The sequence below is a fragment of the Thunnus thynnus genome, chromosome 4 (assembly GCF_963924715.1).
Source record: "Thunnus thynnus chromosome 4, fThuThy2.1, whole genome shotgun sequence".
NCBI classification, from domain to species: domain Eukaryota; kingdom Metazoa; phylum Chordata; class Actinopteri; order Scombriformes; family Scombridae; genus Thunnus; species Thunnus thynnus.
The window spans coordinates 30,184,009-30,256,097 of NC_089520.1; the positions used below are offsets into that span (position 1 = coordinate 30,184,009).

The 72,089-nt window shown below is 38.4% G+C and overlaps 3 protein-coding genes across 5 annotated transcripts; 2 read left to right on the forward strand and 1 right to left on the reverse strand.

Moving 5' to 3' along the window:
• The first annotated feature begins 15,960 nt into the window (after nucleotides 1-15,960).
• On the forward strand, nucleotides 15,961-29,009 carry mitfa (melanocyte inducing transcription factor a). The gene is made up of 9 exons (XM_067588279.1): nucleotides 15,961-16,546; nucleotides 24,017-24,229; nucleotides 24,346-24,441; nucleotides 24,588-24,696; nucleotides 25,144-25,227; nucleotides 25,596-25,652; nucleotides 26,011-26,086; nucleotides 26,316-26,463; nucleotides 26,997-29,009. Exons 2-9 carry the CDS (start codon nucleotides 24,152-24,154, stop codon nucleotides 27,399-27,401), a joined length of 1,053 nt encoding a protein of 350 aa, XP_067444380.1. The 5' UTR covers nucleotides 15,961-16,546; nucleotides 24,017-24,151; the 3' UTR covers nucleotides 27,402-29,009.
• A 3,053-nt stretch (nucleotides 29,010-32,062) lies between these two features.
• On the reverse strand, nucleotides 32,063-39,259 carry eevs (2-epi-5-epi-valiolone synthase). The gene is made up of 5 exons (XM_067588283.1): nucleotides 38,922-39,259; nucleotides 35,352-35,985; nucleotides 34,659-34,898; nucleotides 34,233-34,485; nucleotides 32,063-33,495 (listed from the first exon to the last, which is right to left on the reverse strand). The coding sequence occupies exons 1-5, from the start codon at nucleotides 39,062-39,064 to the stop codon at nucleotides 33,398-33,400; spliced, it is 1,368 nt and encodes a 455-aa protein (XP_067444384.1). The 5' UTR covers nucleotides 39,065-39,259; the 3' UTR covers nucleotides 32,063-33,397.
• zgc:113054 (uncharacterized protein LOC541322 homolog) lies at nucleotides 37,535-57,498 on the forward strand. 3 transcript variants are annotated; one of them, XM_067588280.1, is made up of 11 exons: nucleotides 37,535-37,628; nucleotides 43,968-44,157; nucleotides 44,237-44,328; nucleotides 44,430-44,662; nucleotides 44,884-45,120; nucleotides 45,205-45,279; nucleotides 45,415-45,631; nucleotides 50,331-50,539; nucleotides 52,546-52,618; nucleotides 55,036-55,153; nucleotides 56,694-57,498. In XM_067588280.1, exons 1-11 carry the CDS (start codon nucleotides 37,574-37,576, stop codon nucleotides 56,887-56,889), a joined length of 1,695 nt encoding a protein of 564 aa, XP_067444381.1. In that variant the 5' UTR covers nucleotides 37,535-37,573; the 3' UTR covers nucleotides 56,890-57,498. The 3 variants fall into 3 exon arrangements, with proteins under 3 accessions (XP_067444381.1, XP_067444383.1, XP_067444382.1); XM_067588282.1 differs by lacking the exon at nucleotides 37,535-37,628 and adding an exon at nucleotides 40,675-40,744; XM_067588281.1 differs by lacking the exon at nucleotides 37,535-37,628 and adding an exon at nucleotides 40,852-41,425.
• The last annotated feature ends 14,591 nt before the right edge of the window (nucleotides 57,499-72,089 follow it).

Below are 72,089 nucleotides of genomic sequence, written 5' to 3' on the forward strand. Positions count from 1 at the left end.
GCATTATGTCAGACCTCTTAAAATAGTTCAAAAAGTTGACAGAATTATGTTAATATACTGCCAAAAATAGGTTTAGAACTACTGCTGTGTTGTGAAATCCATTGTGAAGGTATTGAGCAGTCTCAACTCACGCAACTGGAGGAAGGTGATGAAACAGTCTGGAAAAGAAAGCCCCAATTTTAGAGTTAAGTTTCAAGATGGAAATGGCTGAATCATGACCCATGCTTCCTGTTTTCAGTGGCTGCAGTGGCTGTTCTACATTTACAATCTCGGAAAATTCAAGTTTCTAAAGAAAAACTGAGGTTAGTCCTTAGTCATATTTATCCATATGTTCCATGTGCATTTATCCACCTGCATGCTTGCAGTAGAGTCAGAGATCTTTGCTACACTTGAAAATCTGAAAATATTATTACATATTATATAATTATCTTTGAAAGAGGTCATCACCACCTTTATTGGGAATAAAACTGTCCATGAAGACAATATAGTACTGTAAAAATAACAACATTCTTATTTGAAAGAAAGTCATCTCTAGTCTGATCTCATTCAAAAATGTATACAATATATTCATTGAATGAGCAAGTCATGAGCAAGTCCCTAAAACTGAAACAAGACAACTCTCTATTGAAATTGAGTTGAACAAGGACACTGACCCTGTGGAATAAATATGACCGTTGCTTTCATGGTTCAGAGCCTGGAAACAAACTTGTGTGTAAAGGCTCAATAGGCACAGAAGCACATCCACTGATAATATTTATTGTGCTTTTCATTTTCAAGTTACTCCAGAAAGAGCGGCTGTTCCTCACAATGATGTTATTTGAGCATAATAAAATGCTGTGATCATAAACTCTTTTATGGGTAGTTTGTAAATCAATAAAACAGACTGAAAAGGAAATGCTGAAACAGAGATGTGTATCTTTTCATGTGGTTTTGATACATTTAGTTTCAACTGATTAAAGTTACAGTAAATTAAATGGGCTTTCATGGAAGTGTATGCCTGCATAAATGGGCAAAACAAAGATGAAATATTTTGCTTTCGTGCTGGGAGTTAGATGAGAAGATTAGCTACAGCCAGCACCCGGAGAGTGGTACTGATCTCTTCTCATTGATGCATATTTCTACCATATTTCTAAGCATATTTCCCAAAATGTCAAACTATTGCTTTAAATGGATTACCCAAACTGTATTTTGTATTTTTGTGGGATTATAAAGCTTGTTTGAGTGTTGGAGTAAAATTTGAGTAAAATTATTTAAATCACAGCCAATACAGAATGTCAGATATTCAAACATCAATTTTCAGCTTATTTCCAGAGCTCTTTTTTGTCCAAAACAGTTTTGGTTCTTTTAGATACTCTTTATAAAGGCTCCTCAAAAAACTCCAAATAATAAGAATAAGAATAAGAATATTTATTTTTTAAAATTTATTAATTAATTAATTTTACCATTTTCTGTATCTGTCTTTCTTCCATTCTTAGGACTGTTCTCACTTTTCCCCAAATTGAAGACAGTGTATACAGTCATGATCCTGGAGGCATGGAGATAGTGTTCAGACCTTATAAAACCTCTTAGCTAAAATAATCTATAATCCACCACTCACTTAGCGCCATAGCAGCAGTGAATGAAGACAGTGTACTGTTGCAAAACTACAGATCTAGTCAACCTCCTTCCCTAAACCAACATGTTCAATCAATCCACAGAAGTCAAGACATCTGGTACTTGTCATTATGTTAACTTGGAAGTGATGCATTATTGTGTCACACCAGGAAGTCTTGAAATCCTAAAGCATTTTAAAAGGACCTAATTCCTCAAACAGCAGCAACAGTGAAGCGGGTACTCTTGAGTCACTGTCCAACATGAAAATAAAAAGGTAAGAATCCTCCGTTAACCCTTGCAAAATGATTTCTGTGTCTTTGTTGTCACAGATGCTGTTTTCTGTGTTTCCATATGCCTTTTTCCATGTTTAATGGTGTTTATGAGTGATTTGGTTAAGTATCTCATGCTTGAGCTTGTAACATTTCCACATCCTAACAATTGGCAACACATCATCGGTGTGTCTGAGTAACACATGCACGCTAATCATATCCAGTGGCCTCTGTTAAAAGCCAACTGTAGAGAATTAGGTTTTCTGCGGTTTTCACAGAATCAATAGCCCATTGCTTGGAGACAGCAGGGTCATCTTAATTTCACAAACAAAAGTTAGTGGGACTGATTTTGCTGTAGACACAATGTATGGACTCATTAAAGCACAGCGTTTCAAAATGCATATGACATGATTGACACTATTAGTGGGTCAAGGCGTTGCTGTTCTATCAGGAAATGTCACTTGGGTGCAATAAATCAGTGTTCTGCCTGTTTAGGGAAAGCATGTGCAGTTAACAGTCAACAGTAGTACACTGAGTCATGCATAAGTGCAGCCACAAGTCTGTCAATTGGTTGCACATTTATTTCTTGTTTGGTTTATATACTGTAGATATTTTGAATTTTAAGTGACATTATTTGCGAATACAGCTGTGAGGAACAAACTAACCACAGTGGATATGTGTAGAACATGACTCATGCTATTTCTCTTTTTTTTTTTTGGCTGGTTAATTGTTCTTGAGACAAGAAGGTTTTGTCATATATATATTGCATTTCTAACTTTATTAATGAATATAAATCAAATTAATATAAACAGTGTTTTTAACATCTTCCAGCCTTAACATCTTTAGGCTTCAGTATAACTGAACTATTGAATATTACAAGGTTCAAGGTCCCGTTAATACACACATGTATTCTCACTTTGGCTGCAATGTTTCTTGAAATTGCTAAAAATGTAAGTTGTGCAGTCTTAACTGTTGCAAAAAAACTTACATAAACTATAGTAATACTATAGTACTACTACAATGCTATAAAGTATCCATTCTATAAAGTATACACTAATGTTAACACAATACAATAAATTAATAGTGATACATTAATAATTTATAATTTTGCATTAAAAGTGAAATAAAACAACTTCCAGTGAATGGAACACAAATAAATTGAAAACATCACTAATTGCTGTTAAAATATGTCTTAACCATTTAATTCATTTCAGTTGTACACTGCAATTTGGGGAAACAGTGTCTATCAACACCACACTAAAAAATCAAACAATTTTAGTCTGTATATCTGGCAATTCTAAGCATACTTTACATGCAATTTTTCCAATGTTGGATGACTATAGCATGCAGTTGGAGTTTAGGTATATGATTATCACAGATTATGAGAAATAATGCATCAACTGTTTTGGACTCTTTGAAATGGCTTGAAATAAATTACTGGAGAAAAAATTCAGAAACAAACAAAACCCATTCAAAGCATTAAAGTCAAATTACATTTTGCTTATAGAACAGCTATTCCTCCAATACCTCATTAAGGACATTTAACCCACTTAGAATGACATGCACTAAAAACTACCAAAAGATATGCATCTGAAATTTAAGGGTTTAAAAATGCCTTTTTGGCCTCTTTGTGGATAATGGCTATGACCAATGTTGTGAGGTTAGCTGGACATCCAACATTACATTTAATGTACTTTGACTTTTATCCATTGTCAACTTACATTCACTAGCCAGCAAAAAAACTTCAGTTTGAAAAAACTAAATGCATTTTTTTATTGATAGTAATGCAGTTTTGAATTTTTTTTTAAAATACTGTGAATCAATAATTCTAATAAACTGTGATGCTTTGTCAGTAGTGGAGCCTCTGCAATGACCCAATAAACAATGTCTGGATTTTAATTTGTGCTTCACTTCTATTATATGTTATACTTGGTACAGTATTAGACAGTATTAACAGTGGTTTCACTTTCACACAATTATGATTTAATCAATAGTAATAGTAAATGCATTAAAGGTTTTATTAATTTTTTTCAGAAAACTATGAGCAAAATAACAGATTACTACCTTCATCAACCTTATAACCATTTAGAATTTTACATTTTTTCCCCTTTAACTTAATAACACACTGTTGCTTCAGGGTGTGGGAATGTTTATGATTTACAAGTTAAGTGGCACTTGTCATGAACAAGACATGAACAAGAATTTTCACAATTAGAGACAGAAGGTGCAGATGTCTGTGAATAATGAAAATATTCTTGTGTAAAAACAAAAACAAAAGAAAGATCTTTGAGTTTCTCTGCCTGAAGCACTGCCACTAGTCATGTTGAAGCGATAGCTTCAGACTGGGGCTAGATTTAACATGCCAGCCTAATTAGTGCGATTTATCACACAGCTGCACAGGCTGAGAGGATTTGAAGTGGTTTTATCAAAAGGATCATTTTCCCGGGGAATGCCTCATCCTGACAGCGTGTGCACTGCCAGATCCATTTCGGTTTGCGATGTCCGCTCAAATACGTTGCAGCTTTGAAAGGTTGAGGTGAGACTCGACAAGATAGTAGAGGAAGAATAGCATTGAGTTATTGCTCAGTGTATTATTTGTACATGAGTAAATCTATGAAGTGATTAGATGCATAGTGTTTTTGTGGCTTAGACCACACAACAGACCACTTATTGCTAGTCTGGTGGCACATAATCCACACTAGTTTACCCCAAATCATACTGTGAGCTGGCAGAGTATGGAGGGTAAAATAAATTTTGGCTTGATAATCTGATTTGGTGTTTGATGGAGTGCTTATTATCAGGAAAAACAATTGATGTAATGCCACAGTTCAGCTATGGATTAGCTTTCCCTTTTTATTAAAACATGACACAAAAACACAAAAAAATTGTGACTTAAAGCTGCTATAATCGATATTTTTATATAACCAATCAAATGACTTTGTGTATGTGAAAGAAGTCACTTGTAATGACAAACCCAAGAAAATTATCACCCCACTTTAGTTCCTGCCAGCACTAGCTCTAAGCATTTTGGCATCTTTCAGCTCAATGTTTTGGTTTCACGCCTACAACTTTAATGTTTTGTTCCAGTCAGACACAACAGGTGGCTGTTTCCAGTGAAAAAGCTCTAAAACATGAACTAACCTGCCCAGCATCAAATGGGAGACAAAGTTAGTGACTAGCTGGTGAACATGGTGGAGCATTTAGCAGCTAAAAACTGGAAGCTTATGTTGCTCTACATCCACAGAAGTTTAAATAAGCAACAAGTTCATCTGAAAAGGTAATAATATGTTTTGTGTTTATTGTTTCTGTGGCCAAAAAGATTATTTAATGCAGGTTTAAAGAGACATGAAATAGATGTTTTGCATAAAATAGGACACATTTTCTATGCCAATACTTTTTTATGTCATTTAACCTATTCAGTTAGAGCACAAGGCAACACTGTTGATGTTTAGTGCCCCTCTTGCATAACCTAAATGCATCTTTCACACTCACTCAAAGAACAATAACATATTCTCAGTAAAAGAATCTCTGGCTTCTCTCTCACTCAATCATCATATTGTATTGTTCTACAATACCTTATATTGCCTACTGACTCGGTTCAGAAAAATGCCATTGGTTGTGCAAATAAACACCAGCATGTTGTTTAGCCTGGTCTGTTAAACTACTCCCTCCTCTCTTTGCCCCTGGGTGGGCTGGGGTCTTCAATGCTCCTCCAGACCTGCATGACCTCCACTAGCTCCTCCAGAGTTCCCCCCCTCTACTGGCCGTGACGTCACAGGTCCAGCTTCGAGATCAGCCGGTGATTGCCCATCGCCAGGGTCGAGAGCACAGGGAGGACCGAGAGGAGAGGACCAGGAACCTCCTGCACCACAGCTCCCGCCACACCTCCTCTGTCCATGTCTCGCCTCCCCCCAGCCAGCCTGCTGTGAGCCTAACATCCATGGAAGTTCTTAAGGTAAGCCTACTATCACGCAGGTACACCTGTATCAGCCATGCAGCAAAAATGTAACAGTGTTCCGGTGTATACTCTCCTGTGGAAGTGATTGACACTATTTGATTCTGCGATTCCATGTATTTTAAACTAGATTCTAAAAATGTAAATTACCGATTCAAAACAATTATGGACTTCAGAAATTCCTACGTCTGTTTCAGCTCCTGAGAGACAAGTACAGTTCTCTGAGAGTGGACTGTGTTAAGTCCATAGGGGGGATTATCTCTTGACAGAATTCCTGTTTCCAAACATTTGGCATTCAACACATTTAATCCTATTTGCTCCACTGCACTGACATATTTTCATTCATTTGATTCCTGGTATGAACAAATGCATCCTAAAACAATATAAAAGTGAGAAAATGTTTTTTAGAAGGCAAATGACTCTGGATATACACTGGGACTAAACAGATTTCAAAACTCTCAGATATTAAAATTGATATCTCTTAGAATCAAGATTAAAATGTCTCGACAACATATAATCTTCGCATTTTGTGGCATTACAAGATCAGGACCAGGTATTAGTTTTTAGCTAGTCAGGGAATTTCAAAGTGTAAAAGTTTATCCAAACTAACTGTGAAGGAAAATTCCAACTCTCAGACACTTGATATGTAGTAGTCTGCAACGGGTTTATTGATTTTCTGTGTCTATGAGTTATAAAAAAAAATCTTCTATCATTTCTGCCAATTATCACAGATATGCATGTGATATCATTAGGTCCAATAAGTTCTGCAGAATAAGTGAGACGCTTCTGCCGTTGCATGAGGGAGACATTCTTTTAAGGTCATGAATGACATCAGTTGTTGACTTGTGTGAAGTACCATTTTCGCCTTTTACGTATCAGTGTGTTTATTGATGGCAAAGTAATAATCCTTTAGCACTATACCACTGCGAGTTATTTCAGCATGAAAATCGAATCCTGCCACAGTGTAACTTGGCACGTGGCCGTCTATTTTCACGTGGTTTTGTGTCTGTGTGCAAAACAGAAAATCCTTTTATTGTTTTTTTTTTCTTGATAATAATATCACAGTGCCATGAGGTAATTTTGCTGAGGTTTTGATGGAAATAGAAATATGTTGTTTTCTCATCTGAAAGTTGTTCTACCAGATTGTTGCATTGATAATAGAGCTGGAAGACTGTGCAGGGAAGCAATCTGGAGGAACTTTCTCTCATACTGTATCATTTTTAGAGTGCAGAATCCAGAAAATGATCCCGACATTCTTGGGCAAACACTTTTTGACAGTTTGGTCCTAACCTGTCTGTGGATTATCAAAGACCCCTCCAAAGCCATGCAAGCAAGGCAAAATTAGCTTAGAGGTACCAGGCAGGGCTGCTGGACCGTGAAAGTGAAAACATAAAGCTCAGATGAGGTTGTCTAAAAGGGGAGGGGGCCCTTAATTAGCCAGGTTACCTCTGACCCCTGTGAGAATCAAGTAAAAAAAAAAAAAAAAAAAAAACGGTTCATGGATCAAGACAAAGGCAGGCAGAGTTTTATCACACACTCAACTCACAAGTCAGCGATGAATGCTTATAATTAGGTTCAATCTTGAGTTCATTTAAGAAGTAATGTATACTGCCAAAATGATCACTATTTGAACTAGTGAAATCCAAGACCCTCACTAGTTAACTAGTCTATTTTGACCTTACTAGTTAACTAAGCTGAAAAGACCCCAACTAGTGTAACTAGTGGACATTTTGGCTCCTACTAGTTAACTAGTTACAACCACTTTCTCTTACTAGTGAACTAGTTAGGTTCAGAAAGAGTCACTAGTGACACCGATGTTTTCCTCACTAGTCAACTAGTGGAAGACATTTTGTCTGACTAGCCAGACTCTGTACTGAACATGCAAAGACTTTGACTGAACATGTTTATCATTTTTCTTACACGTTTAACTAGTTGAGGTTCGCTCGACACTAGTGAGCGACTGTGCACAACTAGTGAGACATTTGTTTGACATCTTGGGCTTTTTCTCACTCTAGTTGATGTTTTCATCTTACTAGTTCGACAAAACTGGTCACTAGTCGACATGTGCATGCCACTAGTTAACTAGTGAAGTGCTGCAACTGTCATACATGTTAAATAGTGAAATTTTATCACATCATGAGTTGAACTTTGAATGACAAACGCTGCACTACAGTACATCGCATTGATAGTGAAAGTCAAATATCCAGTATTCATAGAAATGACTCAACTAGGAGTGAACTCAAATATAAGCAGATAATATGATTCAAAAATGTAACTGAAACATATTAGGGGGTTTCCACATACTGTAGAACTTCTAGTATCTAGGGTAAAGAACTATCAGAGAGCAATAACTACCTCAGAATACAAAACTACTGGTTGAGGTTAAGTAAGATCTTATTTTGTACACTGGTATCTTCTTTGTGCTTCCACAGTTCATTCTTGCCTGTGTGCTGTTCTCCTTGGAGTTAAACTGTGCATTCATCGTGCCTTCTCAGATTTTATCAGTGTTGTTGTAGAACAATGAATGTAGTACAGCTTCACCAGTGGTATTGAGTTTAGCTCTGCATGAAAAAATCCTCAGTTGATCAATAAAGAAATAACTGTACCGTAAAATGTTGACTTAACATATGAAAATATGATATGATCAATGAGAATCAGTTTGATATACAGAAAATAGTATCTATGCCATTTTTAGCATTATAGTTGTTTCCAGACACTTAAAGCTGCACCAATCAATATTTTTATAGGAACAATGGAAAAAATGATGTGAAATGTGAAAGAGCTCACTCATAGTGACAAACCTAATGAGAATTATCACTCATCTCTGCAGTTCCTCTCTGTTCTATGGAGCATTTCATCTTTCAGGTCATTGTTTTGGTTTAGTGGCCCACAACTTTACTCACTGCAGTGTTTCCCCTAGGTTGACTGGGGCAGCGGGGTGGGGGTTTGGGGGTTGATCAAAACTCAGGAGACACTCAGCAGCCAGACATTTCTCTGTTTAGGAGCAGCTGAGATTGACACTAAAATGAGAATAGCCGGTCCACCTTAAAGGTAAGTCCACCTTAAGTGAGCCTGGTCAGGTTAGGCTAAACCATTCTTGCTAACTTCAGGGCTAACCCCCTTCACTTATTCCACAGTTGGGGAAACAATAGCCAAGACTTTTCTTGGTCGTAAGAAGCAGCAGCATTTATTAACTGACACACTGTAGTCTGTACTGTACATTTACTGCTAGAATGACAACTTACTGCTAACCTTTTCCTCTGCTCCGCTCGTATTCACCGTCACTTTTCTGCCGCTCACTCTCTGCACTCGCTCAACCACACACTCACTATGCACACACATTACACACTGCCCTACTCCTTAAAGCAGCTACGCTACTCTTATAACAGTACCTTTCAGATAGATGTCTTTGAAGAATGAGGAGAAGGAGGAAGACTCAAAACAATTCCACAGTAATGTAGGGTGTTGTGCTTGCACAGTGTGCGAGTGAAAATCATTAGTAGTCCACTGATATTCATGATTGTGTGAAATTTTAGCAGCGGCACTAATTCTGCAGTGGTGGTGCATTGCTGCAGAATGAATACAGTGGAAACACTGCACTGTTGTGGTGTTTGCAGTGAATATACTCATGAATATACTATAATAACAACCATTACTAACTAGCAGGTGAACATAGTGGAGCATTTCGCAGCTAAAGAGCCTGAATATTTTTCTCAGGAGTTGGTGGAGACTGTGGCTGTAGCCAGGGTAAATTTTTAACCAAGGTCCACTGTAGTGGCTGCTGTGAGGAGAAACTGTTACACTTTAGTCCTGCAGTCTAGAGCAGCATCTTCCATCTATTCTTAAATACACATTTAATCCATTTAATCGGATTCTCTGCTCTCTATATCCTCATCCTCTGTCTCCTCTTTCTTCTCTCACTCCTTCACTTTCTGACACTAAAGGTTTTTGGGCAGAGAAGGGATTTTGTTGGCTGTAATCCCTCAAATGCTTCAATAAAGCAAATAATAAATCCAAATGCAAGCAAAATATATTACAGTAAAATGTAATGTGTTAAGTTCAGCGAATATCAAATTGGCTTAAAAATGTTTAGCATTCTTCAATAATAACTTCACACTAATGACAATATAAGCAGGGTAGCAATATTATTTGATTACTTAAAAAGTAACGCGGGAGACACTGTTGTGTTTTTGAATTAAAGTTGAATTCTATGGTCTCTAGAAAAAACCTTATGAATCATATTCATGGTACTATTTCAATTATAATTATTACATTGACAAAAAGAGAGGACTTGGGATATTATCACTGTGGTGCTGAAACGATGAAACGTCATTGTTTTCTCATTTGTCATTATTTTAATGAACAAGAAACTAACAGCCAAATGCCACAATCATATCTGACTGATTGACAACAGGTAGGGATCAAAAAACAACAGGTAAAGAACAGGTAAAGAGACAGTGTGGTACATCATTAAACATCCAGTGAAATGTGCTAAAAAATTTCTTATTTCTTAATGACCATTAAACAATAGAGACCGGAGCCAAAGTATCAAAATTTAACAGAATTGATTTTCTTGTACAAGAAGGAGCGTTTCACAATGCAACACACAGGATGAGGTTACAAAGACAAATATAATGCTGAACTTCCTTTAACCTTAGCTGATAAGTCTGCTGATGTTGCAGAGTTGCAGTACAAGACAGGAACAATTCATCATGATCTAGATAAAATAGTAACACTCATACACAGTGTAATCATAATTTCTATAACAAAATGAAAAATACATTTTTCCAGTTTTAATCCTGTGTCCCTGTAACATGTCAAAAATCAGTATCAGAGTATTTTTACATCAAAATCTGTTTTTTCTCTTCTTGTAAAACAGTTTCAATTGTTTGATAACTCATCCTGCACATTGGGGTGTTTACAAAAGTTCATCCAATCAAGTGTGATTTTAAGCGAGTAGATAGCCACACCAGTCATATAAAACTTCTCATCTGTAGTAGCTAAAAGAGCAATATGGAGAAAGATAGGAAGAGATGTGTGTTTGGATATCAGTGTGCAAAAACTTTGTTTTCATTTCCAAAACAATGTGGCTGAGGTTTCCCTCGTCATCCTCCTGATCTAACAACAGGTGAAGGAGGTTTTTGTGGAGCCAACAGTCTTCTGTAGCTGTTTCTCTCTGCAGCTCTGTATTGCGCTAAGCTCTGTAAGCCCCACCCACTTTTTAGCAGTCCAATCAAATGCAAAGGTACAAATTTGCAAATTGATTTAAATCCCTCTTGTAACTGTACATCGCTCAAATATTTGTTGTTTGTTTCACTGTACAGAAGCTAAAGATGCTCTCACTCCCATTTCACTGGGACTTTAACTAACACTCTCCACTGCAGCAGATACCTGTATGAGTTGGTTTTATTTCCCCAAACTTTCATATTGTGTTTCAATGCGTTTTTTTTTACCATGATTAATGCGAGCTGAAATATCTTCTATGAATGCTAATGTTGCTCCATATCTGCTGGAGTCTGTGTAAAAAGGCAACTGTTCGCTAACAAGTTAACTGCTTGTTGCACTGCCACCAAGTGGTCAAGATGTCAATTAATGCAGGCTTGACAAAATTAGTCCCTTAAAGTGCAGTACCACTGACGGTCACTCGATGCTGGCTCCAAAACATCCTTGGCTCCAATAGACTCCCATTAAAAAAGTGTTAACTTCTCTCGTGAGATACTCAATAAAACGACGAGTCATTATGGTCTCAATCTCTAAATTTGGGCCCTCTAATAAGTATGCTGGTGGTCATTTAGGAAATTATTGCTCTGTTAACAAGATATAAAGACAAATAGTAGCTTTGATGTCTGCTGTGTGGGCATTGATTGACAGCTGTGATTGACAGTTCACTCCCCGACTCCAGAACTTGCACTGATTCGCACTATTGTCGCAATATATCTGTTACTCCATAAAAATACCTGCCTTGTCAGCTAGATGATGTTAGCACAAGTCTGCACCACTTGGTGTTCCTGGTAAGTTAGTGTTAGCTTTGGTCCAAGGGAGCAAGCTGCGTTTCCAGAGTGTGAAAGAAAACACCCCGCACTCCTTATTTAGAAGTCCCTGACTCTAAATTGAAAAAACAGTGCAGACCATAAGCAGCACTTCTGGGCTTCAAACCAGCTCCAATGCAAACCAGCGGGTGACATCACGCCTTGCTAAGTCCATCTTTATATACAGTCTATGGTGGTACTACAATTTGTGGTGTACTTCAGTAGTATTCGTTCTTGATATGATGATGATGTGATGATATGGTTTGAACGTTAATTCCTTTTTTTTGTTTTCACATTTTTCATTATCATTTTAATTCTCTGTACATAGCACAACCCCTGTATTCCGTCATTTCAGTCATCACACATGTAAACTCGTATACTATATATTTAAACATAATTTTAATAATGTTCTTTACTGTCGTTATGAGTTCTTTTCACAGTGGCAGCATGTAATTAAGTAAAGTTAACTATTACGGTGATGTTATACAACAAATGACAGATAATGATTGTGAAGCTGCATATGTAATCTCCTGTGGTAATGAAGGAGTTAGTGTCTTGTTTACTCTGTATTTCTGATTCTTATTTATGTGTATACATTGATCTACCTAAGAAATTTCATGCTGAATTGGGGCTTTGAATTAATTTAAGAATGGGATCAAAGACAGTCATATATTAATTGATGGCCCCGAAAAGCCCTGACTTTTAAAAATCATCAGATTCAACTCCACGTGCAGACATTCGTGGTTTACACTGACCTTTTCCTCAAACTCCAGGCACATTGAGCTGAATAATGCTACATCTTTGTGCTCTTTGATTTTCAGGGTAGACTCTGAGGTCTCAAACTTAGCTGAAGCCGAGCTAAGAGAGCCTTTTGTTTGTTGAACTCGTCAGACCTACAGCTCTGTTCTCAATTTTCTAGTATCCACTTGATTCTTCAAGATAGCGTTTTCAAAGAGAGGGACATGTCTGCACAAGTTTTAAAATCCACCGCAAGAATTTTCCAGCAGCTTTTTTTTCACTATGTAAAATTTGCTATATTTTTAAGCACCACACTTCATCTGTAAAATATTATAGGTTGACTGGTGGATTTGGTGACCTTTGCCCTTGCTGCTCGTTGTGAACATGTCGTAACTTGTTTGAATCATTTTACTGTTTCCCTTTGTTGCAACAAGCTTAGCTGATAGATTGCATAGCCCCGCACTAGGCATGAAAACGAGGCTCTGTGTGTTTATATAGCTGCTAAATTAAGCTCCATGGTTTGTCATTTAAGCAAGTGCATGTTCCTAATCCCACACAGACTGGACAATGTGTCTCATTCTTGGAAGAGGATGTTACATTCTTGCTAATGTTACCCTGTAGCCATAGGCTAAGCAGCAGAGAAGACATCTCTTTGTCCCAAACTCCTCCTCTTGATGAAATGGCTTGTCTCAGTGGCTGCTATTTGCTGTTGAGCAGTGGTTCCCAACCTGGGGGTCGGGAAGCTTTTTTTCTGATTTCTGCTTTATTTCTTGTGGATTTCTTTATTTTACCTCCTCAAGCCTCTTAAAGTTATTCAGATAAAACAAAATAAGTCCTCTTTCTAGAGCTGCAAGGTTAGTCGATTAATCCATTAGTTGATCAACAGAAGAGTAATCAGCAACTGTTTTGATAACTGAATAATTGTTTTAGTCATTTTTCAAGTAAAAATATAAAAAAAATAAGCTCAAACGTGATGATTTATTGCTTTTCTTTGTTGAACATGATGATAAACTGAATATCTATGGGTTTTGGACTGTTAGACAAAATTAGACATTTGAATATGTAACCTTGGACTGTGGGGAACTTAAACAGATATTTTTCACTATTTTCTGACATTAATTAACCGATGAATCAAGACAATAATCGGTAACTTAACTGGTACACAATGCAACATGTGACGAGAGGTCCCAGGTAGACCAGGTAGAAAATCTACCTCCTCGAGGCTATGGCGGAACTTAGCACATAACACTTTGGACCTATGGGTGTTCAATGCCTTCACTGGTGTCAGAGAGTTAAATGTCCTGGAGAATAAACATTTTGTACGTCAAATGAGCAAGTGAAAGACTGTTAGAAGAGCATTATTTTAGCTTGAACCTTAAGAAGAAGAAAGGAGTACAACCTACTGTAAAAATAATGAGATGGCTACTGACAGAAATGTTTGAGTTGCAAGCCATTAAACAAAGAATTCATTCAGTGTTGTATAAAAAGAAAATGTTGTACAAAAGCTAACAATCTCTGGTTAGCTAATGTGTCTTCAACAGCATTTGGAGGCAGCGTCTGTTTTCTAATGGGTTCAGCAATATAGAACATTTCTTAAATAATGCAATCATCACTTGGCGTTGCTGTTAGTTCACTGTTGAGGAAGCTCTGGTCTTCTTTTCAGGCATGGCGACACTTAATCTTACAATGTCAGCAGGTTGGTATCACTGGTTAATTCCTTTTAAGTAAGCAAGGATATTATTTTATGTTTTTAGTACATATATGTTAGCGAATACAGCATGATATGGAGCTATAGTAAATTAAGAGCAAATAAGAGCATGACTGATATCCACACACACACTTCTTATGATATAGCTTTCTACTACACCCATGAGCTAGCAGATAAGTGCAGGTTTAAATAATTGCCATAGCAATCCCTGTGAAAAGGTTGCTCCTCTCCCTTTTCACTAGGCCCTGGTTCCCAACATTATTAAGTCACTAATTTCAGTCCAATGTTTATGTTGATTTATCAGTCGCGTTACGCAAATAATGGAATATGGGTTTTGGTTGAATAGTGTGTGTTTCACAATGTTATGTTTTGTTGAAGGTCTTCAGTCTTGCTGTGAGTATTTTTTGAGTTTTGTTTTTTTATGATCAAATGTTTTGGGTTTTTTAACATTTTCTCAAAGGGGAGCAAGGAAATTACAACCAATACACATAAAATACAGAGGATATACAGTATTTGGATTTGATTTTACCCTGCTCTCCCTGCAAACGCTACCAGTGGCGACCCCCCCCCCCTTACCTTATTATATGCTCCTTCCTATTGTGTAAAAGTTCTCTCACTTGCACCATGCATTTAAGCCACCGAGATAATGATCAGATCAAGACAGGTGTTTAGCTATTGTGTACATGTAATTGTGTGAGGAGGTTGCCCGTGGACAGCCAGCATCTTCTTAGCTGTGGTCAGGCCTGCTACCAATACACATTTCCCAGGATATGACAGCTGAAAATCATTTAATAGCATGGCCGTAGGTGAATGTGGTACTACAGTTCCCAACATATCTGACAGTGTGGAGGACACCTGACTCCAAAAAACCACCACAACACTACATTCCCAAAACATATGTGTAAAAGAACCTATGTGTCCATCATCAGAGGTCACACAGTGGGGAAGGAATAATCTTCATTGTGTGGCACTTTTTTGGAGGAAGGTAAGCCCTATGGATAACGTTCAAGTGGATCTGTTGATGATTAGGGTTCTAAGAGGATTCTACCACTGTACCCCAAACTTTGTTCCATGGTATAGACTTGTAATCAACGGGTAGACTCAGATCCCTAGACCACATTTGTTGTACTTGTAGGAACTTGTAGGAAGACCAAGAGAATAGGGAGTACAATACAGATACCAAGCTCCTGGTTTGTCCCTCCTTGTCTAAAATGCTATGCAAAGCGAGAGGGATGAGTTGTGTATTCCAAGGGACCCCATATGCCCTCAAGGAGACACTTCCAGTGAGAAGTGAGTAGCTGTTAAAAATTGGGCTATTCAAATGCCACTTTTGAGCTGTTTTGGACATTTTCTCTGCTACATCCCACACAGTGAGAAGGTAGGAAACAATAGGCCCTAGACGTAGCCGTAGATGAGTGTTAAAAATGGTATAGCAGTGTGAACCAAATCTTGCAGCCTTTGGGGAAAGTCGAGCCTCTCCTCCACGGGCCTCCGAGACACTGATGCGATGGGGTTGAGCCATGTTGAGAGAGGACAAAGTACAAATGACCAGAAGTAGTACCATATTGGTCCGAATATAAGACAGAGTTTTTTCCTGGAAATAGGTCTGAAAAAAGTGGGGTTGTCGTATATTCAGGGTTTAAACTTTTAAACTTTTAATTGTACATTCACAACAACAGATGGTGCCAAAAATCTGTAAAACGAGTGTTCCCCTCCTGATTGAGGTGAGCCACCGTCCCTCAAAACTAGCCTAAAGTGCGAGGGGCCTGAAAGATGGAAAGATGCAGTGATCGTCTCAAACCTTTTCCCCAGCAAGTGCAGGGAACCACTTGATGATGGATGAGGTGACAAATTGTAGCACGTTGGTGCCCTCAGTAAGTTCGGGGATGCCAATAATGTGGATATTATCTTGACTTTACAAGTCTTCTTGCTGAGCCAAAGCAGCTTCCAGCTCACCATATTTTCTCATGGCAGTAGTTGTGACTTTCATAATCCGAGTATGGAGAGCATTCCTGGATCAACTTTTTGATACCATGCAGACTGCAATGTCTGATTGAATCTGGTCCAATCTTCCCATGAAAGTTGTAAACCGTGCTTCAATAAGCGACCGTTGCTCCTTCAAGGCTAGTTCAATTAAGGAAGTTAGCTTGCTATGTGCAGTTAGCTTACCTGCTAGATCATCTGCTTAATCAGGGATAGTGACAACAGGTGTGCATCATTAGCTGCACTAAACAGTGAGCTCTGCCAAGTTAAGGTGGGAAGGATAAAACTGTTCTGTAGTAAATGATAGTCTGTATAATTTGATACACTCATGGCTGTGCATGTATGACCATAGGAAATTGTGATTGTCAGCAGTAATAGAGAAATTCTACATTAATGTTCTGTATGTTCTGAAAGCTTGGTATCAGTCTAGCTCACCCTGCGGTAACCTGAGTAGATGGTATGTTCCAGTTAGGTGAGGCTAAGAAAGTAAAAGGCTGGTCACTGGAAAGAGAGTAGATTGCAGCTTGCTGTGAGGTTGCAAATTTTATTTATTTATTTATTTGTTTAATTTGCTTCGGCTTTATTTATTTTTGATGATTTCCCCAGGTTAATTTTTGCCTCTGTTTCATTACTATTTTTGTTGATAAACATCACCTTTTTTGCATATAGTCCTACCTGCTGACCTGCTTCTTTAACATCCCTTTAAAAGTTTCCAGTGTCAAATAACATTATCTGCCCTTATCTGCGACCGAACAAAACACCCCAAATCACATTTGATTGGATCCATTTGTGTACATGCCCCCAAGGTCAAAAAGGGCCATCAGAAATATTTTTCTGTAAAAATACTCTGAACTGAACTGATTTTGGCATGTGACAAGAGATAACTGAGCAGTTAACACATGGACACAAGATTAGATCTTGAAGTTCATTAAATCTTTTTTATGTATTTCATGAATGCCTAAATCAAAAGAAAAACTGTAAATGAGGCAGAGCTTGGCCTAGAGGGCAAGTTTTCATCTGTTGTTACCCTAAAACAAAGAAGCTCAGTCTGTCATTCTATCACTTCAGTGGTCCGTCCACTGAAGCTGTAAATAGCTCCACAACGAACATTTTGATACCAAGGCTTGGTTCAACACTTGCATTATTTTTAAATGTTTAGAGTATTCAATTGTGAATCTGTAAATAATTAATGCCACATAATTTTACTCTAGATTTTATACTTAATGACAAAAGCTAACCTTTTTATTGGTCAGTTTTCATGAACTACTATGTTTAATGAGTCAGTTACATGTTGTGATGCTAAAACCTTGGTGAGCCTCTGAAAAACCAGTGGCACCAAGAGTCTGGACAAATTTTTTGGTGATTTGCAGAAACATTATTCACAATTGTTTCCAACAGGGGAAATCCAGTCTGTAAATTTGTAACCTCCGTGTGACCTCTGTGAAAATATGCTCCAACAATGATGGGTCAAAGAAGTGTCAGAGATGAGAATAGCTATAGCAGAACTATAAGAAAACATCTTTGCAAGGACAAGAAAACATGCTGCTACTCTATGCAATGAAATAAACACTGAATCTGCTGTATAGATGTAGATCTGTAAAAGTGGAAAATGTTCAGTAGTGATATTGATCTTGCAACTTTCTACTGTGCCAGAAAGCATTTGTAATTTCTCCTAAAGCTGACTTGCTCTGATATTAATCTAATACAATTTTAGCTTGCTTAAAATGTTGCCATTCATAATAATGAAAGCATAAAATTCACATATGCTAATTACCAGTTTACATGTGTCTATTGGTACCAAGAGATGCTGATGAGTGCATAGCAGTCAGCAAGGATACAAGTCTACAGTAAATGTCCAACCCTGTCTCCTAGAAATTACGTTTATAGACATCTAAATTGTTTTCCCAATTATGTTGCATTGGCAAAATTAATCGCTTCCTGGATGTAGTTCATACTACAAACTTTTTGAGCATGAGTTGCTGAAGTTTGAAACAAATTGCTTGTATTTAATACTTATTTATTTTTTTTAATTAATTTGTTAATGGATATAATGTCTAAGCATTCCTCCACCACACATTAGATAGATCCACTGCAACTGGTCACTAGATATAAAATGTGTATGTGTAAAATGTGTGGCAACTCCAAATGTCATGGATCAAATGTCACCTGGGATTCACAGTGGTTCAGATGAGCTGGAAGCAACCAGGCCATCTGGTTGGCAACAGGTGTTTGCTAGTTAAAATAACCTACTCTGGACCAGCCTTGTCTGTATTTTTGTTATGAAAACTGAGTGTGGGAGGTCTATCATTGTGTGCACACAGGCCATTTTACATTTGGAAATCTCCTGCTTAGGTCATTTGGCAGAATATTTTAGTGCACCTGTTAGTGCACCTGTCTCATTAACATGTCATTTGATAAGTCAATGATGTTATTTGGGGTAGTGTTTTCCAATCAGGAGGTACATCTTTAAATTTCAGGTTTACTATGTCTTGTATGAAAAAGTATTGTAACAATATCCACTACATAATTAAGTGTTTCATATCCAGATTAAAACCAATTCAAAATAACATAGCACATGACAGGTGGTGTCAGTGAAGAGCCACTTAAGATCATCTGATACGACAATGGAGGTCTGATATATGTCCTGTCAGATGAGCTTAAGTAGCCTTCAGAAAACTCCTAATTTAGGGAGTGACTGTTAATCATTTAATCAACCACTGACCTTTTGTCTCCCACAACACTCCCCTGACCTCCCCTTACATGTCCTCTAGCTTCACCATAAGCCTCAGTTTTACACATAAGAAATATCAACACTTAATGCATAGCCAACACATAAAATTTACTCATGCCAACCTACTGCTACCTGTCGCCATTGGCTTCCCCAACATGTCGGACAACATGACGTATGACCTTGCTCTTTTTGCGTATCAGGCGTATCAGCCTTAAAGAACATTGCACTGCTTGACTGTTAGCAGGACTTTTCTTTAAAACTTTGCAGCCAGTGAATACATCAACCTCATATTCAACTGTTCAGCCACATTATTGTGAAAGTGTCATATCAGTTAATCATCTTGTTGAAGAAGTGGTGTGAGGGGAACATCAACCTCTTTTGCACCTGTGATAGGAAGAATTATATTGCTGGAAAGACAATAGATTGCAAATGGCTGAGTTGTGAAAGGATATTTTACCTCAGCAATATAGCCTTTCTGTCTCACTAGAGGTTTGATTTACATATATGTGGTTATTTGTTATGTATCATACATGCATTACTTATCTTTTGTACCATTCATTTTCGATACCCATTATGCCCTTATGAAACGAACTCATGTTGCCTTTGATGTGATTTGAAAGCAAGATCTTAGTATTAGTGGCGCTAGTGGAGCCGTCTCCTTACATTTTGGCACACAGTAAATGTTTAGCATCCTCCTGTGACAAAATGCCCTCAAGTGTGGCTGGTTACCAAGGAAGTAAGAAACAGAGTGGAGCTGGTCGACAGATATGAATGGATCTGTTTCTTTTCAGGGGTCAAGGAGTGACGACTATCTCTTGAAATGTTATTGGTCCTCAAGGCATAAGTCTAAAACATGGACATGTGCTCTCCTTGAGAAGGTAATAAACCTCTGTCTCACAAAGAGTCTATGAATAAAGTGAGAGCTTGGCTTGCTGTAGGGATAAATGAAATACATCCCTTGTTAATAGTTCCCTCTCAACCCAAAGGTTTGGCTAAAGGAAAAGGCCACACTGCAGAGGGGAGACAAAGAAACGTTCTACTATGAGTTTACAAAGAATGCCTTCTCTGTTTTATCATACAAGTCTCTGTACAGCCAGGGGGCACTTCCCCTGTCTTTGTATTCACCTCTCCAGCTCCTAGTGAGTTTCCAGTAATCCAGACAAAGACGTGGTGCTCTGTGCTCTAGCAGGGTTTACACGAGATGCTGCAGCAGACATCTTTATTAATTGGCTGCACGACTGAAGTTGCTTCATCACACGTGAGGATCCTGATAAGCAGCTTAATTCGTTGGATAAATGTTCAGTTTTGGGGATAATTTACTATTCATCATCATGAATAAAGAGGCACTAAATCAGCTTTTAGTGCAATGCGTTAAATTTTGATACTTGACAGTGACAAAATGTATGTAAAATTCTGTAAATAATCAATGCTTCAGTTTTCCTCGGAGCAAAATATTTTATGTACTTCCAGTTGAGTCCATTAATAACTGGCAGTACTAAGTCGAAATTGGAAAAGAATTTGGCATGACATTGATGTTATCCCTCTGTGAAATAATAACTACAGCCTAAAAAGCTGCTATTATTGTGTTGGTTGCACAAACACACACACACAGATTATCCAATGTTGCTGTGAGACTTGTAACAAACAAGTCATTATGAATAAAATGTCCTAAATAAACATTTTAAATAAACACAGCAGACAGTTGATGATTTTTAAATGGACAATGGACATATTTTATCCTTAAATGCAACTTGTGCTGAAATTTATACATCTTAACAAATACACATACAAGTCAAACTCATGTGCTTGATAATATTTAACTGTAATATTCCTGGAAAAAAGTTTGTCTGTTTTTGTAAAATACATCTTGCGTGGAGAAGATGGCTTTCTGTAAAACCTTAGAAGAGTCACATTTTCATTTTCAACAGAATTCGCTTTTAGATTGACAATTTTAGTTTTTATGTGCTCATTATCATTAAACATTTGTGAAACTTTGAAGATATTTTGAAGCAAAAATCTTTTTTTCCCAAGGCGTAGGTACTAGGAGGCTTTCATGTGGTGTTAAAACTTGCAGGATATTTACTGTATGGAGTGGCTCCTGTGTGGATAAATGTGAACTTTTTACCAAAGGTTGGCATTTTTCCAGTCCTGTAATAAGCAGATATAATTGTCAATGCTGTCTGGTCAAGGTATCTTTGACCAAGACATTGAATCATGCTATGATCTGTCATTCTGGCGAGGACTGCCAACTAAATGTCCAAAATGAAAATTAGGAGATTGGTTTGTTTTATGCTTGCTTTACCCTCATTTATCCACATATTACTCTTAAATGTAATTCAAGAGAAAGGAAAGCTGTAAAACACCTGTTACCATTTGACCACATTAAGAGTGGATTTACCACAACACTACATTTACAACAACAGTGTCATCTCCTCAAAAAGGTTTACTATATGTGAGCAGCCACTACAAGCCATCAAGGACCTGTTCCAAGCTATTAGCTACTAGTTATGAAACAGGCTAGAGTCATTACGGATACTGCTTCTGTGTTTGGTTGTTTTTTCATTTTTTAATACAAAAAATTACAGGTCCATGGTTTTGGTAAATACAATATGCCAAGCCACACATTCATAAATCTTTTTATTATAAATTCTAATGATTGACATTTTGGCACACTGCCTTTTTTAGGATAAAGTACATACAAGCACACGAGGGGGAACAAGTTTCACAATACAAATCATTGTGACTGAACTTGAACCCAACACTCAAAAATAGCTTTGCGTAATGGCACTTTTTTGCCAACTTAATCCTGAACAGAGTTGTATGGATCTTTTTCTCTATAAACGTAAGTGGTGTGAATTCCAGGCAACACAGAACCATCTACAGTGTATGTACCATAGTGACCTTATCCTCTTATTCTTGCATTCTTACATGCATTATCTTCTAGACATGATAAGAAATAGGGTGGCAAACTGCTGTTGCATGCTGTGCTGTTCTGACTCTTTGCTGAATGTCACTGAACTCTTCTTTACTTTATGCAACCAAACATTTCATCTCTTGCTCAGGAACTTTTGTGCTCTGTGATCAAGTCAAGACAGATTTTTTTGTTTGTCATTGTGCATGTCACACTGCTTTTGAAGGGAACTATACGAGTTGATGGGTTATGATACCACCCTGTTTCAAATAGCGCTGCAGTCCCACCATCAATCTCTGGCCACAACATTTTTTAAAAGTCCATCACCACACCCTCTGGGCAACGTGCCGTGCGCCATTGACTGTGTTTGGCGCCATGATCAACTGATTCACAAAATAAAGCCTATAAAAAGCTTTGAAAGATAAAAAAGATAAACTTCCTTTGATTGTTTCTCTATAAATATGGGTGTTGATATCAAATGCTTTCCATTACAAAGAGAGCTGAGCTAGGCTGGAGATTTACCATATTTGAATAGTCAAATTTAATAAGTTTCTTGGAACCATTAAATCTAAAAATACTTCTCCCTCTACATCAAGCCGTACACCTTCTATACCCCCAAAATGTGACTGTTTAACAATAAATGGTTAAACCTCATTAACCTCTAGAAATCTCAAAAAATGGGTGGGGTTGTTAAACACACCATACATTTGGGTTTTCATATGGCTAGTTTGTAGTGGAACACTGGTGTCAATTGTGTTCTTGGTACTCAGAACAAATAATGTTTTATACTAGATGAGCAGAACTAAAGATTAAACGTTAGTTGGCCTTAAGCAAGCTTCAGTTCGTAGACTACTGGCCAACCAGTAAAAAGACTTCTTTGTGAGTTAGAAGTGGTGACGTCAAATGGGCTCTATAAAGACATAAATTCATAGTTAAACAGGAACAACACAGAAGTAGGAGGATGAGTCTCTGTGTCCTCCTCCATTTCTTAACTTGCATAACTAATGAGCCTTAAGCCCTTGATAAATTAAGTGGGACTAGTGACTGCTCTCAGATTTGCAAATACTAGCTTGCTGTCCACACTATAGGCTAACAAGATAAAGGGATTATATACTGTATGTAGATACTGTTTGTTTGTTTTTTTTTATCAATTACTAGCAAACATGTTGGAGATGCTTGAATACAGCCACTATCAGGTGAGATGGTGATGATTTTTTTGGCTCTTTTTATTTCACAACAGACCGATTTCTGGACTAAAATATTGTCTGATAGTGTAGCTAATCTTTCATTTCTTTCTTGTGGTTGAAATGGTATTTATTTATCTATCATTTAAGACTGTGCCCTTATATCTGACAGACTGCACTTGCTAAACATAGTTTGCAACTTTTGATGCTATGGGAACTATCCAGTAACATACTGTGCACTAGAAAAGCTAATAATTACTTAGTAATTTTTATATTGCTGCATGAGTTGTTGATGTTCTGCATGAATTTAGAGTGCTTATTTAGATCATGTGACACAACTACACAGCTCCATGGTGTCGCATATGCAGAGAGTTTTAGTCTCCAGTAAATAAAACCGGCCAGTGGTAAATGATGCTATTAAAATATGCATTTTACAACTGAGATAGGCCCTTCATTTCCCTTGTAATCTAACAATTTGAAGTGTTCTGTAAAAAGAGAGAAAAGTCTTTAAACACATTTCTAGAGCTTAGCATAGTAATGCAAAATACAAGCTTGCAATCAGCCTAGAAAAGTTGGCTTTTAAAATTGTGTTTTCAGGTCCAATGATCAGCATGATGAACTAGAAATTAGTCATTTAACTGCAGCACAGCAGCTTGATTCCTTTTGGTTTATAAGCTTTTGGTTTATTTGAATTTAAAATAGAAGCATTGAACATGAAACTGAATCAAAAATATCTTTATTTTGAGATTTTGCTTATGTGTTGTTTGTATCATGGCATTCAAACAGGTGTGAAGTATTATTTCAAATCAATCCACACATCTATTCTACGTTTCCATTGAATATGTTTCCATGGATGCTGGAGTGTATCTAGATTGTATCTAAAGCCTTTATAATGTTTACCTCTTGCTCACATAGGTGCAGTCCCACCTGGAGAATCCCACCAAATACCATATCCAGCAGGCTCAGAGGCAGCAGGTGAGGCAGTACCTGTCGACCACCCTGGGTGGTAAAGCTGGCAGCCAGTGCCCCAGCCAGCCCCCAGAACACGGCATGCCACCCGGACCCGGCAGCAGCGCCCCCAATAGTCCCATGGCCCTGCTCACCCTCAGCTCCAACTGTGAGAAAGAGGTATGCCAAATGAACTGATGATTTTCATCACATTAGATAAGGGTGCCCTGATGCAATACGCACACAGATTTTGTGGTATATTAATCAGGAAAAAAATGTGGTTCTGTTTTACACAGATGGATGACGTTATTGATGATATAATTAGCTTGGAGTCGAGTTACAATGAGGATGTTCTTGGACTTATGGACCCAGGACTCCAAATAAACAACCCGGTAATTTTTCTAAATATTCCCTTCTTTGAAATCATGAATATGGTTTTAAATAAATTATATCCGTGTGTGTGAATCAAATACAAGACACAATAGTTTTTTTTTAACATACATTGTAATGACATATGACATTGATCATTTGTTTGAAGCTTCCTGTGTCTGGTAACCTTCTCGATGTGTATGGCAATCACGGACATCCCCTCCCGGGCCTCGGCATCAGCAACTCTTGTCCACCCAACATTAAAAGGGAATACACAGGTAAACTATTGAGAAAAACCTCTGACACATAGTCCGGATTATCAGCATTGGCAAATTACTTTTACTTTTACTGTATCGTTTGGGTTAAGCTTAGGTGGGAGTCATGGACAATACAATTAGTGCAGTAACTTGACTGTGAAATCAATTTAGGATACTTTTCAGTGACTAATATCTTAATTGACTCTTTGCAGACTATTTTGATGAACCAAAACTCACTTTGTTTGTCAGATCAGACTAAGACACACAGTTTGTAAGGGCTGGTGCAGCACTTTTGCTGGCAGATTATCTAGTTTATGATCATTGATCATCAATGAAGGAGAAAGTCAACACATTTCTAATGGGATATAGAAAATGAAAGCATAACTGTGGGCCAATGTGGATATTGTGTGCAATTTGGAAATGCACAGGATACTATTAAGTCAATTATTTACCAAATAATTACTCCAGCTCCTGGCATGAAGCAAGTACTGGACAAGCCTGGATCCTGTGGCCAGTATGAAAACTATCAAAGGCCAGAGAGCTTTCAAGTAGGTAAGCAAAGCAAAGCAAAATGAAATGAAAAAGAGGATGTTTTCTTGTAACTTGTAAAAGATGTGTTCAATCTGATTTTTAGAGACTGTGTATGATGTATTTTGTGTATAACTAAATCGCACACAATATGAATCAACCATGATTGTAGAAATCAAGAAGCTAATTATTGTAACATTACTTTAGTTTTATCTCCTACTCCAATCCTTAGTCAATGATTACTTATTGGCTGTGATTATGCAACATAACATGATAAATCTAAATATTTCAAGTGTGCTAGATCAAGTAACATTTACTGTGACTCCATTAATTTATAGACTCAGTGATGTTTTCTTAAAGCACTGATGTTCACCTTTCTCTTTGCTTCACAGAGGCTGAAGTTCGTGCTCTTGCTAAAGAAAGACAGAAGAAGGACAACCACAACTTAAGTGAGTCCATAAAATTTCATTTTTTTAGCAAATTCTTTAGTAATTCTCTTGATGTTTACTTTCTTAATATGCAGTAGTCTATAAAATGCCAAGGCAGCCTTGATTTCTTGGGAGAACTTATGTGCAATGTAATTTCATATTTTCATTATTTGTTTATATTTTTAGCACTCTAAAGACAGCTTTTTGTTGTATGTCATTAGTTGTAAATTGTAAGTTGTAAACAGTTAAATTATTTGTAAAATGGGATTCATGTCAATTTTTTCTATGACCTGTAATTATTCCTTCATAAACTGCAAAGACTGGTTTACCAAGCCGCTGTACTTACTGTATATTCTATTTAATATATGTCAAATTGTAGTTGAACGAAGACGGAGATTCAATATCAACGATCGCATCAAAGAGCTAGGAACCCTGATACCTAAGTCAAATGATCCGTAAGTATTTTTTGTATGCATTTATGTTTATGAATGCACGTATCCATCCATCCGTCTGTCTGTCTATTCAGGCATTCAGTCATTAACTTTGTTTTTAATATTGTCCTCTTCAAGCATCCTTAAAGTGTAATGGTTTATTTGCTGAGAGGGGCCGTAAAGAATCCTGTGCTGTTCTGGTCAGCTGGTCAGCTGACTCTGACTTTAGACCTTTGTCTCCTGTTTACCCCAGAGACATGCGCTGGAATAAGGGCACCATTCTCAAAGCCTCAGTGGACTATATCAGGAAGCTACAGAGGGAGCAGCAGAGGGCCAAGGAGCTTGAATGCAGACAGAGAAAGCTGGAGCACGCGAACCGCCATCTAATGCTTCGTATACAGGTGGGTCATCAAGAGAAATCAACCAAGAAAAAAATTTCAACAACATCTTCATAGATGCTACTGATTTTTTGATGGAGTGGCTGATTTTCTCATAAAATCCAAAAAAATGAGCTTCATCTTTTTTTTTTTTTTCTTTTCATTACATATACCCAGATTCCCCGAATGGGTTTTCTGCATATGGATTTAATATGTAAAGAAGTGTTTTAGAGGTGCTTTTAGGCAAATTATGCAGAACAGCTAGGCTAGTTGTTTCCCCCTGTTTACAGTTTTTATGCTAAGCTAAGCTAATCAGCTGCTGGCTGTAGCTTCAGATTGAGTTTACACAAGGGTGGTATCAATCTTCTCATGTAAGTCTCGTCAAGAAAGTGAATAAACGTATCTCTCAAAATGTCAAAGTATCTACAATATTACTGACAGCAGAATTTAATTTCTCCAAAGCACAATTATTTGTACTTTAAGCTGATAAGATGGATGTATTAAGTTTAGGTGTGTTATATACATAATATTTTGTTTTTGTATTTTTACATCCATAGGAGTTGGAGATCCAGGCCCGTGCTCATGGTCTTACAGTGGTGCCATCGCCATCTGTCTGCACGTCAGAGTTGATGACCCGGGCCATTAAACAGGAGCCTGTGCTCGGCGACTGCCCCTCAGACCTCTACCAGCATACCTCGGCTCCTGACATGTCCCCTCCAACCACACTGGACCTCAACAACGGCACCATTACCTTTGACCAGATTCCTGCAGATGCTGGGGACCCTGGCCCCTACGGAAACTCCAGGACCTGTAAAATGAAGGAACTGGTAAGGGACAATACCCTGTCACCAATTTCCCCGAGCGATCCCCTGCTGTCCTCAATGTCCCCAGATGGCTCCATCAACGTTAGCAGCCACCACAGTTCCAGCTCCAGTATGGAGGAGAAGGAGCATGGCTGTTAGCATTGTCTAATGCGGAACGCCACACTGACCCTTTTTATCTGTAGCATCACATCAATGAGAGAACTACAATAAAGTGACTTAAAGGCATCCACATGACTCAGTGGATAAAGGAACTCATAAGTTATTTTTATCTTGATTCCTATTTTTTTCTTCCCTTATGCAGGTTTATTTCCTGACCTCTACTGTTCAAAAACTGATGTTACTGTGACCGTAGACATTTCCATTCTTCTATGGTACACATTATTTATACAACCTTCTTTTCTTGATGCCATATAAATTGACAAACCCATTGAGGACCACATGACAAAAATATACACAGTGACTGAAAAATGTAGTATGACTCCAATCTGCTGTCAGTATAAACTGGTCACATGTGAACATTTATTGGTAATAGTGTACAAAACGTTTACTCTGACTGATGTCCAAACCTGCTGTATAAAAGTGTTTACTTATTATCCATAGAATATTAGAATACTGACTTAGTCAACAAGCCAAAAATGCATCATCCTTACAACACATACAGTAAGTCCTCTTGGCTAAAGGTTTAAGTCAATAATCCAACAGTGTTTAAACTTCTGATGGTTTCATTCCAAGGAAATACGCAAAATATGTATCTATATTTATAAAAGATCAAGTATTGCTTAATATTATCATTATTATTCTAAACATATTTAAATGTATATTATTTTTACTCCATGCTCTTATTCTAATCTAAAGAAATAACAAATCAAATACTGACTAAAAGATAAAAATGATCATCATTTATTTATTTTGTAATTATTATTACTATTTTTTTTATTCAATGCTCATCTTATTTCAGACTTATACCAGTACTTGAGAGATTTGTTTTAGGGTGGATGGGAGGAACTAAGGAATCTTGTAATTTATAATGGCCCACAAACATACTGTATGTATGTACATTTGAACTTTGATATAACTTTATTTAGGTACTAATTTTGATGAGAAGTCACCACGCAAAGGTTAATAAGAGACATGGTAATATGACAATATAGTAAAATACATGGTAAATTATTATTTATACCTATACTAAATATTTCTTAAAATGTGGGCCGGGTCATGCAAAACAAAGAAATATCCACAGATGACAAAAGCGCTCATATGTATTATACCTGGTCCACTAGCCAATACATTGTGTCCTTTGTAAAACCTAAAAAAGCCCTGACATAATATGTCATAATACTCTTATTATAATGGATGTAAACTAAAATTGAATTAATTGATTAATTAGAATGTGGTTTATATGTTAACAAGGCTCACGGCAGCCTTTGCCCCAGATACTTTGTAGGCACTGATCAACTAGTGATTCATCTTGCATAACTCAGAGGTGGGTAAATGTATATAATGTATCTTTTTGATGTCTGTACAGAACTGGTTGGTACCACATGACATTTTTGTGAATGTGTGTCATCGCTTGCCAATATTGTAAAAGGAAACACTTGAGATGTTTATACACTGTATATATTCCCTTTTGTAAAGAAAAAGAGAAAAACTGTGTTTCTGGTTCTTGTGTGAATACTACAGGGTAGATCCATTGAGTGCAAGAAGAAAATACTTAAACAATGAAGAAGTGAAGTTCTTCTTTTTTGTTACATTACAGTCATGTGTTTAAATGCCATTTTAATATATTGTAAAATAATATTAAAATTTCTTCTCAAAAAGTAATAAATCATATATCCCCATTTCTTTGAGACTAGACACTTACATGTTCTTAGCATGAAATTCCAATTTTATTCACCCTATAAGAACACAACACAGACTGCACAATAAAGTTTAAATAACTTTCTTTAAAGTGTTGTTGAGGGTTGCACAGTGGCTCAGTCGTTCTCATTGTCAGCTCTCTGTGTCGTGTCTCCCACGGAGACCAATTTATTAAAAAACATGAGGGCGAATGGTTAACTGTAACTAAAGATGTATACTTTGTCATAGAGAAGTACTTGTCTGCTTAGAATGTTGTGAAAAGTACTTCAAGAGTTAGTCTGTAGTTGTAACAGACTGTGATGTTGGTTTGTTAAAGGTGCCTTGCAAAAAAGCTAGCCCAAATGAAAAGAAGTTACATTGTGGCTACCAGTGTCAGCTAAGTTATATACACAAGACACATTAAGATAGCAATAAATAGTTGTCTCAACAACCTTTTCCACACATGTAAAAATCCTTACAGCCATTTTAGGGGTTGGTGAAAGGTTAAAAATTTAAGGCACATTTACGTAAAGTTCCACTAATTAACATATTTAACATTAACATTGAATCAAAATATTATGTGTAGCATTGAAGGTAAATATGTCGCAAAATGCGAGAGCTTGTAGACCTGATGTGAGAACTTGTAGAGCAAAAATCTGAATTTGTATGTTTAAATTTTTACTTTCATAAAATATTCACACACATGTGCGCCGAATTTGAAGTCACAGAAAAAAAACACATGAGAGCTTGTAGAAAAAAATGTGAATTTGTATATTGAATGTTTCACTCATAGAAAATATTCACACACCTGTGTATTGAATGTGAAGTCACAGAAAAAAATATTCACAAATGTGCAGATTGATATTTACATAAATACAATGACAGCTGCAAACTTGTAATCATTTACTCTTTTTTTTTTTTTACTTTTCCATTTTCCAATACAACCACAACTCAGTGATTAGAACCTCTCAAATCGGTCACTGCAATTTCACAAATGTGCTCTCGCATCACAAAGTAACAAATCTGCGCACCTTGACTTTTGCGACATCTCTTGTGATAAATGTGTTGCAAAACTTTCATTTAGAGATAACAGGATGATAACTCTGCCTTCTTCTACCAAGGGATGAGAAAACTAACTGAAGAAGTGGCTTCGGATAATGGAGCCATATGTAGCTACTTCACTGATTCTGTTGCTATTGGCAGTGAAGTGATGAACAATCTGAGAAGCTCTTTGGCTCATCAGTACTTCCACAGTAATAAAGCTGGACGGTTTTGTTGGAGGCAGAACAGAACTTCCCTGATCTCAAGGCAGACAAAGAGCAAAGTCAGAGTCTCATGCCACTCAGCTAACACTAAGCTAACTTATTTTGTTACTGCTATATGAAGCCACTTCCTCGGGTCACCCTCCCATCCCTTAGTAGTAGAAATTAGAGGTATGATCCCATTAAGGTCGACATTGTAGTTAATATGCTCATTTACTATATCAAACTCTCATGTCTGTACCGTAAATATGAAGCTAAAGCCAGCAGCTGGATAACTTAGCTTAGCACAAATACTGGAAACAGGGAAACAGCTAGCTTGGCTCTATCCAAAGGTAACAAAATCCACCTACCAGCATCTTCGAGGGTCACTAGTTAAGATATCCCGTTTGTTTAATCCACACAAAAAAGTGTAAAATTGACAAATAAATATACTATCCCATTTAATGGACAAACATGAGAGAGGTATCAATCTTCATATCTAACTCTTGGCAAGAAAGTGAACAAGCATATTTCCCTAACCCTGTAAAGCCCACTGTTGCAATATTACAACAATCACTTTTAGTTCTCCTTAAAAAAAATCTGTAAATGTTTTTTTTAAAGACCAAATTTACATAGTCAATGGGTCTTATTGTTTATCCCTGCAATGCCATTGGATGGTAAATATGTTTATAGGTCCAGCAATCTGGTCATGAACTCACACTACCTACAAACTTTCTGTCAAGCTCATCTTCTTCTTTTATTGGACCGGATTTGTCAAGAAAGAAGTAAGTAACATGCCTTGAATTTTTTTTTTTTTGTGATAATTACAATGTCTAGAACATGTAGATACTTAGTTATCGTGGAATACATTCATCAAACTTGATTTTGAGCTTGTTATGTCTATGTTGTAATTCTACAACGCTGGGTTAGAGTGGTAGTCAAAATAGCATGTGCACCTTACACATGACATGGGGACACTGCACTTCTCATATGTTCACATATGGAAAAAATACTAATAGAAATATAATTTCTTTGATGATTCACTATAAGTAAGTTCTAAATTTGTTTTATAATAGGCTAGTCAGACAGTATTGTGTGAATTTAGTGAAATGTGTAAATGAATTAGGATTCATTTGCACTGATATTATTTAGCCTGGAAAATACTTGGCTCTCAATCCTGAACACTTGGTTCACCACCCTATCTATTCCTTCAGGTTATCTCATACAATGTAATACTTATATGTATCATTAATACATATATTTATTATTATTTGTTTTTATTTTTTCCATTTCTGAATGCAACCAGAAAAGATAGGTCTTTTGATAAATCAAGAAAGTAGACTAAGCTCTACAGCAAAATAATAATCCAAATACTACTACAAGAGTACCCTGGATGCTATATATGAGTAAATATTACAATCAGTAATACTACAATATGTCAATATCAAAGTGCATTTTCCATGAACTGTGTATAATTGGAAATGTGAATGAGTAAATGCGTGCACTGTCCTGCAGTTCTTTTTGCACTGTTTTCACTGTGCGTTTGTGTTAAAAATCATAGCTTAGCTTAATGAAATGTGTATCCTTGCTGATTTGACTTAGTGTTAAGTTTGTCTAATGTTAATTTATGAGCACCGGCCTTGCCTTTTTATTGAAAAACTGTAATGATAAACATTTGAAATAAAGTAAATGAAGGTAGGGAGGATCATGAACATTTTTGAGTCTGCAAGATTACTAAAACACACACAAGCTGTTTGATAATCAATAAAAACTTTACTGAAGCATGGATATATTTCATAACAGGAGAGTAGCAAGAAAGCTACTAGTTACATTAGTTACTAGCTGGTGCTATACATACATGATAATTAAGTGCCAAAGTTGTAACAAACTTACAAAAAAGAATAGCTCTTCTCTCATTTGATCATTTGATTTGATTTGCAGCACCTGCTACTGTTACCATTTGCATAGAAAGGATTATAAGAACACATGCTGGACAAGACCGTGTAGAAAAAATTTATAGTAAGGCAAAATACAGGTATCTCAGCATTGGCCTTTGTTGCCATGTTTTGAGAGTACAGGAGCCGAATGCTATCAACTACAACAATTTTGCCCACAACAATATGAATAATGTAAAACTAGAGAACATACTGTGACAGTATTATATATTTCCTTACAAAATGTAAACAAATTCTCTTAAAAACATAGACTGAGCAAATGGAGCTGTGGTGGGTGCAGGTTAAAGGGATACTTGGGTATTTTTATACCTGGACCCTATTTTCTCATCTTTTTGTGTCTAAGTGACTAATTAGACAACAATTTTTGAAATTGGTCCAGTGTTGAGTGAGAGCACTGCAGCTGGCAGCCGCAAAACAATAGCAATGGGGCAATAGCATCCCGTCAATGCACATCCACTAAAAGTGCTTGTTTTGCCAGGCTCAGATTGTGTTTAGAAGTGTCTGACAACATTATAGAAAGGAATACAGAGAAATAAAACGTTATTCTTAACCTTTCACTTGATCCGGTCTGTTTTTTATTGTGTCTAACCAAGTCTCGCTCAAGGAGAAGTCTTGTTCTGAAATCTCTAGAGAGTTGAGTTGTTGTTGCAATCAGCTAAATATTCAGCCTTGACTCTGAAAATCTTTTACATAACACTAAGCTACGCTTTCTGCACTCCAACACAACAAACTCATCCTGACACTCCTCTCTCCAACTCTGTCATCGCTGATTTTGAAAACAACTCAACTCTTGTGAGATATCAGAATGAGACTTCTCCTTGAGAATGAAAAAAGTTTTATTTCTCTATATGGTCCTTTCCATTATGTTGCCAGACACTTATAATAACAATCTGAGCCTGTCAGTGGCATAAACAGACACTTTTAGTGGACATACATTGGTGGGGCGCTATTGCCCCAAAGGATTGCATTACAGTCTGTTTTGCTGCTGCTGGCTGAAGTGCTCTCGCTCAACACTGCACCAATTTCAAAAATGATTTTCAACATTAGTTAGTTAGACACAAAAAATGGGAAAATAGGGTCCAGGTTGAAAAATACTGACCCTTTAAGGGTCACAGTTGCTGTCTGAGGATGCACTCAGCTCATTGCACCATTTTTCGTACGCCTTGTGCAGGATCTCATAAGATGTGTTATTAAAAATTTCTGCAATGAGAAAAAGAAGAGAAAGAGAACATGGCTTAGTTATACTTTACATATCACATGAAGTCAGAATAACATGAGAACTAGTTCATGCCACAAATTTTATAGCAAAAAAATAAGTTGCTTGTTAGTGGATTAAAAAAAAAACCCTTATGAGTATTTTGCTGATCTAGTGCCAACATTTTTCATTTCATTTAAACGACACAACAAACATGGTTAAGGTAAGGGAGAGATTGCCAACAAGGTTAAAGATGGGACAGAACCTCAGGTTCCATTGGGGAAGTCAAGACTTTAGTGCACCCATCCTCCCTAAACTACTCTCTAAGAGCCTGTTCAGATCAACATTTACAACAACAGAATTTTGGAGGGAAATGTGTTCATTTCACTGCAATCAAAATCTATCGATTCGCTTTCAGTTTGTCAGGTTAGTAACCAAATTAGGTTGCTTGCTAGTTAATTTGCTAACGATATATTAAGAAAAGAGCTGTAACGCCCACTTATGGTGTATAAAATCCTGTTATAAGCACTCCACTGGGAGCCTTTCTCTTTGTAACCTCATCCTGTGTGTTGCACTGCGAAATGGTCCTTCTTGTATAAGAAAATAAATTCTGTTCAATTTTGACACTTCGGCTCCGGTCTCTTTTGTTTAATGGTCATTATGAAGAAATTCTTGTAACAGAACAAACCACAGATGCTGCTGTTTTTCTGGCTGAAGGCAGCTTCACTCTTATGATTCTTACCTGCTTGTCCTAGACCAACAGGCAGAGGCATTCTGACCAGGCCACCTGAATGCTTCAGCCTGTCCTGCAGAGACTTCTGGATGAGCTCCATGGTACATGCTTGATGCCAGACAGGCAGCTCCAGGCTGACCATGCAGCTGATGATCCTTTGCTTTTCTTCCTCAGTCAACAGACCACTCTCTTGAGACACGTAAACCATGTAAGACATATCAATATTCACTGCCTCACCATGCAGCAGAGATGGAAGAACTTTCTGTGCGGAAAAGAGAAAAGTGAGACAATATGAGGAAAAATGTGAAATACGTTTTTTTCTTTAACAAAATTATTTCAAGACTTGAAGACAGAATCACACATCACACATCTTCTTGTATACAACAGCACGTACCAACAAAGGATTTAAAGACAAATGCTTCATCTACGTCTTACCATCTCTAATGCTGGGCTGATAATGTGGCCAAAGTCCACAAGTCTGTTTAGGTCATCCTCCCAAAGGTTGGGGGCAAGCTCCTCCAGCATGGTTGTGATGGCCATTCGAGTTGCTTGTGAAGCAGGCTCTAAGCAGTTGTGCCTATAGACAGTGTTATCACCCTGGAATTTAGTGTCCAACAGCGAATGGCCATGTTTCTCAAGAAGTTCAAAGAGCCCTCTATGCTTCACCAAGGCCATCTGCAAAGAACCGTCAAAAACATAGAAAACTTCAATGAGCAGTTCAAATAAGAAAGATAAATAAATAAAAAGCATGGAAAAGGATTTCTGACACCACTTCATTTCTTAGAGTCAACATGTATATCTTGTTACTACTTCAACTATACTATTAATGGAATTTGAAACTTGCCTTTGGTGACTCTTAGAGTAGTCAGTTTACTATAAATGGCATGTGTGTGTCTAATCTATGCTGACGACTTGTCTCCCAGTTATTTAGAATAACTGAGGTTTTCTTTTTCAGCAAATATAATATATTAATAAGTATATATAATTATAATTATATTTATATTTTATATTTTATATTTTTAAAAAGCATGTCATGGTATTAACTGCTCTCAGTGATAATGGGATTGTCATTCCTTGAGGAGTATCAGCTTAAAGGTAAATTTTCCACATAAAGGGGCTTTAACATACCTTTAACATCTCTGCCAGCCCATTGGAGATGTGTCGCCGAGGAACAGTTTGTATGAAAGACAGGTCAAGGAAAGAAGCGGTGGGTGGAATGTAGGCACCCAGCTTGTTCTTGCAGTTTGCAAAGTTAACCCCTGTCTTTGCCCCCACACTTGCATCGATGTAGGAGAGCAGTGTGGTTGGGACCCTGATGTAAGGGGTGCGTCTCCTGTAGAGTGAGGCAGCCAGGCCAACTATGTCTAGGCACACTCCTCCACCAATGGCAATGATGGGCTCTGTGCGGCGGTCCAGGGAGAAGTTGTTGACCTCTTCTAGGATCTCCATTGCCATCTCCATGGATTTGTTCTCTTCAGTGGTGGGTAGAGCCAAGATCTTGTACAGGACATTGTGAGCCTCTAAATATTCAGTTAGCTTGGGGCCGTAGATTTTGTAGACCTCCTGGTCAACAACCACAAAGCGTTTGAGTGGCTTGTTTGTTTTTTTAATGTCCTCCAGCTGCTGCGGGTCGGTGAGGTGACCCAGCAGGAGTGTGTCGTTGCTTGGATCCAGCAATCCCTGAGTCTCAGTTACCTTGTAAGTAAAGACAATGGGGGTGACCACGGTCCAGCTGGTGCCCTTTTCTCTGATGCTCTCATAGCTGCCACACAAAACACATTAAAAAATATTTATTATTATGGTTTAGCTTCCAATTATTATATTTATTTTATATTATTTTTCTGTTTTTGTCAATAAATTGCACTACATGTGCTCAGTTGCCAGTTTATTAGGTACACCTAACTAATACAAACACAGTCTGCATTCAGTTCAGACTTTATGATGGTTTTTCAACTTGGTGGCACTGCACCCTGCTGCTGTTGATTCAAATCACAACTTTGTCTGAAAGCACCTTAATTCCTACCTTCATTATAATGTTCAGGTTTTGTTGAAACCATTTTAGAGTGGTGTAGAAACTTGAGAATTTAGTCTGCCTTCATTAATATAAATTGGACAGACAAAATATGAGAAACACATTGTTAAACAGGATACAAATCAACAACATGGCTCTTTCCATAGAATTATGATAATCATAAATAGTTTGCTTCAACATTACAGTTTGTGAAAAACATGCAAATGTTGCACAACCAGTGAAAAGGGCATGTTTTTTTAGTTACACAACAGGACACTAGCACTGAAATCAATAATTAAATAAAACATAAATAAAAAACCTGCAGAAAAAAACACTAAAGAAAGGCAAAACTTGCAATAAAGAATGAATAAAAGAATACACTTTTTAAAAAATACCTATGACAAACTGCAGCCAAATCTAACAGAAATGCACAAGTTGTTCACTGATATTAGCAACCTATCTTCCAGCTTGGCCAAATCTCACCAAACTGTAACTATCAAAAACAACAGCTGATATCTCCAGGGTCTTTGCCTGGCCAGCATCAGTTTTTCCGTCTATTAGACAGAGGCCCTGTTTGACTCTAAAGGACTACACTGAACTTGAGCACAGTTAATATCTTACTGCCCCCAAAAACCTAAGATATAAACGTCAGTGCCTCCAACATTCCTTGTCCCTGTTTTGGCTAGAAGCAGCACAAACAAGTCATTATCACCCCATACACTTCATCTGGAACAAACATGCCAAATTTATCTCTAAAATTCCACTCCAAAACTCACAGAACAGGCAGATCAACAATGCTCAATATGATATTTCTCAACACTGAGGTCTTTGTACAGCTTTTTTACAATGAATTGTGATTTTTTTTAATAGGAATTTAGACACTGGTCATGTCGTAGTTAAAACTTGATTCCTCCAACTGGTACACTTTTCAGTTAATGTAGTTATTGCTGTATTCCCTTAAGCCCTCTACATGTGATTCTAATAGCTTTCTAAAGGTGTTAGGTTGACTGACAGCTGAATTGCTGCATGTCATCTATTTCCCCCGGAGACTATTGGTTTTGAGTTGTCATCATTCACAAGTACTGATGTGCCAGAGGGTTTGTTAGACCAAACCATCTGAGAAGTCGTCCTTGGAAACTGTTTGGAAAATGGCAGGCACTTTCAAAAAATACTTTCACAGGTGATTGGACGAACCATCTGTCAATCTCCGTCTATCACAGGCTAACTTCTCACTGTCACCACAGCTAAACCACACCCATATCTGCCAATGGTTCCTCATGCTGATTGGTTGGAACCACTGTTGGTTCGGACACAAGCATATTGCTTGAAGCCTGACAAGATGGATTCTTGTGTTATCTCAAGAATCAAGCTGCCTCGCAGGGTAAATTCACAAGGTATGGTCTTTCGAAAACTTGAATAACTTCAGGCCAAATTCCAGCTTCAAAAAATACTAGAGACACTGGTTTTGATTTCAGCTGTCAGAAACTCTGTCAGTCTGACTTACATGCAACACATAGCACTGCTCTTCACAGGTTTATGATTAAGAATAGACCTGGATGCCAGAAAAAAAACATCCACAGCCACAGAAGTGCTGCAAAAGCCTCAGGGGAGCTGCAGCTGAATGCCAACAAATCAACCATAATCAGCCTTTTATCTTTGTTCAAATAAAGGTTTTTACTAGCCAGTGCAGAGGTACAGACCCATTTAGCTCTAAACTTGGGCATATAGCCCCAGAATCCTGAAAAATCTGTTAGAAGAATAGTGAAAGGGGCACTTTATGATAAATGACACTGAGCAATAACCGAAAGTCCAAAAAGACAGCTTATTGGTTGTTTGGTCAAATGCTAAAAATTACCTTTACCTATTGCACTTGTGCAAGGTCAAAAAACCCTTTAGGTCAAAGGTCACAGTGGATGGTTGGCGTGCAAAGCACATGACTTTGACATCAAAGACTGCAGCTACCAAAAGTCAATGTTAGTTTCTTTTAACTGTGAGGACAATCTTTCCTTATCAAGGACCACAGTTTTGCCTAAACTTAACCTTACTGCCCTTCCCCCAAACCCCACCTTGCAACATCTAAATATTGAGACAATAGTGTGACTGAAACTGAGACTGTCGTAAATCATAAAACTGCCATTGAAAAGAAAAAAAAATAGAATGCAAAAAATGTATCAAAAATAAAATTAGATTGGATGATTGTAAGCAACTTGTTATCCAGCATTTCACTTTTTAATCTTCATGTTTTTCAAGACAAGAGATTATTTAATCAGTCCATGTTTTAATTTGCGTGTCAGTGTCCAGTTGATTCATGTCAAATTATATAATGTTAAACACTAAAGTCTCTATTTTTAATTGACAAATTTCCAGAAGTTTCCCAGTGGCTGTCTTATTTTACACTGACTACACAGTAGTCTTATACTTAAAATCATTTGTGTGCAGAACACACACAGCCAAATACTAACTAAGGCATAAATTCAAAATACTTGAAGTTAGAGCAACCAGATTAAATGTTTGACTATGTGTCAGACAGTGCTACCATCAGGCCAATTGTGAAACGGCATCCTTTTCCCCAAATTTAACTTTTAGAAAAATTATCCTGTTTAAAATCTACTCAGGAGAAAAGCAGAGAGACAAGTGCAGTTATAATAATTTAGATTACTATGAGGAAAGAACATTGTTACACTCACATTTTTGCAGCAGAGACACAGTCAACTGTGTCCTTATTGATTCTCTTCCCCAGTTTGCGTGTCCATGTGCCTTTGACCCGTACTAAGCTATACTCAGTTTTCTTTTCTTTGGTATCATTGTTCTCCAAATGAACCTTTCCCATTCTTGAGGTGATGACTGTGAGTTTCAGGTGTGAGCAGAGCTGTCGAAAGTCTTAATGAAAATGCACCAGAGGAGTCTTTAAATACAGTATACTGTAGTATCCAGAGGATGCCCCTAAGACAAGGGAGGAGCATTTACTGTCAGTACTCTTCACATGCCATAGCATGTGTTGATTACATATAACAATTTGTGTAACTCTGAGGTAACACCTTGCCTTGGATAACTACAAATGAAGCTGTCATCACTCACTTTTATAGCATTACCTAACTGTATGACATACCATCATTAAAATGAAGATAAATATGGTTCATGATGAAGTTAGAAACTGACAAATGCTTTTGCTGTTGGATTTAAGTTTTCTTAAATCTTAAATTCTTAATTCTTAACATTTTTTTGAATGAAGACAAACGACCTTGTTTTGACCTTGACTGCCACAAATCCTTTTTTAAGCCCAACAGATTTCCACAGCCCACAGAATAACTATTCTAGTGTGAAAACATGAAGATACCAAAATACCAAAACTGTGGTTATGATATTTGCACCACAAAAACAATATTAATAATATTACTGTTCACTAATAATAATGGTTCACAACAAAGCTCAACCTCACAGGTTAGGCATAGGCATAGGAATTGATATATACATCAACAACTGATTCCACTTGACAGATGTATTGTATTTTATCACAAACTTATGACAAAAAGTAGCCCAATGAAAGCCTAAAAGTAGGAAAAAATATTGGAATATACTGTAGCCTAACCTTTCATCTGTGGAAGCTGCACACATGGTACAAAAGGTAATCAAAACAACCTAGCCAAAAGAAAAATTTACGCCCAACACACAATCACTGTAAAAAGAAGGGATTGGGATTGATAAAAGAAACAAGGCCATCAAATGTGTGACATCATGGTCTATCCCCTATCCTATGCAGACATCCCCCACCAACCGTCTGATTTATCTTTAGTGAGCTGAGGTCAAGGTCTTCAGTAAATCTTGGTTTTTAGATGGGCACAATTTGTGCACTGGTGCTTGGTGCAAGTAAACTGTATTGTCTTAAATGCAAGGTTGCATATAAACACAGATAAAAAAAAGTACAGACATAAAAACAGCCCTTTGACCCAGTATGATGAGACTGGTAAGGAGAACAAGGCTACCATACGTTTGATGCCATTGTCTTTTCCTAGCATAGCTGGAACTGTCTCTTCCCTTTAGGAATGTTATAGAATGTTCTAAGATGCCCTAAACAAGATGTTTTTCTATAAACAATTGATTGAATGACTATGTGTAATGTGAAAGAGGTTGTTTACACCGAGAATTGTCACCCAACTCTGTAATTCTCAGCTGAATGGAGCCTTTTAGTTTATTTTGGAATTTTATTTTTGGTTTTGTGGCCCATAAATCCTCTGTCATTGACCCAGTTTCAGTGGAAAAAAAGGCCCATGAACCCACTGTGCACTACCTGCATAATATTAAGTCAAAGATTTTCATCACATAGTTTCAGCAAGCTTTTCTCACAGTGGACATTAGCAGGAAATCACAGGTGAAGTTAATTAAATTAATGAGGCGTCTGGTTCAAGGCTATACACCAGTGGGCCAGTATGTGTAATACCAGGCTTGGCACACCTGAATGGAATGCAGCTGTTAATCAAGTTATTTAACAAGTGCATTTGAGTTCAATGTGGTATGTTTTTTAGTCTTTTTTCTAATTTGATTTTAATGGTCACATTTCTACAGAACTGTACAATATTTGATAAAGGAGACAGACATGCACTTTGTATCAATAAAAGCACAACTGGGATCAGATCAAACTCTCACCACCAACCAGCACCAGCTTTGGAACCTGTTATTTTTCTGACAAGCAACGACTTGAGACAGACGCCTCTCATTCATGTTTTCTTTCCTTATTTGTGTAGTACATGAGACATGAGGCACGGGTATAAATAGCAACATCACTACAGGCACTCCAGTCAGTCCAGGCACTCCAACTTGGCTGAGGCTGTGGTTTCACCGACAAAATAATAATAGGCCTATTAATTCTGAAACTCCCAGATTGCTGCACATTGCTTCAAGACACCCCGTTTCATAATACACCTGTGATCCACGTTTTGCCCCTCAGCGGGGCTACTCTGTACCTGCGTGTCAAGAGTTACGAAAATTCACGGTGACGGACACGACTGAAGCACGTGCTATACCGTTGGATAATGACTGTTCTCTTGTGTTGTGCAAGCTGTCAGTCACTCCCCTTCTATTTAGCATAGCTGCTGTGATATAACAGAAACCCCACAAACACGATATTCTCACTGTGGCTGAAAACTGTCGATTTCGTCACGCCCATAGACGCGCACCATGGCAGCCGAAAAAGGTAGGATTATTATTTATTTTTTGCGTCGTGGAGGGGTCAGAGTAAATAGCATAAGTGTGTAACAGATGTCCTAACTTTAAGAACCAAACTCCACTGGGGTCCAGTGTGTATCACTGCGCCTCATTTGGTAGATATTCATTACATGAAGCTGCCGACACGCGAGTCTGCTTTCTAGTTCGCGATCTTAACTCAAGGAGACGGTTGTATACTGAAACAATGTATGTAGCATATAATGTGATAGTGAAGTACCTGTGAGCTCACAGCTCATTATTAAACAACACACCAATTATTTTATGTCTCTTATACATATACATATACATATATATATACTTAACTTACATAAGTATACATAACCTCTACCTTTACGAAGGTTACGTTTTCAGTTTTTGTTGACATTGTCAGAAAGGGGATAAATCTACTTAACGTTTTTTATTGAGGTGGTAGTGAGTGGTGGTGGTGTACTGGAGTGCATTATATTGAAAAGTGTAGCTAATATTTTGCCCTCCTCATGTATGTTAATAGAGTGGATAAATATTAGGAACACTTTTTTTCAAACAACTGAAAATAAATAAGCTTTGGAAAAGTAGAAGTTATGGCAGAGCTGTTGAATGGATTGCTTTAGATTGCGTTCCTAATGAAGTGGCCAGTGATTGTGTGTGTATGTACATGTATATGCATATATATGTGTGTGTGTGTGTGTGTGTGTGTGTGTGTGTGTGTGTGTGTGGTGTATGTATTTGCTTCTTTGTAGAGGAAACAACAATGTTGAGTCAAATTAGGGCTGAAACTGTCACTCAGTTGATCAGTCAGTGGACACAACATGCGAGTACAACATTGATCTGCAAATATGTGTGTATGTTATAGAAATCTTGAGCTCGTCAATTAAGAGAGTCCAGGAGATATGGATGTCTTATGCAAAAAGATCTGACAAACACAAACTTGATTGACCAAGCAGTCACAATTCAAAGTGCTGCTATAGACCCAGTGAAAAAGCACAGCAAATCTGAAGGAAAAGAGTTGAACCACTCTCAGTTATTCAGGCAGCACCCAGGCAACCTTGTCCCTAGTCACAACATCACTATAAGATTGTTTACTTTAGCACTATCTATATGGAAGCAATCATAAAGCCAGGTCAGCTAAACCTGGAAGAAGTAAGCTATCTGTCCGTCACTGTCTGCTTGTCCAAGGAGCAATTCATATATTACACATATATGAAAATTATGTCATCATTTTTCAAGCAGAAATGGATCAAATTACCTTGTTCCAGCTTCTCAAATGTGAGCATTTTTTCTTTGTCTCATGTGAAAGTAAATGGATGCAATGGGGTTTTGACTTTATGCTTCCACTCCACTACATTTCAGAGGGAAATATTGTACTTTCTACTCCACTACATTTATTTGACAGCTTTAGTTACCTTTCAGATGAAGATTTGACACAATGGATAATATAACAAGCTTTTAAAATACAAGACATTGTTAAAGATGAAACCAGTGGTTTCCAACCTTTTTGGCTTTTATGTCTTACAGAAAGCAGTTAGTAGTCGGGGTCTCATTTCAGATGTCTATGAGTGGTAGATCCAATATTTCACCAAAAATCAAAGATCAGAGAAAAAGTCCAAAAACTGAAAACAGATTTGTGTATCAGAACTTTGTTTTTGCTTCTTTCCTCTCCCATTAATCATCTCATGATCCCTCAGATTTATCTGGTGACCCTCTGGAGGGGCCTGACCCCAAGGTTGGGAACCACCGGGCTAAACTAACTAACTGTATATAAAGTAGTTGAAACAAGCTCCACATCCAGCAGCTACAACAGTAACATGCTGCTCTAACACTGATGCTTCAGTATTAATAATCTAATGATGTCATATATAATAATATATCAGTCAGAGGGACCAAACCACTACTTTTACTGCAATACTTTAACTACATTTTGTTGCTAATACTTATGTACTTTTACTTAAATTGGATTTTGTAATGCAGGACATTTACTTGTAATGGAGTATTTTTACATTGCTGTATTGGTACTTTTACTTAATTAAAAGATCTGAATATGTCTTTCACCACTAGGTTTTGGACTGTTTTCAGCAATTTAATGACATCATCATTGGCTTTAGGAAACTGTGATGGTAGTTTTTCAGTTTTCAGACATTTTATAGATGATAGCAAATAAATATACAGATGTACCAATATAACTTATTTTCTCCCAACACCAATTTTGATACCTCAACTCTTTCATAGACTTAAAATCTCATCAAGATCATTTATATGCAAGGTACCATGAGGACTTCAAGGATTGCTGTAGTGCTAAAATTTGAGTCTGTCATGACTTAAGGAAGATACATGAATTTCACAATGAAATTGACAAAGAAACTGTATTCAGTGTGGACTGACACATCTTGCTGATACCGAACTGCTAGATAAGGTTAGTATCTGCACTAATAAAGGCCTGGTGGATCAGATTGGTAGACCGACATTATATTGTCTGGAACAGGAGAGAGATCCATTCATTACTTAACTGAAACTAAGTTTTGTTATTCCACCAGTTCCTGACACCCCAATGGAAGTTCTTGTGGATCTCCTGACAAAAGCCAAGGAGATAGCCACAGCAAGTGGTAATATCCCAGAAGAGTTGGCAAGTCACCTGCAGAAGGCTCTGGACATAGCCAGCGGTCTAGATGACTACTTGGAGAAAATGACCACACAGGAGAGTGAACCCCTGGCAGAGCTTTATAAGTATGTACACATCATCCAAAGCTCCAGGTAGAAATAAAAGATAAATGTTGCTAATATCTTTATTTATGCTTAATTGTAGAAAAACAGTCTCTCATGATTGGGATCAGGTGCACAAGGAGGGCAAGACTATGTTCCGGCTTCCCAAAGAGTGCATCACTGGACATGTCGAAGGTTGGATGTTAACTTGTAAATTATATTATATATGTTCATGTCCATCACATTCACTGATTTAACATGTTGTGATCATTTGTTCTCTGGTGTGTTTTTTGTAGGCCAGACACTGAAGATGCTAGTCCACATGAGTCAAGCCAAGAGGGTCCTGGAGGTTGGAATGTTCACTGGCTACGGAGCACTGTCCATGGCCGAAGGGCTTCCTGAAGACGGCTGCTTAATTGCCTGCGAGTTGGAGCCATACCTCAAAGAGTTTGCTCAGCCCTTTTTTGACAAGTCTCCACATGGCAAGAAGATTACTGTCAAGACTGGATCTGCTATGGACACCCTGAAGGTGTGAGAAAATTAATCTATCTATCTAAATCTTTGCAAACTAATAATACATTAATTTAGCTCTTTTCCTTTTTAGCATTTACAATTGTTACAATAGTTACTGTCTGTTATGTCAGGTGCTTTGTGTAATCAGAGCAGGCTACATTGACTCTTCTTTTTTGGCGGTAATAAGTTAACACACTATGAGGTACATGGTCAATCAAAAAACTGTGTCCTTTTCAGGAGTTGGCTGCTTCAGGTGAGCAGTTTGACATGGTCTTCATCGATGCTGATAAGAATAATTACATCAACTACTACAATTTCATCTTGGACAACAATCTCCTGAGGTTGCAAGGGGTCATATGCATTGATAACTCACTGTTCAAAGCCAAGGTTTATCTTAAAGACGCCACAGATAAGAACGGACTGGCTCTTCGAGAATTCAACCAGTTTGTCTATAATGATCCTCGCGTGGAGCAGGTAACTTTCAAACCATTACATGCTACTGTATGTGTTTTGACAGTGATTGCTTTCTATGTTAACGATGTCCTTCTTGTTTTTAAGGTCATTATCCCTCTTAGAGACGGCATCAGTGTTATCCGCCGGGTATCTGTGGCTTCTGAGTGCTCCAGGACACAGGTACTGTTTACATAACCTCAGTGACCCTGTAAGAACATGGACTCACATTGTCATCACACCTGCACTGATATCTGTCCTTTAATTAATAACATCACTTTTACTGATCATGTTTGCTTGTCTTGTTAATGTGTTCAGAGTAAAATAACAGATGATGAGGTTTTCCGAGGGGTCAAGGGGCGCCCCATCCTCGAACGGATGCGTCTTGATGGAAAGGTGGCCTATGTGACAGGTGCTGGGCAGGGCATAGGCCGAGCATTTGCTCATGCTCTGGGTGAAGCAGGTGCAAAGGTGGCTGTAGTAGACCTGGACCAATTAAGAGCTGAGGCAGTGGCCATGGAGCTCTCTCTTAAAGGTAATGTGCACACAACTTACACAACTTAAGCATACTCCTGAACCTATCAGTTCTTCAAAGGATAGGTCCAACAGTCAGGTGCTCAAATGAACATTGAAACAGGTTTTACTCGCTGTAATCATTCCTCCTGTTCACACTGACTATTAGAAGATCCCTTCATAATGCACTTAAAATGTAAGTGATGGTGACCAAAATCCACAGTCCTCCTTCTGTGCAAAACTGGATTTAAAAGTTTATCTGAAGCTAACTTGAAACTTTAGCCATCAAATTAGTCAAATCAAGTAGATATCTTTCAATGTTACAGTCTTTTTAGTGCCAAAGTCCCTTTTTTGTTACTGTACTTCCACTGCAGCTCAACAGGGAGACACTGTCTGAGGAAACACAAAGAGGGAATTTTATACCAAAAAGACTACTTTACATTGGAAGATATCCACTTGATTTGACTGATAGCTGAAGACTCATATTAGCTTCAGATAAACTTTGAAAAGTTTTGCACAAAACGAGAACTTGCATTGTAAGCCCTTTAGGAAGGGGTCGTTTACTGCCCAGTATGAACAGGAGGAATGATTACAGCGAGCAAAAGCTTCAGTGTTCATATGAGCATCTGACTGCTGCTCTAAGAGAGACTTGAAAAAATGTAAATCTATCCCTTAACTCTGTGTGAAATTATGATTTAAACTGAATTTGGTGTATTCACACTGGCAGATTACAGCCAAACAGAAATTTAGTACTTGACAATGATAGCCACATGTTTACGTGCTGGCTAGTTGAACCAAAATTTCTTCAACCTCAATCATCAACTCCCCAATACAGCAGCTCAGCAGTGTCATACAGTATGAATGCTTTTCTAGAATAATTTTATTTTCTAGTTCTAGTTTTAGTATAAGTCTACATTTACTTCTTGCAAGTCACCTGCTCCCACAGTTGCTCACTTGTTAATCTACCATTAATGCTATTGACTGAATTTTGAATTTTTACTTTTGTTTTACCAGGAAAACCTCATTGAGATGAAAAATCTCTTTTGCAAGAGTGTCCTGTCCAAGACAGGCAGCAATGTAGTTTCAGACAAACATAAAAACAAGTAGTACAGGCAGATCTATGACAAACTCTTGTTAGTCAATATAAAGTAATCACGAATAAAGTTGCAATAAAAGAGAAAATAAAATTACGACCTTAAACCATAATAGAACTGGACTGAGAAAGCAAGCAACAGCATAGGCCCTGTTTACACCTGGTATTAACATCCGTCTTGGGTGATCCGATCACAAGTGGACAGCTCTAAATACAGGTGTAAACGCACCCAAGACACATTAGGACGGATTGAGATCCGATCACTCAGACCACATTCGAAGGTGGTCGGGTGCGCATGTGACCACCTTCATTTAGCAATGTAAACGCAATGCGTCCTGGACCACATTGAAGGACCGCCTACTCAACCAACGTCCTCTATTTTCCAGCAGACTAGGCAAGGGATTGCATTGCTGCCTCCGGGTCCAAAGCTGTTCAACTTGTTTTTTTCTGTTTTTCCCGTTCCCCTAACTGGTTTCCCTCTTCAAATTGACAGTTAGGATGGTAATTAAACCAAAACCAGAAACTAACTTGTTTTTCGCTTTTCTGTCTAAAAAAATATTTCAGAAGCTAAACGTCGCTGGATAGTTTCTTCTTTCCTGTCAAGTTGATAACGACAGTTTTTAGTTTTGCTGTGCTGCTCGACATGATGAGCTCAGGATTTATCAGGACGGCTGCTTTACTCCAAACAGTATGAACCTGGACTGTGCGTGTGTAACAGCTGACCTATTGGATGTGTAGAAGAAAACAGAACATTATTAACATTAGATCCTGACCACTGCTGTCGGCTTGTCGGAGATTTAAATAATCAGTGAAGTTATGCCACTGTGTCTTGTGCGTAAATGCACACAACTTCTCTCAATGGAGAGAGGCAGCTGCGGGAGATCACTGCATATTACTCTCTCTCTCTGTTTCTCTCTCTATAGAGCGGGGAAGTGAGATCCGATCACATGTGGTCACTCAAGATGCATGTGGAGACGCATGTTAATGCCAGGTGTAAACAGACGTACTTAAAGCTGTCTACTTGTGATCGGATCACCAGAGACAGATTTAAATACCAGGTGTAAACAGGGCCATAGATGAACAGATGTGGTGTCACAGTGCATTACAGTGCATATACTGGCATTTGCTCACAGTGCCTTATTTAACATTTAACATCAGACAGGGAACATATCAAAATGAATTTAGTTTGGAGAATACTACTAACCTAAATGCATTAAGATTTCTGTATTACACATCCAGAGATATGTAAAGAAACAGTCAGTACCATGAATAGTTTTCCTCTATATTTAAGGCAAATACACTAAACAAAAATATAAGCGCAACGCTCTTGTTTTTGCTCCCATTTTTCATGAGTTTAAATAAATGATCCAATACTTTTTCTATACACACAAAAGACTTGTTTCTCTCAAATTTTGTTCACAATTTTTTTAAATGCATGTTAGTGAGTACTTCTCCATTGCCAAGATATTCCATCCACCTGACAGGTGTAGCATATCAAGATGCTGAATAAACAGCATGATTATTGCACAGGTGTGTGTTGGACTGGTCACAATAAAAGGCCACTCTAAAATGTGCAGTTTTATCTTGAAAAAAGAAATTTATTAGGCACTCAACTATGGATTTCACATGATTAGGGATACAGATATGCATTTTCTTTTTTGGATGGGTGGACAGAAAGCCAGTCAGTATTTGGTGTGACCACCATTTGCTTCACGCAGTGCGACATATCTCCTCCACGTAAAGCTGATCAGGTTGTTGATTGTGGCCTATGGAATGTTGGTCCACTCTTCTTCAATGGCTGTGCAAAGTTGCTGGATATGGCAGGAATTGGAACATGCTGTCGAACACGCCAATCCAGAGCATCTCAAACATGCTCAATGAGTGACATGTCTGGTGGGTATGCAGGCCATGCAAGAACTGGGATGTTTTCAGCTTCCAGGAATTGTGTACAGATCCTTGCAACATGGGGTCATGCATTATCATGCTGCAACATGAGGTGATGGCGGTGGACGAATGGCATGACAATGAGCCTCAGGATCTCGTCACGGTATCTCTGCTTATACCTGCCCATACTATAACCCCACCGCCTTCATGGGGCACTCTGTTCACAACACTGTGTTTAGTGATAAAACTGCACATTTTAGAGTGGCCTTTTATTATGACCAGTCCAACACACACCTGTGCAATAGTCATGCTGTTTAATCACTATCTCGATACGCCACACCTGTCAGGTGAATGGAATATCTTGGCAAAGGACATAACATAACATAGATTTAAACAAATTTGTGAACAAAATTTGAGAGAAATAAGTCTTTTGTGTGTATAGAAAAAGTCTTAGATCTTTTATTTCAACTTGTGAAAAATGGGAGCAAAAACAAAAGTGTTGCGTTTATATTTTTGGTTAATGTAATTATTAACTTTGTTGCATCTCTGTGTCCCTCATTTCCAAATCATTTCTCTGCTGGTGCAATAAAATAAAATAAAAACAAAAAAACAAAACAAAAAAAGTATTTGGAGGAAAATATCCCAAGACTGCAACAGTATTCTCATGATACTCTAAATGTCACTGTAATTATTTAGATTTAAAAGATTACTATATTGATGGCTGACACAGCTTCACTTCACTTCACCTGTATCTTTAACTATTTAATTAGCAGTCTAAATTTCGTTGAGTCAATCACTAATTTGACATTGACATATATTCAATTAATTGCATATTTACTTTTGCTTTATGCTTCTCCTGTAATGTCTATCCCACAGTCTTGGTGCACATGTTGTGAAAGATGTTCAAAATAATCTCACACTACCATGATTTTATGATGTTGAGACAGTTAAGGATAAAGAAAAAATATTGGTTTTCATAAGTATAAAGGAGGTAACAGTGGTAAGATTTTTTGGGGGTTTTTATTCTGTTTTCGTGATGCATATGGTATCTGCTCTTGTTTAGTGTCATAACTGAAATAGTGATCCATAAATAGCCCTGTAGATGGAGTAATAAGTCAAAGAAACAGCCAGTAACTGAAGGGGATGCAGACAGTTGAAAAGTGTCATATCTTAAGACTCCTGTGGCAAAATGAAACAACTCCTGTGAAATCTGAGAGTCATTGCCTTATGTTGACCTCAAACTATACTATATTATATATACATACTATACTATTTCTAAAATACAACTACTATCTCTAACCACAACATGAATAAATTAGAGTTGTGTTTGTGCACTTAAAATGTGTTCCAAACATCATGAATTGTCAGTGTGGTGAGGTTTTGGTTTTTGTCCAGCAGATGGCAGCCTACTAAAGGATAAAATATACTCTGCCTGGCCAAACATGTTCCATCAAGCCTGTGTATGTGACAGAATGAAATGCCCCACACCTTAACAAGAAAGCACAATTCCATGTTATAGTAGAAGTTTCATTAAGTTAGTTTATTTAGCATTGTTGCATTGTGCATTGTTATTTTTCAAGGTTTTTTTGTTTTGTTTTTTTGCTTGCACATCCCAAGCAACATTGGAATTTGTAAAATAAACTTCTAACATTGTTCAAAGATAGATGTTGTTCATATCATGTATAATGAAAGGTACAATATGTACATAGTGTTATAACAGACACCCCTGTGTTTTTTTAAACAGGTATCAATGCCATTTCAATCACAGCTGACATAAGCAAGTCAGATGATGTCCAGAGGATGATTGACAACATTGTGTCCAAATGGGGAGCGATCCACATCGCTTGTAACAATGCCGGCATCAACATGAACTCAGCCAGCGAGGACACCAGTCTAGAGGAGTGGGACCAAACTTTTAACGTCAACCTGAGGGGGACGTTCATTTGCTGTCAGGTGTGTATCACCCGCTGTAAAAGCCTTGACTGTGCATGTGTGTGTGTGTGTGTGTGTATGTGTGTGTGTGGTAGACTGTGGGTGTAACAGAGACAGTTTTTTCACTTCACTGTTTTGTTCTATTGTGGTGCACAATTGTCATTCTAAAAAATACAAAAAATACACACATTCAAATGGAAATATTACTTAAAATCCTGGTTTAGTTTTCATCAAAGTCAACTAACGTAAAAATAATGTCATAAGAATTTCACTCTGTCATATACTACAGTACAATTAGCTGCAAAGACAAATTATGCTCTGAACAATATAAATGCTTCACTGTTGCTTTGATAAACACTATCTAGATATTTTGGACCTACCTGTATAAGTTTTAGAATATTAGATAGAGGAGAAAATTTTGAATATACAGTTGAAAAAGACAGCTGGCAGGTGTCATGAAATTCAGCACAAATACTTGATGTCAGTATTCACTTCAATGAGATACTCGTAATGTCTTGCTTGTATTACTTTTAATATACATTTTTCTTTGGTTTACCCAGTTCCTTTAGGAAACTTCAATTATTGTACAGAATCCAACTAAGTTTCCATTTTTATCAGAAAAAAAAACAATATGTGATGCAAAGGTATGATGTGATAATAGCCTTTATTTTTTTATAGATCACTTCACCTTTCTAATGGGGAAATTATTAACCCTCCTGTTGTGTTCTGGTTGAACTGGATTGATTTATGAGTTTTTGAAAATGTAGTTCATTTAATCTGACTGTCATGAGTTTCCATGACTTTGTCCACACAGAGCATCTGAACACACAAAATAAATTTAGATAATTTTCATTAAATTTTGGATGTTTTATTTAACTTTTGTACACCTGTGGTGTTCCCGGTCAAAAATGACCGCTCCATTAGAAATGAACTGGTGAGACCACAATTAGTGTATAAAATTGAGTTCAGGCACATGTCTATTCATCAGATGGACACACTTGCTCTCCCAGACCCCCACATGCATGTGTGTTTGAGCATGCACACACACACACACACACACACACACACTCTTCACTCCCCTTATTGGCTTCCATGGCAACCGCCATGAGAACCACACCTGTTGGCAATTCTCACAAACAATTGCAACATTGCTTCAATATTTTACAGAACTTTTCTCACAGTTCTGGTGTATATTAAGTGTATAAGTTATTTTGAGGCCCTGCTCACAATTCATTCTGCAGCAGCACAATGACCAAACAATATACTGTACGTGGGGCTCTCGATAATATCTTTGATCATGATTTGATTTCAAACCCTTGCTAAACTTTGACACAAAGTAGTCTGTGAAAATTGCATATTAGGTTTCATCTGATTATTTGTTACAGTCAAAATAATCCATTCATTGTTTTTTTTTTTAACTAAAAAACAAATGTATGAGCTCAGGTCATTGAGAAGTTCAAAACATATAATGTTCGCATCTAACACAACATTAGGTGATAATATATGTATTATTATGGATTTATAATTAGCTATAATGGGGAGATCATTTTGGGAATACAGAATTAATTAACATGAAACAAACACAAGAGGAGGGTTAAATTAGATATTTAATGAAACAAATTTGCCTCAGTGTAGCCATAAGCCCCAGATGTTGACCATACCTCATCATTTTGCTGAAAGAACCAAATTGATCCTGAATGATCTCTTCCTTCAGTTGTCTTTTTCTGTCAAAACTAGTTAGAATATGACCTAATTACTGACAGACCAACCATCTTAAGCTGCTCTGTAGTTACTAAAATTAGTTCTTAAGTATCTAGTCGCTGTCTGATGTCTATATATACACCCTGCCAGCCCTTGTTGCAGCTTTGAAATCCAGTCAAGTACACCAAGTGTTGTTTTAACTGCTATTCTTGTCTCCAAGGATAAACTACATGTGTTTGTGTTGGTCTGTGCTTGAGTTTTTGGTAGCATATCAGTGCCATAATAAGGTGTTTAATGTGTCTCTTTCCCCTGAATCCTTGCCTTAGGCAGCAGGTCGAGTGATGTTGAAGCAAGGATACGGCAAGATTATCAACACAGCCTCCATGGCCAGTCTAATAGGTGAGTGATGATTCTATTCCCCCACCTTCTCTCTGGAGCCCTTCCATGTCTGCTTTTAATCTCTCCATTTGGCGTGGAGTGTTGGGCAGAGAGGAGGAGGGGAAGGAAGTTAAATACATTTGTACTGTACGAGAGTACACATCACATTAAATATTAACTTTAAATATTTTTTATCATCAGACACTAAGTCGTCATATCTGAGTTCAGATCATTACAGCTGTAAAATTGACATAAGAAAAAAATCAGCTTTAAGTCTCTTACAGTGTCGCTGTTTATGAGAAAACCTAAGGTGCACATTTTGAACAAGATGCGCATTTTAAACAGGATTAGCCAGCTTTTCTCCTTAGCAACTTTTACCCCAGTTAAACTGTTCTATAGAGATGCATCCACCCCTGCATACAGTATAGCTGGAAATACAAAGTGTTGTGATTGCGTCTCACTGAGGCAGTTTTGCATCATAATAAACATCCCCCTCTCTGCGGAGCTGTCTGGAGGATGTGGAAGGCAACCTGAGGTCCAACTTGGGAAGGGAGGGTTCCTGTGGAACGGCAAAACCCCAGCCTGTGCCAACGGCCTTGTTTGAACAACGGAAGACACTTTTTGAGTTTAGTGAGAGCCTAGTAAAAAGCTATGTAATTCAGAGCCCGGTGTGATGTTCCTCCTCCAACAGGTTCCTCCAGAGGAACAGCAACACTTCATCAGCAGTATAGTCAAATCGCCAGTAAACCACTGTGCCATATGGGCCCCAGTCCCGACTGCAGGGGCAATCTGTAAAACAGGAGCATGCTGGCAAATAGAGGCCGGCATAAAAAAAATGATCAATTACTCACATTACGTACAGTCCTTCAGGAATTTACTTTATTGGTCTGGACATCTGTTATAATATTGTCATAATGTGTAATCAGATGGGACCTGTTCTAGCCAAGTGGAAGCCCAAAAAGCTGCCGTAAATGCCCAATTAAAATGCACAATGACAGCTTTTTGTCCATCTGCTGAATAGAATGTGTGTGTGTCCGCTAACCCCCCTCCGCACACACACATACACACACTCCCAACCATCAACCACTATTTTGCTGACTGATGGCCAGCAACTCAAAGACACCCAGACAGGAAATATCCAAGTTGATATGGTCACACTCTGCTTTTTGGCTGCACGATGACCTTACTGAGGGATTAGTGACACTCTCACACTCATACCTGCGGATCTCTGCTGCATATTAATGCACATTACAACAGCAGCGGCATCCTGGGGAAAAGAGTGCATCATTTGAACTCCTTATCAGCTCAGAAGAATTCCAAATGTAAAAGGCGTGCCTGATAAAGAGCATGTTTTCTACCACTTGAAATGGGCAATAAGTAGCAGGGTGAATGTTAAAGAGGGCTTTGGTGAATGCTCTCCTTCTACCTCCTTTTCCCTTCTCTGGGGATTACTGCTCTTTAAGACGGCGAAAACATCAATGCAGGTTTATTTAAAGGATGAAGGCATTTTCTGAATGGTATTTTGGGGCCGTATCATCAGGTCTTGAGCGAGGATTAGTGCTGTTAGGCATTTTGAGCTGTGTTTCCTGTCCTGATAAGTCGGATTTCACCTTCAATCTGCGTGTAAGCCCTGGGCTCTGCTCCTCCTCGCCTGCTCCTCTGAGGTCCTAGCCTACCCTTATCCAGCCCAGCCCAACCTTACCTTCGTCTGCTATCTCGCTTTACTCCACACAATCCCACTCAACCTCACTTTCAGCCATGGGGCCGTTGTCCCACCCTTTACATCTTATTTCCTCAGCAGTTTCCAACTTCTACCTCTTTTTCCTGCATGTTTTTCTCCTTTTGCCCGAGCAATATATACGGGATGCTCCAGCTTTTCTCCCCAGGACTGGTCCCTGCCTCTCCGCAGCTGGCCGGTATTTATCATCCCAGTCTCACATTGAAGCCATTTGGCAGTCAGATCGGCGGGTGATGAGGTTAACTACTAAAGTTGTATGTAACTTGGAGCCTTTGTTGTGATGATTAATCAACCAGCAGAAAATGAGCCCCTGTCTCGGCAATCCCATGCAGTGTGCAGCATCTGTGATGGTCAAGGCAAACAAATGGCTCCCTGCCTTTGTTGCTGAGGACAGAGCATAACTGGACATTATAAGCAATTAATTTTATATGGCTCCATCCGCAGAGTCCCCAGCAGCTAATGGAAGCTTTTATGTAGTATCCACAAGAAACCACATGAGCTGTAATATAAAATCTATATGTTGGCAGCTTTTCTGAGAAAGGAACTATTATATTTTTTCTGGGTTAAAAAATTACACTGAAAAAATAAAACAGATATTTTTTTAATGATTACCTGAGTGTTTCAAAAGTGCATGACAGTAAATGTTATCTTTATTAATCGCTTGGGTAACTGATTTTCTTGTCTCCTTTCTACCCTGCAGTCCCTCATCCCCAGAAGCAACTTTCCTACAACACCTCCAAGGCTGGAGTGGTCAAACTGACTCAGACTCTGGGCACCGAATGGATAGACAGAGGAGTGCGTGTCAACTGCATCTCACCGTAAGTGTTGTCTGTCTGCAGCCTTGGTCATTGTGCAGAAAGACACTAGTCCACCTTGAGTGTTGTACAGCATTGAGCTGCAAAAGGAAGAGGTGATTAGTGTATTTGCTTTCATATGAAAAGCCCCATTTGAGAATGATGCACTAATTTAAGTCCTCAAACAATGCATCAGTGCTTAATTAGATGACGTCTTGAGGGATGAATCAACCAAACACTTGCTCTAATTGTTCTATTCAATTAGGGAATCAAATTTGCAACCTCACTCCAAGTGTCGGCACAACAATAGCGCCTTGTTTGTATCTATTTGTCTGCGAAGCTGAGCAGAAGGAAGAAAAGAGGAGAACACAGAAAGGGCTGTGTGTGTGTGTGTGTGTGTGTGTCGGAGGGGGGGGATGGTGGTGTGTGTTAAGTGGAGCATCCCTTAGCCCCAGCCATCCTTGAGCAAATCCGTCCGGTGGCACGGGACGAGCCAGGCCCAGTCACAGCCCCAGAACAAAGCCCTCACACACGCGCCGCACTCAGCTTTATTTATCGGCAGCTTGTTTGCTAATTTTAATTTGCAAAGAAGCAATTCTCTTTCCCCTCGCTAACTGGGTGTCTCAATGGGCCGCTGATTTCTTTGAAGTGACAGTCGGTAAATATGCATAAAAAAGGGACACAATTAGCGCTCATGAGGTTGACTGGAGCCTGATTCCATTGGCAACTTTAGCCGCAGCGGTGATAAGCTGCATTATCTAGAAAATTGGCTGAGGGAAAACAGTACCTCTGATTGCCAGGAAAGGTTCCAGATAACAGGGCAGCTGAAGAGAAATATAATTGAGGTGGAATATGTTAACCAAGGTGTCACACGCTCCTTGGAAGTGCTAATTTAGCCAAATGTTGGAATTCCATATCAAGGCACCAAGATACATTGTACAATGATTCAGGCCTCACAGCTTTTAGTCACTGTCACGTCAATTGTTTGAAAAGTCAGAAGTCGTCTCACATTAGGCGCAAGCAGGCGTGTTGACATATTTATTTAAATGTCAGCTCTGTGATGTTTTACTGTTGACAGTGGAGAGAACTGCATTTGTTGCGACTGAGAAGTGGTGTCAAAGCGCTGTTGCACACCAGTGCAGCCACAACACCAAAAGCAGCGTACCTGTTTTCTTATAAATTCAACCAACATAAAGTCCTGTCTTAACACGAAAGTAGTTCAAGCCCATTTCAATTAGGAACCAGAGCAGAAATATGAGGGAGCTGCATATAATAAGTACTTAACCAAAGGCTATGAGCAAATTATGCCAGACGTCCCCTTTATACCCGTGGGCTCTTCCTGAGATGTGCCAGTCATTAAAGTGCCACCAGTCCCGCAGTAAATATCATCAGAGATGCTATGCCATGCCCTTTCTTCAAAGGATAATTGGGTTTATTTTTGTCACCAAAGTGGTAGCTCTGAAACAACGCTGTCACTCCTGGCTCTGAACTGTGATGCCTTCTGATTTCATTGTGGTCTTTTTTTCCCCTCTTTCTCTCTCACTTTCTCTGTCGTTCTTTTCAGGGGGATTGTTGACACCCCTCTCATCCACTCGGAGAGTCTGAGGCCTCTGGTGAAGCGCTGGCTGTCAGATATCCCTGCTGGTAGACTGGCTCAAGTGACAGACCTGCAAGCTGCAGTGGTCTACTTGGCATCTGACGCCTCTGACTACATGACAGGGCATAACTTAGTCATAGAGGGTGGGCAAAGTCTGTGGTAGAGGGGGTTAGATGAAGAGATGAGAACTTTCTCTTTTTTTCCCTCCTTCTCACTCTCCTGGGGTTAGTCTCAGAAATAGGTGGCACCCATATTACTGTATTTCTTTTTGACACATTCACAGCAGTGTTAGTTTAAATGTTACTGGAACGTCTTAACTTTTGGTCAGTTAAATACCTTGGTACGATGACATGATTTTGTCCTCTGTGTGTCCCGAATAAGTTCAGTTCTGTCATGTGTGTTATGACTCTGGCACACTGAACTTTTTAGTGGACAAAAAACACTTGCTAACTTGCCAGAGAAAATATCTATGAAGTCCACAAGAAACACGTCCATATTGTTTTGTCACAATTTCTGCTCAATAGTATGTTATCTTGATATTATTTTATACATACACAATATTTTTATTCAATGTGACTGTCAGTGTCTGTCTTAAATGTCATTGAAAGAAACTGATCTTTTTTTATTGTATCTATTGCAAAAGTGCAGAGCATACTTGAAAAGTTTGGTTTTGTAGTTCAGGTTTATTTTTTACCGCACCATTTTCATACAAATATAGTTCAAAGTGCCTTGCATGACAATAAAGGGAATGACACTTTACATGCAAAGTGAATGATTGTCTACAAGTGTGGTTTTTACATAACCAAATAAACTGGAACACACAGTATAAGCTATAGCATACTGTATGTTGGCAGCACAAGTACAACCTTGTAGTTTATTAAGTTTAAATGTTCTAACAAAATCCCAGCAAGTACCTAATACAGACCAATTGATTCAGTGATGACCGCTGGTTATTATTCACACCAGAATGGGTTACCAGTGAGACATGATGTGCACTTTATGCACCTTGACTCCCTCTCCCTCTGGTCCAAGACTCTTGTGCACCATACGCAGGGTTGCAGCATCCCAGTCCGCCTCTCTCCAGCTCTTTCTGGCCAAATGGTCCATACAAGTGGTGCTTGTGAGTGTCATCTTAATTGCTCCATTAACTGTTTGTGTGCTGAAAAACAATACTTAAAGGAGAGGTTAGCTGAGGACGTGACCCCAGTCACTGCAATTATATGAAAAGTAGTGGCCAATTAGCACTCTCTGCAATGTGACACTGTTGCTGTTTATATGAGCAACTTCAACTTCTCACTGTTAGCGACCATTCTCTGATTTACATAATTGGGGGATTGGTCATTAATGGGAATGGCATGTGAGAGGATCCCATTAAGATATGGAGTGAGATCTGATCATCTCCTCTGCTCTGTACTATTTATCTCCAGCTGCATTGGCACATTAGAAATTATTGTGATTCTTATCCTCATATTTTATGGTGAAACATCCAACTTTGCCACAATGTGTGCACGCAAGATTTTGCTGAATTTGTTCAGAGGAAAGCAACTTGTCACTTGTAGGTCACTTCCCTGTCTTGCCACTGATGGGCAGTATAAAGACAGGCAGCCACAGCATTGACACAAGGACGCAAAGTTACAACAAGCGGTTTTCACATTATTTGCTATCATCTAAAGGTAATAACAGTGAACTCTGCCTTATGTGTATGTGGGGAGATAATGATGAAATAAGAATACCTCTCCAATTCTAGTGTGCAAACAGCTGATCACGACAGACAAAGAAATGCTGAATAAATATTAATATATTTTCAATTAAATTTGGTTTGATAGTGGACAGTTACATTTCAAATGCATTAGAAATGCATCGGTCCATCGGTTGTCAAGAGGAGACTGAAGTAGTTATTTAAGTTCAGAGGCAACGAAGTGCAAATATGAATCTATAACACCAGTTGGTAAAGTGCAATATCCATTTGCATCTACAGATCAAATCTTTACTAAAGACAAGCAGGACTTCAGTTAACAACCTCAGTGTTTTTCATTTATATTTATATTATAAGTTGAATAAAGGTGAAGTTGGGACACTCACCTTGATTAGTTTTGACTTTTGACTGCAAATAAAGATGATTGTTGCATCCAAAAGTCTACCAGAAGGGATGCAAACTGGCCTTCACAGAGACCAAAAGCATCTTTTACCCACAGTGCTATTCACTATCATCTGACAGTAGCAGTGTCTAAACTGTTGTTTTGCCGTCATGTTTTCCAGCATATTAAACTCTTTCAAAGGCCTCTTGGAAAGGTCTTGTTTTGTTTTACAATTGCAGCCAAAAGTGGCAAATCTATAATTTGAGCAGCAAAATGTGATATCCCCTCGAATGCCATAGCCTGCTTCATGAGGTGTAAGTGATCTTGAATCCATTATTTATGACCTCCTTTTGCAACCATTACACTGAAGAGGGAACCCTGTTGTACATAGCGCTGTTGTGCTAAACAGTTCCCCAGCAGAAAAAGGCACTTGTGCCCTCACACTTCAAATCAACTTTGATTAATGTTCAGTCTGTCACGGCATGCAACGTTTTACTGCAGCAGCCGTTCAGAGGGAGACCCGGGTCGATGCTGAACAACACAGTGAGGCAATATGTGTTGCTGAACAGGCTGTGTCCTGGTGACAAGAGGACCCAAGGGTTTATGGATGACATATTAACATTTGACAATATCAATACACTTTTATTGATGGATCATAGTGTCCTGTTATATACCCACTCAGTGAGGTGTTTGAAGATGAAATGTTACCTCTTATAAATTGAGTTGAGCCCTCTGATACCATCATCAGAGGTGGGGCTGTGCAACAGCAAAAGGAAATGTCAACATTTAGCTTCTAATAGGGGCTAATATTGCTGTATGAACATCAAACTTAATGGCCTAAGACGATTTGATTTGGGTGATTACCTGATAGAAAATCAGATTCTAATTGCTAACAAAATACTGAGTCATTTTCCTTCAAAATACATGTAAAACTTTACTGTGTCAGGCACTGCTTTAAAAGCTCATTTATTTTAAGAAAACATTTGAGATCCATTGAAATGAACAAAGATAGTAGCTGGAAAACATAAATAAGTGCTAGCCATTATACCTTGCTGCAGTTACAAACTGTAGACTGACAGACATGCCAGTTTTACGCAGTGAGTAAAAAAGATCTATTATTGACAATGTGTGCTGTGTTGCGCTTAAAGGAATAGTTTGACATTTTGGGAAATATGTTTATTTGCTGTCTTGCTGAGAGTCAGATGAGAAGATTGATACCACTTTCATATATTGTTAATATAAAGCTAGAGGCAGCAGCTGGTTAGCTTAGCTTAGCTTAGCTCAGTGTTCAGTTTGCTGAACCACAATTTATTTTACACTTTTTTGTATGGATTAAACAAATGAGATAAAACATGTTAATCAGTCCTTTTAGTGGTGCAAATTTTGTTACTTTTGGACAGAGGAAGTTTAGCCATAAAAAAATTGGCCAGATATAAACGTAATCTTCTCATCTAACTGTCGGCAAGATATAATAAGCGTGTTTCCCAAAATGTCTAACTATTCCTTTTAGACAGAAATGAACAACAAGACAAAACAAATCATTTCAAAGTTCGTGTCTATTTATTGTAGTTAATTTTCTTTTACAAAAGCATTGGAAGCAACTATTGACTGCAGTTTCATTTTGATCATGAGGGGTTGCATCAAGTCTGATTAGCCTTTTGTGTTCTCATGTGATTGCGCATGTGTGCGTGTTGCACTTGACTGGCTGAAGGTACTGGATCATTGTCTACCAATATTTGTTATCTCATGTATTATTCATTGAAAAGCTGTTTTGCTGTTTGCGCTCCTCATGCTACCTGCTGACTTCACATGAGGACACTTTAACCGGCTGCTGTGTGTACTCAGATGGATTGCCAATAAATAAAAGTACAAGGACTTCGTTGAGCCGCATTATTACATTGCATTATGTTTGAATGCATGTGATGTTACTTGCACAATGCATTATCATGCATTATTAAAAGGTTTTTCCTAAAACCATGTTTTGTTGTGTTTCCTTTTAGTTTCTTGGCTTTAAAACAGAATTTTTCATAATCAAATCAAAACATACCTGACATGTTTTTCTTTCATTATTTTCCATGACTGCAGTAACACAGATGTGTTCTTGCTTCTAGCAGGAATGGATTAGTGCTGTATTTTTGCTTGGCTGTTTGTATCAGGTTTGATACTAATGCATTTACACAACATGAATATGATTGTTTTGGGGGTTTTTTTCAAAGATGCCTCCTATGACATCTCAAGAGGTGTCTAAAAAACAATTCAAATGTCCACATCCTGTATCCACAGTGTAAATGTATCAGGCTTTTATTCAACATTAATACTGAGCCAGGGAAACATTGCACTCCGAGTTCTCTAATTACAATGCAGCTAATGTATTATTTCCTCCCCATGTGGGATTACTTTCATCTTTCCCATTAAGATGCACATTTTGTTTGGATACTCAAATTACAAACCCCATATTAAATCTGACTGTGCAAAAGGCATTGATCATAGCCCCGATAGCTGCACTCCAACTTTGATTTAATTTGCACTTCCATTAATATCTATGAGACGTCCGATTGTCGTCTTGGGCATATTGATGGTATTGTAAGCCCTGCCTTCATATAATGTTCCCCAGCGGCAATGAGGAAATGTTACAGAGAATTAGGCCGAGAAGCAGGCTCAGTGGAACTGGCACTGCAGTCGGAAATTCATTACCCTAATAAATAGAGGGGGAAAAAAAGCGAGAATCTTAAGAGAAATTTCTCTCCCTCTCTCGCTCTCTCTTTCTCTCTCACCACAAAAAAACCACTCACTTTGGCCTGTGAGTGGACGACTGTAACTTAGGTGCTTCTCATTATTGCAGCCCGTGCACCCAAGGGTCTGCTTGGGACCCTGAGAAGTCTTTAAAATGTGCCTGATGATTCAATAGAATCACAGTCACTTACCAGTCCATCACAAGGCTTTATGTATACATACGGAGCTATTTGGATTTATGTGGCTGCATCTCTGTGATTTTTACATTCATGAGAATGGAGCCTAAATCTCGTTAAAATCTTCAGAATAGAATGAAATGGACATCATTAAAAGAAAATACAATACAACTCCAGTAGGAGATTCAGCCAGAGCTAGATGACTGTCAAGCCATGCTGATTTCTTATGTTGATTAATGAAGTGCCAACCGAGTATATGTACTGTTCCCTTCCTTTGTTGAAGTCTTGACACGCTGTTTTCTATGGGGAAAACACTACTGGAGCCAAGAGACATGAGTTATGCTGTAATTAATGCAATCATGAAGATGAAAATAGCTGTTGTTGCAACTAGAAAACGACAATGAAGAGTGTGTGAACCAAGGAGGCAGAAGATATATTGTTAGGTGACTGCGATCACAGACTGTGCTGTCCTCTGAGACAGTGTATCTCTCAGTAAGTAGCATCTCTGAAACAAATATGTTTTACTGCATCCCTCACTTCCTGTAGCACAGCTTTTATTCTAGACATCTGCAAGCTTTTCAGAAGATGGCACAATTTTCCTTTTTTGTTTTCAGAAAGGGGGAGGGCTCCACTTCTCTTACGATTCTGCCAGAGTGATTCATTTGCAGGTCATTAAAAAACTCGTCTTTTGAAAGCATTAGGCTGCTCAGGTGGCGAAGCCTGTGCAGGGGAGACATGTCGTAAATAAAGGCAGCTACATTTCGAATGCCATAAATAGGGGACACCTAAGGACCTTGCATGATTGCAGACATCTAATCATTTAATTTATGCGTGTCTAAAGGAGCCCTCATTAACATTCAAGTAGCACTCATCTGTCTAGCGGGATCATTCCGAAGGCTGCATCACTCTCAGATGGAACATATCTATTTGGGCAACACAGCATGGCTACACACTCAGCAAGCACCTTCTCGCCTTCTCCCTCAATGTCATGAGAGACACAGCATGTAACTCTCATAACTTACAGTGTGTGATTTGTGATCCAGTGATTGTGTTGCTGCTAATGTGGAGAACCTTTGACAAAGTTAAAGTCATATTCTCTAGGTCACAGTACAGTGTTGAGAATAACACTTCTGACTGTGTTGCGCCAAATCCCTTAACCTTTTCTCGAAGCGGTCTGGACAAAAGGTGCACATTGGACTGTATTTGCAGAGGATCATCGGCAGCCTTTGATGAAGACAACTGAATCCCGTGATGTTTATTTTTGAAGACTGTCTGAAGTCTTTGTTAGCACTGTGATACTGTAACACACCTCAGTGCCTGCACAGCAGATGCATGCATGACAGAAACTCAATAGTAACTGGTGTGGATTGCTTTTGACACGTGCTGGTTGCTGACAGCTGCTTTGTTCTATGGTCAGATTTCATATTTAACACATCAAAGAGTTGGGATACTTCACACTCTGTTAAGGACTGATAGCAAGTCTGACACTTTGGTGTTAAGAGAGGAGAGAGCTGGTCTTTCTCTGGCAGAGAATAAAGTCAAGTTGCGTTCAATATTGCTTTTTTCTCTTTCCTGCCAGATAAATGAAGTTATAAGCAGGCAGTGTTTTACGAGGAACGCAGTAAACATCACAGAGGAAGTGTCAAGTTTACAGTGATAATGAAAGAATTATTGTCAGGAAATTCCTGCAGCATGAAAGCATATATAAAAACTGTTGTTTGCATGAGTACCGTAATCAGTAAGCATGTGGATTTGATAACTTTTGTGAACATGACATGCTCCGGGGGTGACATTGTGGAAGTGTCTGTTCAATAAGAATGACTTTGCAGTTAGATGATTTACAGCAGTGGGATGGTGAAAAAGGGAAGAATTGACTGTTAGCTAAACACTAAACACGCCTCAAACAGTGATTGTCCAGTCATAGCTTAGCAAATAAATTTCTACATGTTGAAGCGGCATACACAGAGCTGTAAAAGTGATACTTTTAAAGCATTTAAAGAGTTTGGAGGGTGGTGTCCTTTCCAAAACCAAAAACACAAGAGCAAAAGAGTAAAGAATGGATTAAACAGTGTGTTTATCTGTTCTGATGTAACCTGTAATGGCTAGCTAGTTTACAACCTGAGCGATACTTCCAAGTCTAAGAGTTAGCATATCATTAACTAACTATACTATACTGGGGTTAGGGGTTACATTAAAAACAACTTAAATACATAGGCTATAAAAATACCATATAAAAATATACTCGTTCACAAGTTGCATACCTGCTGCGTATAATACAGTGGTATTTCACTGTGTGGTTGCCAGTCGGGGAGGCTATCTATAATGTAACGTTAGCAGCTGTGTCCTGCTCTTTGTTGGATTTGAGTCAGAACATGAGCTCATCTATTTGCATGTCACCTAAATCTAGTCTAGGACAGCTTTAGCATTGGTCTTTTAGCATATATAAGACCCCTCATACAGGGTTATAATTTTAATACAACTGGAAACAGTAAAAACTCAGCTGGAGACAGCGTTTTCAACTAGCTCATGGAGTTAACGTTAGCCTAATTAGTTAGCTAGCTAGCTGATAAAACCTGCTTGCACCAGATGTAATTTCAGCCGACAAAATTAACAGTCACCAGCTCTGAAGCATAAGCGTCCTTCTGTTTAGCTTTGTCTGAAATCAAGACTCATTGTTTCACAAATTGCTGAGAATTTTGTGTGGCCATTCTGCCACTGTTATCATTGTTAACACTGTAAGAATGAAAAGCTTGACAGGCGTAGCAACAGCAGGGGTGGGACCTAGTGAATGTTCAGTTAGTTTACACATCTGCAGCACAAGCTTTGAAAATAGGAAGTATAAACTCAGACGGCCTGGAGGAAAGTTGAAGTCAAGGAAATGTGATAAGTCCCCTCAGAAGAAGACCTGCAACACCCCCACTTTATAAGGTAGGCCAAAGTAAGGTGGGGGCCTTTAAATGGTTTAGAGTTAAACACCACATTTTGAACGATGCATGAGGAGTGAGAGAGGCATGCTCTTCTATATAGTCAGTATCCAGCAGCATTTTGATGTCTCTAACAAGAACACAATAAATTGTTCCTCATTATTCAGTAATTAACTCCAATGCGCCGGGTCCCCATCCCCCTGCGCCACGCTCTAAATCACCACCCTCCTCCCCTCTTCTCCTCCTGCTACACAGCTCTTTAATTTCCTCTATGCTGTGGGGGGTGGGGGCAAGAGTGGGTGGAAGGGGGGGCACACACAGCTTGATGCACTCCATCATCCCTTTGCCACCCTCTTGTCACCCCCTCACCCTATCTGAGCCACATCCTCCTCCTCCTTCCTGCCTCCCATCCAGCCAGCTCCTAAGCAATGTGTGCTCTCCCTGCAGGACACCACCTGCTTGAAGGAGGGAGACATCACCTGAGCTGGGCCAACAGGCTCCAGTCACATTCAACATAACGACATAGCAGCGTCTTGTACTATCAAGGCATCAAAACTATGTTCACTGTCTTTTCATGGGGCTTTCCCCTTCCTCCTCTGCTCTTAATTGTTAAAATGAGGTCATTAATTGGAGGCTGAGTCAAATCACCTGTCATTTCAGCTGGGAATCATCCGCTGATTGAAAGGTATCATAAAAACCTGCCCAGGGCCTGGTTTTTGCAGTGCCTGCTGGGAGCTCCCTTTGTGCCTTGACAATCTCCGCCCATGGGCACACAACTCACTTTACTTTCTCTGGCGGAGATTAGGCGGGTAGTCTTGGGTGACACACATCCACGCGCGTGGCCCAAATATAGATTCAAGAGAGTCAGTAGTGTCAGGCGCAATTCCTGGAGGATGTTGCGGGGAGTGTTCGTTTTCCACTGTACTATTAACGCCCCTGACCTAATTGAGGATGATGCTCACACACACCACTTCCCTATATGAGAGTGAGGTCAGGTTCATTTGAGGGGGTAATTGTGAAATTGGCATGTAAACTAGGACAATAGAACAAATGATGAAAAATGAGGACAGATGACAAATTTCTAGATTTAGACATATCCAGATGTAGTGTTGTGGTCCAGCAACTGAAATGAATTATGTTGGGGATATGTGTTTTGTAATGTTTACTGTCTTCTAATGTCATAATTTGGCAGAGCCAAGTGTTATTTTCTTAGACATCATGGTATTTTGCTCTAATAGTGCTCTGTATCATGGGTGTAACTGCAAGAAGGGCTTATGAGAAACACATGCATCAAATATTTGAAGTGACGTCAACCTGAATGCACCCAAACTTTCTTCACCCTGTGACAACTGTGTAGGATTTAGTGACATCTAGCGGTCTAGCAGTGAAGTTGCAGATTGCAACCAATTGAATACCCCTCCCCCTCCCCTTGCAAGCATGTAGAACAACCTACGGTGGCAACGAAACTTACAAAAAACGCGAAAAGCCCTCTCTAGAGTCGGTGTTTTGTTTGTCCGTTCTGGGCTACTGTAGAAACATGGTGGGCCCCGTGGAAGGGGACCCACTCCCTTTGTAGATAAAAAGGGCTCATTCTAAGGTAATGAAAACACAACAATTCTTATTTTCAGGTGATTATACACTAATTAAAACATATTTATGAATATAATATTCCATTTCTGCCAAGTCCGTTCTGCTGGATGCCACTAAATTCTACACACTGCACCTTTAAAAATGCTCCATTTACATAAGAAAATCACAGTGAAAATGTTGGCAATATTAACACAAAAAGACCATTAGAAAGACAGACCTAAATTATTCTAAAGGCACAATGCTACATAAAGCTTTGGGACCCCCATTCTCCACATGGACTTAATCTTGAGGAACACTACATAAGATGCTGACAAACCCGCTGTTTGAAATAAAAACCCTCTAAACACATGGCATTAATATTTAATGGTGCTGCGTCCTCGGGAGGCCACTCTGGGCTGCAGCACTGTGTCTGAAGGGAGATGGTATTAGTGCTGTGTGCTCTGGAGGAAGAGCAGCTTCACACTAATGAAGCGATCAGGGCCTGAACTCTGAAGAAACCTCATATCCGATTAGTGAGCAGAGATGCATGTAAACATGGCGAAGCATCACGCGATAAGATCACTTTGTAAATGCAAGTCTTGTGTCACTAAACACAACAGTGGAGCGGCGTGCAGCGTTTTGAAGTGTTTTGCAAGTAACAACACATATCTCATTTAATCATTTCAATATTACAGTTTCTTTTTTGACCTTCTACACAAGTGTTTTGAATTAAGACGGGAACTAGAGGAGTTGTATGCAAGCTAATGGGTTAACAGTATCCTCTGAGCAACCATTAAGGTGCATGCATGTGTTGTGCAGCAGTGCAAACCACCTGACCTTGTCCACATCCGCTCGGCTGGGATGGGACAGCGTTTGAACCTGGCCAGTAAAGGACAGACCATTTGGATGTTATTAAAAAACATTAGAGTTCCTGAAGCCCATGCTACTCCCAAAGCCATCAGGTAATTTGAAAGAGATCCAGCGAATTTAAGATGTGCAGATGTTTTCGCTTTAAAACTGGCATCTGTTTATGCAGACACACTTTATGTTCCTAAAACCACAAAGGACCTCCAATAGGTTTTATGGAGCAGTATCAGCTCGAGCACTCAGCTTTGTAATTGTGCTGCACCAGGTAATGAGAAAATTGGACGCAAGCAGTGTTCCCTGTAGATGTAACCCACAACATACAATTTTGCACAGCATGTGCAGTTATCTACATTTATTTTTTCCTAGTCTGTGCAGCGTTGTCTGAGCTCCTGTGCAGCTTTCAGGAGGTCAAACATGGTCACAGTTTAGAGCCTAATTCATATCAGAGGACTAATTCCATCTAAAAATACAGGTGCAGATACAACAGTTTTCATTTAACTTTATACAATACCTATAAACAGCACATAAAGTATGTAGAAAGTTAACTTCTTTGGATTTTCAGTAGAGATATGTGTATGGTAGCAAACAGTCTCATGTAAATTTGTGAGTGATGAGTAAACCCTTTATTTATAATGTATTAAAACTCTCTATTTTCTTTAAAAGCAACTAATACTAAGCAATAGGAGGTGAAACGTTTTCAAAATGTTTCAGTCTGGTTTTCATAAAATAACAGAACTGAAACAGCCTCTCTTAGAGTTGCTGATCATTTCCTGATGAATGCAGACTAATCTTTGTTGTGTGACTAAAGTGCAACTTTCAACACAACTGATCAAAGGATTATAATTAAGAGATGGAGGATTTGGGTTATTATCTTCGTAGCTGCTCTGGCCTGCTTTTAGTTTTACATGCCAAACAGCTTTCAGCCCCTATTAGTGAATACTGCATATGCACAATATTTCTTAACTATGACATGTTTCAAGGCTCACTTCACAGGCCAATATAAAATACTGACCGATGACTCAAGTTGTACAGATTACAGTATTGATGATATATTCACAAATTTATTGTTACCATTTGTACAGAGTATGGACAACATTAAGGAGAAACATACTGTTACTCAACATGTTCAATTGGACAGTTTTAAGGCTTCCCTAAACTTCCTTTCCTCAAATATAAAGTTGTGTAATGTAGAATGAAGGGTGAGAGAAACCATATTGTCACTCCTGCTATATAGTAAATAACTTTTTGAAGCTCACATCATTTTTTAAGACCGTAAAAGATGCTTTGATTCGACTGTAGTTTTTTGCAGTTAGGTATCCATCTATTCTATGTAGACTTTATATTGTGACCACATCGGTTTCTCTACATTGTCACATGCTGGCATAATTTTCTATTCAATATTTATTCATGCTGCCACACTAAAGTATCTGATGCAGTTACAGATTGGATTCACTACAGTATTTTGCCTGTCTGAAAGTCTCTTAGGTGGATGAAAACACATACAAAAGTTGTGATTGGCATGTCCACTTTTGCATGTCAGTTGCTGTAGCAGTAATATGACACATGCTACTAATTGACTGACTTGCTTGAGTACATGCAGCTGATGTGTAGCTGTTATTTTTTGTTGTATTATTCAGGATTAATTAACATACCTAAGCATACCTCTTCTCTCTCATACTGAAGATAATCTGTAACCATGTGATCCAAGTGAGCTAATTACAGTCTATAAGGGCTCTACTTCAATTTAACTTCGGAAGAAAAAATACAGGATCTGAACAGATTAAAATAATAAGGTGTATGTTAATTTTACAGTTACATAAGCTTCTACCAAAGAATTCAGAAGTTGCCTTTGCTCCATTTTCAACCTTATACAACATATATAATGGTGTTATTGATGCCTTTATAAATATCTATATCTATAACAAGAATGTTATACAAATGCATTTAATACTCTGATCCCGAATACAATGCCATACATGTCATAGGCTCAGAAAGTCCCTGCTGTGAATTCAAAGGCAATATAATATTTACTGTGATGATGTGGTGATAAGAAGACACTGGCATGAACCTACTTTTCAAGTATGCATCATATACAGTAGTACTTGCACAAATTGTTAAAAGAGCTAACATGTGGCCATAGTTGTCTTTTCCAGTGTGAAACACTGTATAATGTGTTTGAGGAGGAAATGAATGCCAGTGATACTATATGTTATGACACTAAATAATTAGGAAAAATACATACTGTAATAAAGATCTAAGCAATACAGTGAAATCAAAGTGAAGCAGCACTGACAGGCTGCCAACTAATTAATTCCTCTACAGTGTAGGACAATTCTGTCTTTTTCAGTGGTAATGGTGATGGCGGTGCAGAACTTAAAAAATGAACCCATTTTTGAACTACAGAACTGGAGCATGTATAGTGCAATAATAGCTCATGGTATGTCTGATTTATACATGCAGTTCTGATCCATAACTATACTTTTATGTGTCTCACCACTGTGTAGTAATACAGTAAACAGTGTATAACTGTACCAGGAGATGGCAGTGCTTCTGACAACTGCACTTTAATAGTCTCCTTGTTTGTAGAGTGAGATTAATCTCTTGGTCTCCATATGTAATGGTAGAAAACAAATGTTTGGTAATTGAACATAATCTAGTAACAGTGTGTTGTACGCCTCAACACTCACACTGACCTCTCTGAGAAACAGATGATGCTTAAGAACAATGTTTTCCTGTATACTGTTCTCACACTGACATAGCAGCCATGCTCCTGTGTCCATTTCCCATTATGTGACAAGGACATATTTCAGACTGAAGTGATCCAAACAGTGATCTACCACTTGAGAGAACTGTCTTTGAGAACAGAGGTCGAGGGGAGCGACAAGGACGAGTGTCCTACAAATGCCATATCCAACAGCTCCTGTGTTTCCAGTGGCACTTGAACTGAAATAGGCACGTTCAACAGGGGACAGGCTTCAAGATTTTTTTCCCATACTTCAGAAAGACTATCATGTTGAAGCTTGAGTGCTTGTTGGTGTGTCAGTGTGTGTGTCAACAGAGCAGCACTGGAATTCGCAGGACTCAAGGCCGGTGTATTGTTTGTGATGACACTGCTCCCTTGCTGCATAGTGATTTGGTACTGTATAATTCAAATTCAAGACACTACATGAGCCTTTAAGACTTTTAGATATTCATTCATTCAGTATCTACAGTACATGATGCATGTTATGTATTTAAAAAGACAATTTGGGATGTATCTGCATCAATCAACAATCAACTGTTCATCCCTAAAATATGGTTTGGATGAATTCTTATCTGTGATAGGCCAAAGTGTGCGAACTACAACACCTTAACGTGACTTGTCTTAATTTTATCACTTTTGTAAAGAAAGTTATGTAACGTTATAAAAAGGAAATAAATCAGTCCAAAATCTCCCATAGGTGCTCAATTGGGTTGAGATCTAGTGACTGCAAAGGCCATATCATATGATTTACATCATTTTCATACTCATTAAACCATTCAGTCACCCTTCGTACACTGTGAATTGGGGCACTGACAGCCTGGAAGAGACCACTCCCATCAGGATAGAAATGTTTCATCATAGGATAAAGGTGATCACCCAGAACAACTTTGTGTTGATTTGCAGTGACCCTTCCCTCTAAGGGGACAAGTGGACCCAAACCATGCTGGCAAAATGCCCCCCACAGCATACCAGAGCCACCAGATCCCTTCACTGTGGAGGTCAAGCATTCAGACCTGTATCGGTTTTTACCTTTACTTTGTCACCCATCTGTATAATAATATATCAGTCAGAGGAATCAAACCACTACTTTTACTGCAATACTTAAACTACATCAAGCTGACAATACTTCTGTACTTTTACTTAAAGGTGCAGTGTGTAGAATTTAGTGGCATCTAGCAGAAGGGATGTGGCAGAAATGGAACATAATATTTATAAGTATGCTTTAATTAGTGTATAATCACCTGAAAATAAGAATCGTTGTGTTTTCGTTACCTTAGATCGAGCCCTTTATATCTACATAGAGAGCGGGTCCTCTTCCACAAAGCCCACCATGTTGCACCTTCATGTTTCTACAATAGCCCAGGACAGACAAAACAAACACTGGCTCTAGAGAGGATCTTTCACATTTTTCACAGCCACTGTAGGTTCTCCTACATGCTTGGAAAGGGAGGTGGAGGGGAGGGGTATTAATTTGGTTGCAATCTGCAACCTCACTGCCACTAAATCCTAAACACTGGTCCTTTAAGCATGATTTTTCATGCAGGACTTTTACTTGTATTGAAGTAGTTTTACATTATTATTATTATTATTATTATTATTATTATTGGTACTTTTAGGTAAGTAAACAATCTGAGTTCTTCTTTCACCACTGCTCTTGACTTTGTACTACTTTATATAATCAGTACAAAGTCAAGAGGTTGTGATATGTGGCACAATATGCTAGCAATATGCCAGCAAAGCTCTGTAAACAGGACTGCACATGCACAATGGCAACTTGCTATTTTTACACTTTGGAGTGGTTTCTAAACAAGCTGTGGTAAGCACCATCCTCGGGGACGAAGAAACATCACCCAGTGCAGTGGTGTGGGTCACTGGCGTGTTTTCAATAGTTTTTGGACAACAACAGAGGTCTACAGCACAGAGGAATAAGATATATCAGGCTTTGGATACACACACAATACTTGTTGGGATGGGATCATTGTTGGTTTGGTTCTGCACATGAGATTTGTTGACAATAAGAAAAATATAGAAAATCTCCAGCCTTATCCTTTAATGTCAGCCCCACTGTCTGCACACAGCTCTGCTGAAGTCCTGTCCTCACGAGGTTCACATATCCTCAAATCCCGAACAAAACCAGGCGATTCCTGAATGTAGCTTACCAGTGGCTAGCTAAAGCTAGCTGCCTCCCTTATCTCCAGCAGCTGCACCAATTTCCACTGAACCACCAGAGATAAAACAGATTTTAAAAAATCTCCATCCAGTTTTTGGTAAGA

Coding starts and splice junctions, on each gene's coding strand:
- zgc:113054 (XM_067588280.1), top strand. CDS start 37,574: ATGGATTCTTGTGTTATCTCAAGAATCAAGCTGCCTCGCAGGGTAAAT. Junction 37,629..43,967: donor TCGCAGGGTAAATTCACAAG/GTATGGTCTTTC, acceptor TTATTCCACCAG/TTCCTGACACCCCAATGGAA. Junction 44,158..44,236: donor CCCCTGGCAGAGCTTTATAA/GTATGTACACAT, acceptor GCTTAATTGTAG/AAAAACAGTCTCTCATGATT.
- eevs (XM_067588283.1), bottom strand. CDS start 39,064: ATGGGAAAGGTTCATTTGGAGAACAATGATACCAAAGAAAAGAAAACT. Junction 35,986..38,921: donor TGTGTCTCTGCTGCAAAAAT/GTGAGTGTAACA, acceptor TTTGTGTGGCAG/CTATGAGAGCATCAGAGAAA. Junction 34,486..34,658: donor TCAGCCCAGCATTAGAGATG/GTAAGACGTAGA, acceptor TTTTCCGCACAG/AAAGTTCTTCCATCTCTGCT.
- mitfa (XM_067588279.1), top strand. CDS start 24,152: ATGCCACCCGGACCCGGCAGCAGCGCCCCCAATAGTCCCATGGCCCTG. Junction 25,228..25,595: donor GCCAGAGAGCTTTCAAGTAG/GTAAGCAAAGCA, acceptor TTTGCTTCACAG/AGGCTGAAGTTCGTGCTCTT. Junction 26,464..26,996: donor ATCTAATGCTTCGTATACAG/GTGGGTCATCAA, acceptor TTACATCCATAG/GAGTTGGAGATCCAGGCCCG.